Below are 67,500 nucleotides of genomic sequence, written 5' to 3'. Positions count from 1 at the left end.
ATTAAACATAAAATAAACACAATAAATTAAAATTGATAATAATATAAAAATAAACGCAATAAATCAAACATAAAACTAATAATAATATAAAAGATAAACACAATAAATTAAACTGTTGAGGATCGGATTGAGTTTAGAAGGTGGGTTGAATAAACTCAACGGCAAACTTAATCGATTTTTCAGAATGATGTGCTAGAATCCTGTTAGAAATACTAGCAGATTCTTGTTCAAATTTAAAGACCAGCAGATCACAAGATAATGTGCGGAAACGATCTGTTGGTTAGTGGGTGAAAAATAATGAAACAGAAAAGCAATAGATGGCACAAGGTTTGTTTCTGGAAGTTCGAAGATGAATCTTCTACGTCTCCCCTTCTTCTGTTTCCAGAAGATATCACTAAAAGACTTTAGTGAATACAGTACAACAATTGTACACACCCACTTCAACATGACTTACCCTTCGCCTACTGAAACTCTTAGTTTTACAACTCGACTACTTGAAAGATTTTAAGTTCTGGAAAGAACTCTTCTCCAGTTACAAATTCTTCTATTGATGAAGTGAATAGCTTAAGAAGAGATAAAGAAAATAGCTAGCACAAAATGATCTCAGATGATCAAGTGTATGCAATGAAGCGTATGCTGCTTTTTCAGTGTTGAGCTTTTGAGATAACTGAGAGTTCTAGCGATGATCGAATGATATTTTTTGATTGAGGTTCGTTCAAATGCTTGTTTCTTGAAAAGTGCTCCGTCTTCATATATAGGAGGCTTAAACCAACGTTAAAATCTGAACGGCTCTTTTTGACTTTTCAGTGATTCAGCTTTATTGCTGAAAATGGACCCTGCAGAATACATTAATGCAATCAGTCTTAGTTCATACCAAAAATGGTAAGCCGTCTTAAATGTTCCCGTACAACATTTAATGGCATTAAATGAAGCAATAAATGCTAGTATCACGTTAATAGATTAACGGTAATATTTAAAGACTTGAGATACGCAACAATCTGCTAGTGTCTATTTCGGGTTTGTATTTCTTCTAGTTCTGGTTTTAGCTAAGAAGTCATTTGTTCATTAGATTAAGCAGTACTTGATAAGTGCTGCTACAGGTTTTAGCGCGGTACAAGTGCTTCTGGTTTTCTGCTTATTTACATCTACTAGTTTTGTAATAGCATCTCCACAACAAAATTAAGTATAACAATTTCTCCCTTTGTGGTGATGCCAAAACCTAGATGTCCCTTAGAACGTTAGTAGAATTGAGAAAACAGATTACGAAGCAATTAGTATCCAGAAAATCAAGACCAAACAATAAAGTTAGTTTGTTCCAATATCTCTAAAAATAGCTTCATCTGGATTTTGAGCCCTTCCAGAAGAATGAGGTCTGCTGCTACTCGCTCCAGTTCTATCTTCAGCAGTTCTATCTTCTTCCTCCTTTTTGGCATCATCGGCAATGACCCTGGCAATTAAGTCATCCATTCTCCCAGATAAGTTTTGGATGCCATTAGTCAACATCTCCAGATATGGAGCCTGATTAGAAACTCGATCATTAAGAATGGTGAGAGATTGAGATTGAGAATCAATCTTGGCATCCATTAAGTCCATGGTGGTGGAGATTGAGCGAAAAAGGCCATCATGCTCGGTGAGTCGGGTAAGTATGTCAGATTGAGCAATCGTGAGCTGACTGGAACTTCTGGATATAGCTTGTCGAAAAACAATGGTTTCAGCATACATTTTATGCATAGATTCCGCCGTTTTCTGTATTTCCTTGGACATACGGTCTCGGAAGAACTGAGCACCACTGATTTCTACGGCATTTTCACGAGATAACCGCTTGACTATATCAGAAAGATTCTGTAGCTCCTTTTGTAGAGCATCAATCTGAAATTCTAAATCAAATGGTTCCGATACTGGTGAAGCAGTTCGTGCAAGCAAGCGTTGTTTAATATCTTCCATTCTGGCGATGCGCTCAGGAGAAAGCTGAGAAGGGATAGTAAGAGCAGTAGAAGGTGCAGCTTCTGCTTGAGTGATAAAAGCTGGTTCTGGTTCAGCAAAAGGACCTTTTGAAACAGTAGATTGATCTGTTGGCCTAGCTTCTGGTTGTTGCAAAGCAGCAGCAGGTTCAGTGGTAGCTTGCGGCTCAACAGCAGAAGGTGAAGTAGGCAACAGATTTGCCATTTCAGCTTGATGAGCTTCTGAGAAATGCCCAAGCTCTGGAAGAGATGAAGAAGCAGTAACAACAGCAGTAGCAGTAGCTTCTGGAATGGATTGGACTGGGGGAGGATCAGCAGAAGTAGTAATAACTGGCAGTGTGTCATCCTGTGCTGCTTGAGTTTGCACAATTGATTCAATCACTTCATCAACCGATGCCAGATCATGAACAGAGATAAGTGATGAAGATTGGGTAGGAGCTTCTTCGAGTGCAGGAGTACTAGAGACCTTGACTGAAGAAGAAGCTTTGGCCGGTTCCTCAACTGACTGCGTCTTCAATATGGCGGGGACAGTGTTGACACAAAATTTTGGAGGCTGAGAAAAAGTTTTCTCCTTGGTGACAATTTGCTCAGACAGAATTGTCAGCTGCTCCGACAACATTTGAATGACATTCTGATCAAAAAAAGCAGTAGGACCAGTAGAGTCAAAATTTGACTTCAACGTTTTCAGAATAGTGTCCATCTTCTGCTGTTTGAATTTTTCCAAAATGTAGTTTCGGCGATTGATGGCTTCTATCACATTTTATGTCTTGGCAGCAGCAAAAACCTTTTTCTCATTTTTTACAGTTTGAGCAAAAGCACTGGGAGTCCTCAAAAAAGTGATTGGATGGTAGACTCTTACCTTCAGCCAATCATCAAAGAATTTCATGTCTTCTCTGGTTTAATTATTTATTTCTTCCAGATGAAGATCGATTGCTGTTTGAATGGTTGATTTGGCTACCGGTGACTGAGACAACTCGGTAATCTTTTCTTTCCCTTTTTCAGAAGTAGCAGGGACTACTAGTTTAAAAGCAGAAGAACCAGTAACAGATTCTCTAATGACCACTCCAGAAGTTGGTCTGAAAGACTGAGCAGATGAAGGTGCTGATTCAATGGCTTTAGCTTTGGTGGATGGAACAACTAGTGGAAAAACCTGTCGAAGAGAAACATCCTCTAATTCAGCAAGAGCTGTTGTTTTCTTGATACGGATGGTGGTGCGAGACCTCTTCTTGGATGGGGTGGGAGGCAGTGAAGCTTGTTGAGTGGGTGCTGTTGATTCTTCAGATTCCGTTTGTCAGAATCAGACAAAACTACACCTCTTTTTCTTTTGATTTTCTTCTGCCCCTGATCCTGAGATTCCCCAATCTCCTTCTTTGTAGCCACAAACTCACCAACTGTTGGCTTTGGCCCTAAGGCAAGCACATTATCAGCATCAGTCATGGTGACTGAAGAGCCATCCTCGTCTGTCGTTCTGGAAAAACCAGTATCTTGCAACATTTTACTGATTTGCACAACAAATCCAGTACCTTTCCTTACAACCATTTCTTTCATAATTCGAAACAGAAAACGACCCCAATACACTTTCTTTTCTGAAGTGATGGCCACCATCACTTGAACCTTCTCTTAGGTCAGTTTGTCGAATGTTCCAGCCTTGACCAACAAGGCTTTTGCCACGATATCAGCGAGTACCTGGTACTCGATCTTCAATAGCTTCTTGAAGCAGGAAGGTGAAAGTTCTTCTCCAGTGGCAGAAAAGTTTGTCAAAGCAATAGACATATCTTCCTATGTGATATCCGAAAGCTCGGAAAGTCCAGAAAAAGGTAGAAAGAAAGTTGAGCCGAGAAGTGCAGCATCAATGGAGATTGATGCATCTCCCTGTGTATAGTTAATCTTTCCTTCGATAACTTCTTCTTTGGCATAGAAATCTAGAAGATCAGACTTGTAGATAATAGCAGGCGATTCCAAGAATTTGCGAAGTCCAGATTTTTCCAAAGATTTGAGCATCTTAACGAGATTCTCATCCTTAATGGTGATAACAGATGCGAAGTTCACCTGATAAGCATTCAAAGTATAAGCTGCGGCCATTTCTGAGTTGAAAGAAATTAGAGATAGATTAGCAGTAGATGCGAGAAAGCAGTAGATGCAAAATAATGATCTGAATTTGTAAAGTGCAATAAAAAAATGAACGGTTAAATGAAATGTACAGCCGTCAGTAAACATAGGTACACGTGTCGATATGTTTATGGATGGTAGAGAGAGAAAACAGGAGTGTCAGTTACTCTACTCATTTCAAAATTTTTAAAAAAAATGGCGGGATGTCCGAGTCGGTTGCTAAAAGATCAGAAGCTGATTTGTCGTTTTATGATAATATCTACTGGAAGAAGGTAAAGTGCTGAAACAAATGCAGCACTTCGACAACTTCTGGTAGATACACTGTTTTATCGAAAAAGACAAATCAGTTTCTAATATAAATGTCATAAAAAAATGTTCCCCATCAATTAATGCAGTAATTAAACACCAAACGACTCTTGGCAAACTTTCAATTTGAATCGTTGAAAATGAACAGTCGCAAGGATCTTTATTTCCTTTGAATACCACTATAAATACCTGCACAAGTTAAACAAGGTTAAGCGTACATAAGATCAAATGAAAACTAATGTGAATGAAGAAGCAGAATTTGATCCAGAATTTGAAGCAAGAATGTTCAGAAGACAACTTGCTGCGTTTTCTAAGAAGACGTATGAAGATATCGTTCGTTATATAATGATCCTTGGATCAAACTCCTGGAGTTGTAATGTGAACAATCAAAGAGATTGTTTTCTCTTATTAGAATTGGGATGCAGCATCATTTCTTTCCATAAGCATTCTAATGCAATAAGAGAGTGCTGGTGGATCGATGATACTGAAAAGCTTAGTAGGATAATCTATGTAATCATTCTGCTGATATCTTCAATTGTACCCCTGTAATGTAATGCATCTGATTATATGAATAAAAGATTTTGTTTTTCCATACCTCTTGTGCTGTTCTCATTTCTGAATATTTCTACTGGATTAGAATAAAAAAAATAAGACACGTGAAAACAGAAGATAATAAACAGTAGTTATGATAAATCAATTAATCCAAGAACATTACGAAAATATGAAAATTTATTCTCAGGAAGTGGTTTGGTAAAAATGTCTGCGGCTTGCTGATCAGTAGGAATGTATTCCAGACGAATATTCTTCTTTTGCACATGATCTCTAATGAAATGATGCCTGATATCAATGTGCTTCGTTCTGGAATGGAGTATTGGATTATGCGATATAGCAATTGCACTGGTATTGTCACAAAATATGGGTGATTCAGAAGCTTGAACTCCATAGTCTTTAAGTTGTTGTTGTATCCAAAGCATTTGAGAACAACAGCTTCCAGCAGCAAGATACTCTGCTTCTGCAGTAGACGTGGCTATGGAAGTCTGCTTTTTGCTAAACCAGAGATCAACCTATCACCAAGAAATTGACAAAACCCACTTGCGCTTTTCCTATCCAGTTTACATCCTGCATAATCAGCATCTGAGTATCTAATAAGATTAAACGATGAGTCCTTGGGATACCAGAGGCCTACATTTTGAGTACCCTTCAAATATTTTAAAATTCTTTTACCAGCAATGAAATGTGATTGTTTAGGATTTGATTGAAATCTAGCACATATGCAAACAACAAACATAATATCGGGTCTACTGGCAGTAAGATATAACAATGAGCCAATAATACCACGATACTGAGTTACATCTACTGGAGTTCCCCCTTCATCTTTATCAAGTTTGGTAGACGAGCTCATAGGAATGGAAGCAGCAGAGCATGCTTCAATCCCAAACTTTTTCAGTAGTTCCTTTGCATACTTAGCTTGATTGATGAAGATTCTAGTATCAAGTTGCTTGATTTGAAGTCCTAGGAAAAATGTTAATTCTCCCATCATGCTCATCTCGAACTGTTCCTGCATTAACTTGGCAAACTTTGCACATAATTTGGGGTTAGTTGACCCAAATATAATATCATCAACATAAATTTGAACTAATAATATGTGCTTGTTTTTTACTAGGGTAAACAAAGTCTAATCCACGGCACCGACGGTGAAATCATGATCAATAAGAAATTGTGAAAGTGTGTCGTACCAAGCCCTAGGTGATTGTTTCAGACCATACAATGCTTTATGTAATTTAAAAACATGATGTGGTAATAGATGATCAGAAAAATCTGGAGGCTGTTCAACATAGAATTCCTCTTGTAGTAGACCATTGAGGAACGCACTATTCATATCCATCTGATACACTTTGAAATTTATAAAAGCAGCAAAGGCTAAAAATATTCTGATAGCTTCGAGCCTAGCTACTGGTGCAAAGATTTCATCATAGTCTATTCCTTCTTCTTGTCTGAATCCTTGTGCAACCAGTCTTGCTTTGTTTCTGACAACTGTTCCTTCTTCATTTAGTTTGTTTCTAAATACCCACCGGGTTCCAATGACAGCTTGGTGAGATGGTCTAGGTACTAGAAACCAAACTTTATTCTTCTCAAATTGATTAAGCTCTTCTTGCATAGCTTCTATCCAGTTGGGATCCAGAAGAGCTTCTTCAATCTTCTTTGGTTCATCTTGAGAAATAAAAGCAGCATGCATGTATTCATTCATCATCTGTCTTCTGGTCCTTAGCGGAGCTGTTGGATTTCCAATCACCAAAGATGGAGGATGAGATTTTCTCCAAATAAAAGGATTTAGATTACTTTATGTAAAGCAATAGATTGTTCTGGAATATCAGCTGCTGATTCTGGAATGCCAGCTGCTGGTTCTGCCATATGAATGTCTGGTTCTGGATGTTGAATGTCCTTGACACTTGCTTCTGCATCATCTTCACTTTCTAGTTCCAGATGAACCCTGTCTAACCTGTTACTTAGATTAGATATGTTAGTAATGTCGGGAGCACTGCTGTCTTCATCAAAGACAACATGAATAGATTCTTCAACATTGAGTGTTTTATTATTGAAAATTCTAAATGCCTTACTAACTGCTGAATATCCAAGAAATAATCCTGCGTCAGATTTTGAATCGAATGCAGCTAAATGATTTTTACCATTATTATGCACAAAGCATCTACAACAAAAAACATGAAAGTAAGATACATTCGGTTTACTCCCTTTCCAGATTTCGTAAGGAGTCTGATTATTCCTCTTATTGATCATTGTTCTGTTTTGTGTGTAGGAAGCAGTATTAATAGCTTCTGCCCAGAAGCGCTGAGAGATGTCTGCATCTGCTAGCATTGTTCTAGCAGTTTCTTTAAGTGTTCTGTTTCTCCTCTCAGCTACTCCATTTTGTTGAGGCGTCCTGGCAGCTGAATATTCATGATGAATGCCCTGTTCATCTAGATAGACCTCAAGAGTCTTGTTAGTAAATTCAGTACCTCGATCACTTCTGATTCTAATGACAGAAACTGATTTTTCATTTTGAATCTTTTTCAGAAGTTTGATCAGGAGGCTACTTGTTTGATCTTTTCCAGCAAGAAAGATTACCCAAGTAAATCTTGAAAAATCATCAACAACAACAAGGGTGTACCTCATTCCCCCTAAGCTCATGATAGGGATTGAACAAAATAAGTCCATATGCAATAATTCTATACTCCTTGAGGATGATTTGCTGCCTTTATTTTTGAAACTAGATCTTACTTGCTTAACAAGTTGACATGCAGAACATACATGATTCTTAACAAAATTTATGTTTTGCAATCCATCGACTAAGTTCTGCTTTTTGAGATTGTTGATAGACTTGAAATTTAGATGGTTCAATCTCTTGTGCCACAGCCAGTGTTTATCACTTAGAGCTGCAACTAAACATGTAGGAGCAGTGATATGATCTATGTTCCATGAAATTTTGTAGGTGTTGCCTTTTGTAACTCCGATTAAAACAGTAGAGTCACTAGCATTTTTAACTGTGCAAGTGTGCTTCTGGAATGCTACTGAAAATCCATTATCACATAATTGACTAATACTGATCAAGTTATAATAAAGATTTTCAACTAAGAGCACATCCTTAATAGTGATGTTACCATGGATCCTCTTACCCTTACCCACGGTTTTACCTTTTGAGTTGTCCCCAAAGGTTTTCTCTGGTCCAGCACAACTCACTATTTCTGATAGTAGACTCTTCTGTCCAGTCATATGTCTGGAACATCCACTGTCCAAATACCATGTTGAGTTACTGATCTTGGTTTTCTTCACTTGTACCTGCAAACACAAATTTTAGTATCTGGTACCCAATCTATTTGGGTCCAAGCCTTATTAGTCCTTTTGGAACCCACATTTGTACAATTTTTGTACTTCTGGTATCCATGGAGGTGTGTGCAACATAGAGTCTGTTATTTCTAACATTATTCATCTTAGCATGTTGTTCTTCCCTTCTGTTTCTGTTGTCTGGCCTGTATCTCTTCTGAACAGGTCTAGAATTGTAGTACTGGTAGTTTTTAATCTTCATAGGAGATTGTCTTCCTGAGTTGAATCCTCTACTGGATCCAGAACTCTGGTCAACTCTTTCCTTAGGTTTAACATAACCCAGACCATAATGCATCCTTCTGCTCATCTGATTTACATTCCTTTCAATTGAAGCAGTAGGTACTTCTGGTTTCTGTAACACACTGGATTTCACAAAACGAATGTACTTTCCTTTGCACATATCCAGTTTTGGCTTAGTATTCGTTTCAGAAGTGCATTCATCATTACAAAATCCGAGACCAATTCTGTCTCCAGATTGTTTTTGTAACTCTTGCATCTTTTCGAGTGAAATAGAGGACTTATTCCAAGCATTCACCAGTAGCGATAACTTCTGGTTTTCAGAAAGTATCGTCTGGTAATCTGCTTTTACTCTTTCATTCTCAGTTTTTAATTTACTCATCTCAACTTGTAAATCATTACAGCTGTCTACTTGCAAGCAACTTAACTTACTGTTCTGATTTCTTAAGTTATAATTTTCAATCTTAACTTCCACGAATGATTGAGAAAGTCTCGAATACTCTTCTACCATGTCGTGTAATGCTTTGACTAAATCAGTGCGTGTAAATTCATCAGAGTCAAAGTCAAATACCTCTCCGGATGTCGAGGTTGATTCCGTATTTTCCATCAGACTTTTGATCACATCTTCATCACTGTCACTTGAATGGCTTTCAGAACCAGAAGATTCAGCACTTGAGTATGCCCATTTGGACTTACTTTCTTCTGCAATCATTGCCTTTCTGTCTCTTCTGGTCTTTTTATCATTGCGTTTGACACCCTTCTTCTTCTGGTCATCCTTCTTTGGTTTTGGACAATCAGCAATGAAGTGTCCAATTTTTCCGCAGTTAAAGCATGCCATATCACCAGAAGGTGATTCCTTTTTGAAATTGCGGTTGGGACTTTGAAATGTTCTGTGATTCTTTCTCATGAATCTGGAAAACTTCTTAACAAATAATGACATTGCGTCATTGCTTATCTGTTCAGCGCTTCTCTCAGAATTATTCTCTATAGCAGTAGCAGAAGATGAACTTGGGGCAACTATAGCAGTAGAGTTAACAGTAGCTGCGAGAGCTTTGGTTGGTGGGATTGCTAAGGGCTCTTCTCCACTTCGAACTTCAAGTTCAAACTCATATGCCTTCAGATCTGAGAACAAGTCATGCAGTTCTAACTTGTTTAGATCCTTGGAAGCTCTCATTGCCATCGTTTTGACGTCCCATTCTCTAGGTAGGGCTCTCATTACCTTTAATGCAACTTCCCTGTTGCCAAAATCTTTTCCAAGAGCTGAGAGTTCATTTACAAGGCTGCTGAAGCGTTCATCAAACTCATTCATTGTTTCTCCAGCCTTCATCTTCATATTCTCAAACTTCTGCATGGCTACGGAAAGTTTGTTTTCCTTAGTTTCTTCGTTTCCTTCACAAATCTGAATCAATTTTTCCCAGATTTCCTTGGTAGTAGGACACATCTTGATTTTGCTGAAGGTATTTTTGTCGAGTGTCTTGTACAAAATGTCCTTTGCAACGTTGTCAAGATTGGCTTTCTTCTTGTCCTCACTTGTCCATTCATATCTTGGTTTTTCCAGCATCCTTCAGTAATAGCAACAGCTGGATTTGACTTTAAGATCTTTAATGGACCATCTGTGATGACATACCACATGTCATCATCTTGAGCTGCAAGATGGGCTTGCATTCTGATTTTTCAGTCGTCAAAGTCTTCTTTTGAGAACATTGGAACTTTGCTGAAGTGAGCCATGTCTGTTAAATATTTTTCAGAACAAGAATAACTAGCTCTGATACCACTTGTTGAGGATCGGATTGAGTTTAGAAGGGGGGTTGAATAAACTCAATGGCAAACTTAATCGATTTTTCAGAATGATGTGCTAGAGTCCTGTTAGAGATACTAGTAGATTCTTGTTCAAGTTTAAAGACCAGCAGATCACAAGATAATGTGCGGAAACGATCTCTTGGTTAGTGGGTGAAAAAGAGTGAAACAGAAAAGCAGTAGATGACACAAGGTTTGTTTATGGAAGTTCGAAGATGAATCTTCTACGTCTCCCCTTCTTCTGTTTCCAGAATGTATCACTAAAAGACTTTGGTGAATACAGTACAACAATTGTACACACCCACTTTAACAGGACTTACCCTTCGCCTACTGAAACTCTTAGTTTTACAACTCGACTACTTGAAAGATTTTAAGTTCTCGAAAGAACTCTTTTCCAGTTACAAATTCTTCTATTGATGAAGTAAATAGCTTAAGAAGAGATAAAGAAAATAGCTAGCACAAAATGATCTCAGATGATCAAGTGTATGCAATGAAGCGTGTGCTGCTTTTTCAGTGTTGAGCTTTTGAGATAACTGAGAGTTCTAGCGATGCTCGAATGATATTTTTTGATTGAGGTTCGTTCAAATGCTTGTTTCTTGAAAAGTGCTCCGTCTTCATATATAGGCTTAAACCAACGTTAAAATCTGAACGGCTCTTTTGACTTTTCAGTGATTCAGCTTTATTGCTGAAAATGGACCCTGCAGAATACATTAAAGCAATCAGTCTCAGTTTATATCAAAAATGGTAAGCCATCTTAAATATTCCCGTACAACATTTAATGGCATTAAATGAAGCAATAAATGCTAGNGCAAGAATAACTAGCTCTGATACCACTTGTTGAGGATCGGATTGAGTTTAGAAGGGGGGTTGAATAAACTCACTGGCAAACTTAATCGATTTTTCAGAATGATGTGCTAGAGTCCTGTTAGAGATACTAGTAGATTCTTGTTCAAGTTTAAAGACCAGCAGATCACAAGATAATGTGCGGAAACGATCTCTTGGTTAGTGGGTGAAAAAGAGTGAAACAGAAAAGCAGTAGATGACACAAGGTTTGTTTATGGAAGTTCGAAGATGAATCTTCTACGTCTCCCCTTCTTCTGTTTCCAGAATGTATCACTAAAAGACTTTGGTGAATACAGTACAACAATTGTACACACCCACTTTAACAGGACTTACCCTTCGCCTACTGAAACTCTTAGTTTTACAACTCGACTACTTGAAAGATTTTAAGTTCTCGAAAGAACTCTTTTCCAGTTACAAATTCTTCTATTGATGAAGTAAATAGCTTAAGAAGAGATAAAGAAAATAGCTAGCACAAAATGATCTCAGATGATCAAGTGTATGCAATGAAGCGTGTGCTGCTTTTTCAGTGTTGAGCTTTTGAGATAACTGAGAGTTCTAGCGATGCTCGAATGATATTTTTTGATTGAGGTTCGTTCAAATGCTTGTTTCTTGAAAAGTGCTCCGTCTTCATATATAGGCTTAAACCAACGTTAAAATCTGAACGGCTCTTTTGACTTTTCAGTGATTCAGCTTTATTGCTGAAAATGGACCCTGCAGAATACATTAAAGCAATCAGTCTCAGTTTATATCAAAAATGGTAAGCCATCTTAAATATTCCCGTACAACATTTAATGGCATTAAATGAAGCAATAAATGCTAGTATCACGTTAATAGATTAACGGTAATATTTAAAGACTTGATATACGCAACAATCTGCTAGTGTCTATTTCGGGTTTGTATTTCTTCTAGTTCTGGTTTTAGCTAAGAAGTCATTTGTTCATTAGATTAAGCAGTACTTGATAAGTGCTGCTACAGGTTTTAGCGCGGTACAAGTGCTTCTGGTTTTCTGCTTATTTACATCTACTGGTTTTGTACTAGCATCTCCACAACAAAATTAAGTCTAACATAAACACTTAAACAAAAATTAAACACCAATTTAAGATAATAAATTAAACACCAGGACAATTTGAACAATACACAATTTAACTGATACAATATTATATTATAAGAGTATTGCTCTCATGCATAATCTAAGTGTTCCAATTCATTTGGTTTCATCAGGTTCACTTAGTATACAATCTCAAATATATTGGGACCATTGGATCGAACATAAAGGCAACGTTGAAATTTTCCGTAGTTTGCTAGATAACACACACAGATCTCACATGTTTTATACAAAAATATTGCAACACCATACGACGGGCTCGTTGTTTGAGTATTTTTTCTCGCACTCAAGTCGCAGCGAGAGTTATAAAATTTTGTTTAGACATTCGAAATGCTCCTTTGGCGTCGTATGAATTTAAATATCTATAGGATGTTTAGAATTGTTATCTTTGCGTACACTGAGTCGAAACTTAAGCGAAAATAGTCCTTCTTGTATATATCTTCGGACAGATCTCCCTCTTTTGATCTTCAAATTAAGTCAACGATCGAAAACTTTGTTCCTTGTTTGGATCGCACAAGAGATCTTAAACAATTTTTACCTTGAGACTAGGACACCTGAATTTCAGAAATCCGGAGTTGGTACGGTGGCGACGGGATGACAGTGACGGGGCGGCGGCGGGAAGTGCTCTGTCGAAATTTTTTTCCCAAAAATTATGTTGGCCGAAAACTTTGAGGGATGATAGGAGAGTTTTTGTGTTATGTGTGTGTCGTTATTTATATTTAATAACATATTTATTAAAATACACAAGTCTTATGTTACTAGGATTCTTAATCACAGGTCATCGGAACTCTTAATTTTCATTAATTAAATTCTCATGTAATTATATCATGTATTAATCAACTTTTGATAATGCATGATATATTTATATACATATCTTTGTATCTCCACACACACACACACACACACACACACACACACACATATATATATACACACATGTGCATATACTTCATGCATAGACATATTATTTAAATTTAAATAAACATTATGTAATTTCCTTGATTAACTTATTAGTTAATTAATTCTAGAGTCCTCTAGCATACACTTTCAATAATTAAATCTACTCATAAAATCCTTCATAAGAAATCTGTTTCGATCTTCATCAAACTACAATCGTTAAATTTAACTACTTGAATTTGACTACCTCAATGGAAACACAGAATCTAATACTTGTGTGACCATCAATGATTCGAAGATATAACTAATCATGGGTTCACAAAATCATGTGATTCAGAATAACATTTGTTCTTATTCAGGTTTATGCTATTTAGCCTCTTTCTTTTCATCAACCTCTTGATCAAGAATGTCAGAACTCAAGTCTGATTGCATCCATCGGATCATGGTAAGAGCCTCTAGTAGCATAGCTCCATAATACCCTAGGTATCACTGATAGTTCTTGCAAGAACCAGTAAGTTATGGTTAGCATACAATACAGTCCCTTATACTAATATATCCTAATCGAATCTGTAACCATTAGTATATCGAGAGTTGCAGATGAATTCGATAACGATGTGATGTATCTTTGAGTAATAATAATGATATGGTTTGTGCAACTGAGAAAAAACCTTACCAAAATACACATGTCTTACTCTAGTTAGAGATTCGTTGCACCATATATTAACTCATCATATCACGTATGATATATTCTCCCACACGTATGATATCTTTACCCTTGGAAAACGTTGAATCCAAGACTACAATATGTTTGCTCCTACGTATTTCGAAACTACACCCAACCTCGCTATCTGATGACCCTCAAATGGAGTCGATAAACAGATCAAAATGCATGCTAGTACGTAGAGCTTCTACGTTATTCTGGGTCAAAGGACTAATGATGTACAACCATAACAGTGGACTATTCCACTCGATAAATGATAACTATTTGGTCAGTTCAAGTGAGGGTTGTTCAGTGAATCATCAAATGATCACTCATCTGTATGAATGAACATCTATATACCCTTACCAATGAAACATGTCGTTTATATCACAGATGTTAGTCTCAAGCTCAAGTGACCTTTATCCTTATTTTAGGCGTCTGATTCAACTAATAACCTGTTTAGAACATATGGTACACTTTCTAATGAGTTTCACAATCTTACATTGAGAGGCAGACCTCATGGTACTTATTATATATTCAAGGACTTTATCTATGCAGCTTGCATGAGTATACAAATAAAGTAAATACCATAATTAGATAAAACCATAAAATATTATTAAAATAACGATTTTTTTTACATTACAATCAATAAAACTCAAACCACAAGTTAACTCGCTGAGTATCTACTCTAACACTCGTGGCGTGTTCATATCTAGTTCGTGGCAATTCCTACCTGGTACACAAAGATGCCTTGCTATATATATGCACGAACCCATGTGCTATCTAACGTGCATACACAGTTAATCTTACACCAACACGAACCCGTGGCTAGTTTGTGCTACTGAACTTAACGTGGCATGAGATCCCCTCACTTTGTACACACTCACAACCGCGGGACGTCGCACGGACATGGCACAAAAACTATAATGTTAATTTAGATATATGCGAACTTGTACTGTTAATTTAGATATATGTGAAGTTATGATATTCTAGAAAAAATATATGAATAAAACTTTATTGTGCCACAACTCAAAAGTAAGTGGCTCTCTTTCCAGTTTGCATCTCCAATAATTTAGGGGGCCACAACCCAATTGCGAGATGTCGTAGTTACTCGAGGAACTGATCCCATTACAATGGTTGTTGTCGGCCGAACAGAAGTGCTTGGCAAACTTCTTTGAATTGGCCCTTTCAGATGCCCAAATTATTTAATAAATCTTGTTTGGTGAGGGCCAATCAATATTCTTCTTGCCCTCCAACATCAACCATTATATATTATTATATATGTTGTCAAATGAAATAATATGGAAGAAACACAAAAATGAATTAATTTGGAAGAAACACAAACTCTATCTTCTAATTTTGCTTGTTTTCTTTCGATATATTCATGAGCTTCAGTTGATCCGGCTTTAGATGACTGAATAGAAGAACATATAAAATTTATCATCTTTCGAATAAAAAATTAATGTTAGTTAATATAGGTCCCATGCCTATGATTTATCATTGTACGGATTCGGTATTGAAAAATGGGCATACCATGACGTCATAATTAACTACTCCGAAACCCTTGTATATTAGAGTAAGTCTATTGTGAGACGGTCTCATAAATTTTTATCTGTGAAACGGGTCAATCCTACCGATATTCACAATAAAAAGTAATACTCTTAGCATAAAAAGTAATAGTTTTTTCATGGATGACTCAAATAAGAGATTCGACCCACGAAATTGATCCGTGAGACCGTCTCACAAGAATTTTTGTACATATATTATTATTCCTTGCTAAAAAAACGTATATATTTCAATAGACTCAAGAAAATACAAGACATAAAAGAGAGTCTTCAAAATTTTAAATTCATGTTAATTATAAATACATATACTGTCACGCTCGCGTTTCCACCGTGCTCATCTTTGCGTGCATTTTAGAATAATTTGATGTCAACTTCCTGTTATGATAAAAACCCTATCCTCTGGAACAAGGTGGTATAGTCAGTGGTCCTCTAATATTCTTATTCTCAATCCATTCCTAATATGAATTTTTCATCTCTTTGCTTCTTTTCTCCCTATTTCTTCAGTTCACAAAGTGTTGGCCTAAAAAGCCGAGCTCAAGTTTGCAGTATCATCCATTATCTTATTATGAGAATGTAACCTTGTCCCAACTCTTTTCTTCTTCAATTTATCCATTCACTTGAGTTTTTTTTTTCTTTTCCAATCAATCATCGCCCATTATGTTACCACAATGAAAAAGAGTTCGCACTGAATTAAGTGTGGACTCAAAAATTAGACAATTGTAGTTAGCTTCTTGGAGGCTAGCTAGTCTGTATATCTTTGCTTTATTATTATTTTATATTATAATAGCTCGATCAACACTCTAGAATAACCACAAGGGATCATTGTATAATTTTGGACTTGTTCAAAATACTATTTAGTGCAATGTATTTGGTTTATTAAATAAATGAACACTTATTTCTTATTAATGAAATTAATATTTTGATTATGTAAAGTCAAACAATTTGTGGCAGAAATATAATGTTTTGTTATCTTTGTTCTTTAATATTAAACATTTTTATATCGAAATGCTTTAAAATTCTAAAAATGTTACGTTCGTGTCATGCATAATATTCGTGTATTATGATACACAAACGCGCGTGTCTCAGCAACTAGTTTGAACAATGACTAGAGAAATTGTACGGTTTTCGATAGAGGAAAATTAATGATCGAAACCAAAAAAGAAACAAAAACTGAGAATCGTTATTTAATATTATCTTTAAGATAATTGAGCATATAACCTATTTGAAAACAACTATAAAAATACAGATATTTAGTATTATCTTCGATACTGAAATATCTTATAAGACCAATAAGTTGAATCGAGATCTCACTATTAACATCTTGGCCTCAAATTTATTAAACATGTACGCAGAGGACTATAATATCGGACTTCTCTTTTATTTTAGTACCTTCTATTCGGGACAACCCCGATCGTCCTTTATCAAACAAAAATGTATATTCAATGAAAAAATGAAGTAAAATTATTTTCGGGCATTTCTTCATTTGTGTGATTTTCATTACAATTTTACTAACTAATAAAGAATCAAGCTTGCTTATTCCACTTAGATAGATGAAATACAGGATCGATTAAAAATTAATATTTTTTTAAATTATTCCTTATTTGTTATTCCATTTCTACTTTTTGTATCTATGTAGATTAGGTAATTAGGTATGTAGCGCCAATCCAAGACAATAGATTGAGAGCTTATAAAATCTGATAAAGTATTTTGTAACGAACATATGTCAAAATAAAGTGTTTAAAAAAAAATGGATCATCCTAACTTATTTTTAAGATTTTATTTTAATATCTAAACAATCAAAATATGTTCACGAATCTTATTATATTCCAAATATATTCTCAAAATATAAAACATATCCTCAAATATATCCAAAAGTGTATTGTTAATTACATTATAAACATATCTCCTATGAGATGACATCATAGATTTATATCAGCAAGACAGGTCGATCCAATCCATATTTACCATGAGAAATAATATTTTTTAATGATTTGGATCGGGTCAGAAATTCTTTTCACAAAATTGATCAGTAAAACAATCTCACAAATTCTTTTGTGTTACATTATTTTGATATATATTATAATGTCCTAATGTTATAATTATTATAATAAAAAGATATTATGAAATCGAACATATAGACATCTATCTATAAGCTCCAATATCTTATTTTATTTAAACATTTTAAAAGTCTATTTTAATATGACCCTACCACAAATAAGTTTCTAAAACAATTTATAGGATATACAAGAGATTAATAAGTTATTTAAAGTACCTTTAGTCAAACACTCTTTGTGTGTGTGTGTGTGTCTATATATNCACTACTATGTTAGCTCAAGGAAAACAGTGAAGAAAAGTTACCTTAGATTCTCATATCAGATCAAGAATAACAGTGGAAATTTATCCAAAAACATTGACCGAAAGTTGTGCTAAAAGTAGATGGTTGATGATAAACTTTAAGAAGACAGAAATCGTGGCGGGCAATGAAAACATACCACGAGACCTTGATTCGAACGCGAATGGAATCGTCGTTGGATTGTCAACCTTTGTTTACCTTTAACTGCTCCAATGAAAACCAATTAAAGTTGATGTGGTCTCAACTGATAAGGAGAAATATGGTGAGTGGGGAATCACAAGCTTGAAAGAGGCAAATATGGAAAGATTACGTAATCATTCTCCTTTGGGAAACCCAAGCATCACTGGGTGGGGACGGTGAACAAAGACACATGATAGATATATGATGTCTTATATCATACTGCTTCATTTGTCTGGCTCAATTTATTCCACCCCTCTATATAGCATTGTTTGATGAGTCAAGATAAGGATTCAAAAGAGTACCTTCACCCAGAGAACCAAGAATAAAAAAGAGCAGACTATCTTCTGCACAGAAAATTGGCAGCTCGAACAAAGAGATGCATAGTCAAGAAAGTGATGATCAAGAAATGTCAATGCAAAATCCCGGAGAGTGGTTGAATTTGAGCCTCGGACGAAATCCATCTGAAGCCAAAGAGCCCGAGTCCCAATCAAGACCTGTCTCAACCAAGGTCTTCTCATGCAACTTCTGCATGAGGAAATTTTACAGCTCACAAGCACTGGGCGGTCATCAAAATGCTCACAAAAGGGAAAGAGGTGCAGCAAGGCATTACCAATCACAGAAGATGATGTCATTGATGGCTCTGCCTATCCATACTTCAATGTTCAGATCACTTGGTGTCCAACCCCACTCACTAGTCCACAAACCAGGCCGAGATGCAACTTCATTTCTGGCAAGATCTAATGAGTCTAATGTAAGATTTGGGACAGGGTGGCAACCTGGCGCAGTGGAGGAAGCAGCAGATTTGATGTGGCCCGGAAGTTTCCGGTTGGATCCTCAGAAACCCGAGCAGCAATCATCAAATCTAAATATGCTTGACCTGAGTCTCAAACTGTAATCAGTTTATTAAAGTAGTTACCTTTTTCATTGTAACATACTGTTGTGCCTTCTTGTGATTTGCCTATCAGTTAAAATCCATTTAAAAGGCTTATTTGAATTCCAATAGAATAGGATTTGCAATCTTATTAATTAGGAACAGGTTCATGAAGATTTAGTTTTCAGCTTATGATAACTTCCAGCTTCTTGAATTACCTAAAAGCTGAATTGTTCTGATTCTGAAGCACTCGAATGACTATACTAAAGGCATATCTGATGAATTTAGGCATCTTATACTCAAAAAAGAAAACAGTAAAGTAAAAATCAATTAATTCCACTGGTCTTCCACTTCAGTTATTTTCTGCAATCAGTTTCGACATCGCTGTTTTGGTGAAGCATGAAATAACTATATCAACCAATGACAGAAAATCATACACTTTTAGTTTTTACGAGCCATAACGCCTATTTTGGAATCATCAGCTTAACAGAATCTCCACCACAATTTTCCTCTAGATTTATTTTACGGATCTTCTTAGAAGAATGAGTAGTTTCAGACAGCTATACTATGGATTAACTCATTGCAGGATCACCAAGACCACGAAAATTGTAAAAAATGAAATCTTTGTTAATCATTTCGACTTTTTACTGTGGAAGAATAGGTTAATGATGCAAATGGTTTAAATGCAAAAAGTAAATGAATGCTATACAAACACAAAAATTGCTTTATCCATATTTGACAATAGCATGTTTATGTCTCCTCTTCTCGGTAATAATTTCCTTGGCGGAGGGATTCAGTAAACACTTACTGCCACCAAGCAAGTCACACACACTCCTAAAGATAGTCACTTTCAACTGCACCAACTTCACTAGCCAATGACTTACACAAGTTTCTAACTTGTTTTGGTGCTGAAATACCTTACAATGATTTACGCTTTTGAGAGTCACAAATAATTGCCCTTTTATTATTTCTTCAATACATAAAAGCTCTATTTCAATTAGGTCTCATAAAATTTTCTCAAAAACTTGCCTAAGCGACCAAAGTAAACCAAACCGAATCACACAGTTATATATAATTTTTTAAAATAAACTACGATTTCAAAAAATTTCTCAAACCTCACTACATGCAATATGTGGTGACAGTTTGAAGGAAAAAATTGTACCGATTACAATGCATAATTTAATAAATTTATTTTATTGTTAATTAAAATAACGATATACAAGCCATGATTGCTCAATGTACATAGTGTACGCTAGGTACACATATCCATACATAAATGCAAATTTTTTTTTATCATAAAATGGATATACAAATTCGGACATTAAACTTATGTTTTAAATGCATGAATCTCCACTTTAATTAAGTTTAAGAGTTATATGCATTTAAGATGCAACTTGGAAAACATCATTTAATGTACCAGTACATGAAAAAAAATATAGCATACAGCTTACAGATGAAAAGGCAGGAAAAATAGCTTCACTCCGGCAAATTTTTCCAAGAATAACCGGGCTGTGCTGAAAGAAGAAATTAGCAATGAATAAATAGTGAAAGTGTGACGTACCGTACTTTTTCTACTTAAAATTTACGGAAGAATTAAAAATTTTCTTAAATATAAACATCCATACGGTCGTCAACTCATCGTTCATAAAAATATCTTTGGAATCATCCATCACCAATAAAAATTTTGTTAAAAGAAAAGCTTGTTCAAAACATCTCGCATCAAAACATAAAATAAGAGTAAATTTAAACTTGCATAAAAATATCTTAAAATAACGTGGGCGGTCCTCGGGTCTAGCCTTCCGCTCAGTCCAAGCATGCTCCTTGGTCCCCACCTCCTGTCTCCTCATGAACATCCTCACCTGCATCGATCAAGTCTAGTGAGTCTAAAGACTCAACACGTATAAACTGGAAGTAGCGAATAATACGTAATAAAACCACACGCAACTTCAAAATAGAACATACATACTGAAAACTTGAACGTGCGTATTAAAACTTGAACATACGTACATACATACTTAGACGTGCCATAACTTAAACTTTGCATAAACATGCTGCATACTTGAACATACTTGAACATACATAGCTTCATCATTTTGCGTAGAATGTTTCAAAGCAAGTGACCCATAACATAATTCGCCTGATCAGACTAAACCACAGTACTGGGCTGACAGAGACGTATCCACTGCCACATACATGAGATCCCCGTTCATAATTTAACGGGCTGATTGGTCCCCGTTCATAATTTAACGCTTTCCAATCACGATCTAAACCCGTTCATAATTTAACGGGCGGATTGCTCCCCGTTCATAATTTAACGCTTTCCAATCCTAAACATAATTTGGTCACAAGACATTTAGCATACCTCAAAAACTTAAAATATTTTCTTGCACGTCATACATACTTACTTGGCGTTGAGGGATTCGTTGGACTTCGATCGGGGCCGTCGCTGCTGCACGTACTAACACGAAACTGCATACTTAACTTGCATAGCTTAGACGTACTTATCATGGTTACTCTCAAGCTCAATCATTTCTTAGGACATTCTAAAATTTCCTCTGACTCGACCTTGATAATCCTTGCACTAAACCATGACATCAAACCCCAAAGCAAACATTAAACTTTTCCCAAAAACGTGAGTACACGGACCCCGTTACCGGGTCCGTCTAAGTGCATTGGAAAGAATACTCGGAAAGAAGAAGGGGCACGGACCCCGTGCTAGGGTCCGTGTAGGGGTCCGGGTGGCTTCGCGAATTTTGACACCGAAAAGAAACAAAGGCACGGACCCTGTGCCCTGGTCAGTGTAGGGGTCCGTGTAGCTACTGTGAACGCGTACCTACGAGAATTCATGTGCTTGTGGCTTCCTCTTCCTATTTCGATCACCCAACCGTGACTCGACACCTCGAGACCCGTCCTAGGACGTCACGACATTGTACCAAACCCAAGTAAGCCATTATAATTGTTCCCAAGTGTGACAATCAACAACTAACGACACAACTCGAAGTCCGACACCATTTTCTTCCTCGACTCTTGATTCAACTTGGTGCCTAACGACACGAAAAGAGACACCAAAAATCATCCCAACCTCGAACTAAACATACCTAGACGCAGCAACGATCACCCGTCGATTCCCAACGAAGCCTGCAACAAATAAACTTCAAGAACGCATCAACATCGTAATTTACTGAAAAACGCAGTTTGAGCAGTCCCACGAAAAATGCCATAACTCACTCAATATTTGTCCAAAATACTCGAATTTTAAATCAAATCGAAGGTATCAAAAAGTTCTACATTTTTTGTATTGAAAGTTTTCTCAAAATCTCGACCGAAAATTCGCAGTTTTAAGAAGAACAGTAAAAACGTGATTTAGATCTAAAAATTTTCTTTCAAAATCGATCCAATCAATTATCCACTCAAACTATGAACATCATATATGAATTTTACGCATAAAATAATGCAACGCATAATATGACATGATCGACGCAGCAAAAGAGAGATTATACGTGCCTTTTGATATTTAAAAATACCGATACGACGATACCGAAGCGGAGACGGTGCGAGGCTCGATCCGGGACGATTGTGGTGCTAAAATTTTGCAATAAAACCGACGAGAACTTGCTGGAAAATCGAATGGAAGGGGCGGCTGCTTTTCTTGCCAAGAACCCTAGTTTTCTTTCAATTAAAATCTGAGAATGAGTTGTGTAGTGTGTGTTGTGTGTGTTTCACGCTTTCTAGTGTGTAGAATGTGTGTGTGTGCGTGTGTTAGTAATTAATTTAGGGGAAATTATTGTTTAATTCAATAATTAACAAGCTAATTTAAAATGCTAATTCTCCCCTAATTAATAAAATCCCTCAATTTAAAATAACTTGCACAAGTGATAATTTCTTAAAAGTTTTAAACTCATAAATTTACTAAATAAATAATTTAGGCTTTCAAAATGCTAAAACTACATAAAACATTTAACTCTGCCCCAATCCTAACTTAAAATAAAATACCACATTTTAAATTACCAAAATCGTCACCGGTCTTTTCCTCAATCCCGCTTCGAATGATCGCCTGAAACATGAAACTCGAAAGATATTTTAACGTGCATCACAATAAACATGAATAATTTAAAATAATGCATTTAAATAAATCATGCATGGCTAAAACTCATTAAAATAAATGCATTAACAATTTAAACAAGTGCATTAACAATTTAAATAAATGCATGGGTTATACGTGTACAAAATTTGGGCACTACACAAAGAAATAGCTGTAACATGAGTGATGATAAACAATACATACAGAATGGCATAAGAACATCTATAAACCACCATGCGTTGCAGAGAATGTATAAGAACAATATAAATGTAAAATCTGGAAAACTCTTTGACATGAAAAAAGGGTTCACAAAATAGGAAAAAAACAGTGAAAAGATTAAAATTACCAATATAACTAACTGTAAAGACAGACAACGTTATCAACCAATTCATCATCATATAATATTACCTGTTGTAACATGACGGAGTCATTGCATAAAAACGCAAACCAAGGGAAAAAATCTAATGCTAAGGATCTGTCTAAATGCATGAGAAATAACGAATCAGTCATTAACAAACCCCATCACAGAAAATAATAGGCTCTTTAGATGCCAGTGCAACTGAATCGGTTTGCTCCTGGAGATCTTCCCTATGAAGATCACATTTACATCCTCTCTGGGTTACTTCCCAAACTGGAAAAAATAAAGATAAACAAGATGTATATTATCTTCAACGTATTTGGAAGAAACGAGACTTCACTTTATAGAGGGTAGGTAAAAATCTGCATATAAAATTCTTCATTGTAAGGCTCAGAGGTGGCAGAACAAGGAATGAGGAAGATATACAAACTTTACTAAATATCCTTTATGTCTCAAATCTATGGCAATGCTAACTGAAACTCTAAAATTTGAGAAAATTCAAGCTCAGAAGCATTGGAGAAAAAAGGAAACACTAAGGACTTTTCTCAACAGAAGCCCTTCCTTAGTATGTGTTGTGAAGGTATAATCATAGTCCAGTGTCATCCAATAGGCTTCTGCAGGATTTACGAAAATCAGAGACAATTGAAGAGAGAGAGAAGAGTAAGAATGATTATAATGGATACTGTATGAATCCTTTCCCACAAATACATTGAGAAAGTAAGAATTTGTCAAATTTTAAATGCCACGGCCAGCTTCACTATCCATAGGTAATTGAAATATTCAGGCATAGAGACTGATTTATTAGGACGGCAACTGCCAGTTCTCCAGTGAACGATTAATAAACTCATGATCCCAAATATCTACTTTTCCTTTGCTATCAATGTTAGAGATTTTCTCAAAACCAACACAATCATGTTTCTAAAAATATATATAAACCAATCAACATTCTACAAATTACTTTATTCCTTCTCCCAACTTTCTGTTACAGTTATACATAAATTGGCTCAAGTGCTCGTGCATTTTTCTCTGAATTTAGAGCACATTTTGTTCAATTGAATCTTTGTGTGCTTGTTTCAGAGTAAAAATTCTGGTTTGAAGGAAACCTTTATGTGAAAACCCAAATATTCTTGGAGATGTAATTATTAATTGACCACATACATGTATAGTATATTATTTTTCGAATTCTTCCTATTATGTTAAATAATAAGAAATTAGGAAATATTAAATAATACATTGCATTCAAAAATTTTCCAAGCCAATAAATACATGAAATTCAAAATCCAGTGCAAGATATATAGCAATTTCGAAAATTTAGGCTAGATATCAATCTAATTGGAAAGAAATATTGCATAAAAGACATTTTTTCTCAACAAGGAAGATAACAAATTTCAGTGCAGTCCAGATACATTATGAATCTGTACAAGAAATAAGGAAGATAACAAATTTTAGTGCAGTCCAGATACATTATGAATCTGTACAAGAAATCAGTCTACATTCAATCATCTAGTCCAAGGTTAAATTTTGAAATTTATAATAATTGGTGGACACGTTTTTCAATTATGGCATGATATTATCTATGGAAGAAGCATCTCGAATTATGGAATAATTATCTCGAAGTTATGGAAGGAGCATCTCGAAATCTTGGAAGGAATATCAATGAATTTTGGCAAGATTTTCACCCCACCTCTATAAATACCACACCTAGGTAATTCGAAATTACACCATTCAAACACTCCATATTTTCGAAAAGTTGCTCTCTAAGTGCTGCTGAATTTTCGAACTTTTGCAGTCTAAGTTCTGAGTAAAGAAGCTCTGCTGCAGTCTAGGTCCAGGCAGGATTCGAAAATCCTAGTCAGGATGCAGTGCCCTTCACGTTTTTTTTGCATCCAGATCTGAGATAAATTGGCTTGTTTTCAAATATGATATGTATAAATTATTTCGTTTTTTGAAAGTTTCAGTCGAGCACCGTTATTCTGTTTTTACCTCTTCTTGATACGATTATCATACGTTATGTGTTTTGTCACTCTGAGTATTCAACTGGATATGAGTGGAACTCCCAAAATATGATAAGTAAGACTCTTACACGGTGAGATTATAACGGTTATATGATTTCGTTCCCTTAGAAGAGTAAAAATTAGGGAATGATATCAGTAAATCATGGAAAGTAGAAGAATCTCAGTACCTAGCTCAAAAATATGCTTATGATATGAATTGTGCATGGTATGTTTTTATTCGAAATTCATGTATATTGTTATGTATGTGCTCGAACGGCCCCCGCTTACTGGGTGACGACTGTATCACTCACCTCTTATTCCACCCTCCGAGATAAGTCTGAAGAACATATCGAGGAAGAAGAGTCAGACCAGTTTTGGGACTAGTGATGGACGCACAAAAGCGTTTACTTTAAATTTACGTTTAATTAAGTTGTAAAACCCTTGATTCCGTTGTAAAGACAATGTTATTTCTATAAAAATTATGATATAAACTGGTTTTGGTTTATACTTTACTACGAGACTTGTTTTTTGGCGATTATGTGATTGTTGAACAACACCCGTGTCGATTAACTTCGATCTCGGGACGTGACACTTTCAACATGCATGAGCATTCCCGGAATAACAGAACATTTTCAACATGTCTCACAAGTTTGCCCCTCTACTGACCACATCGACTGCATTATCTTTTCAAAAGTTAACGATCTCCAAATCTTTGAACTGAAGATTAAGCCCAAAGAAAAAAAAAAGTAAAAATTAAAATCCCGAGAATTAACGGCTCCTACATAAGAAAAGAAAGCTATTCATAAAATAGAAGAATTCTGTTTCAGTTTCTCATCACAAACCATTGGACGCATTACTCAAATAAAATTTTTAGAGATTTGATAGATAATAACCACGAAATTTCCATTTAACAGCTGCTGAAACTTCACCTCACCGCTGAAATATAGAAGCTTACGGTCGAGCCAACGAAAAAGCAATAACTCAGACAGGCAGATAAAAGTCATAGGATGATTTTCATCACAAACATCCTTGATTACGTGAATCACCTGTTTTCAAGACATGTAATAGCACTTCCACATTCTCAGTATCCAACACAAACACGAACAGAGGTAGGAGGAAGTGGATGAACTAAACAATTACTGTTTGCGAGACTCCATTCCCACCATCCGCGCAGTCATATACCGACGGACATCAGATCATCAAGTTAACTCTGCCATTGCTTTCTTTGCTCTGCTTGATCCTTTGTTGGACTCTTGATTTTAATATCCGTTGAATTGAGGTTCCACCTAAAATCGTTGTATCGACTTAAATTGTGAAGGTGGTGAAACGCTTATAATCGTAAAGCGCGTGGACCGTTCATGGACTCTATTAGGGAAGGCAATTTTCCCCGTGGGGAAAACCCGAAACGGGGCGGTTTTAGGGGAGAACTATCGGTTTCGGTTTTGGGGATTTTTAAAACTCGTAATGATTCGGGGGCGGGTATGGGGATGATATCCCCATCCTCGAACACGCCCCGATGATAATAATAATAATAATAATAATGATAATGATAATAATAATAATAATAATAATAATAATAATAATAATAATAATAATAATAATAATATTTTGAGAATATTGAACTATGGATTATTAGTGTTATATAAGTTTTATGTATGTCGTTGAATTTTTGTATCAATACTTTTTAAGTCAAATTAAAAAGTTTTTGTGTCAATTCAATAAATACTTAGAGTTTCATAAAAAAAAAAAAATTCAAGCGGGGATGGGGATGGGGCAGGGATCCCCATCCCCGCGGGGCCGGGGATGGGGGCTGGGATATAAATCGAGGGCGGGGATGGGGATGGCAAACCGGCCCCGGCCCCGACCCCGGCCCATTGTCATCCCTAAACTCTATCGTGCACAGCAAATACAAGGATGCAAGTCCTATACGGGATTACTTTACAATCCTTTTGTAAGAAGTATTACTTATCTTTCGGTAATAGTTTTAATCATTGTATCAATTAATCATATAAACAAATTGTTAAATTTATAATTATTGAAATCTAAAAATGTGATTCATCTTTCATTCATAATCTAATCACAATCTTATTGTGTCCAACCGAATATATTACTGCTTATAATAATGATGAAAGGGTAAAAATAGGATAATACTCATTTTCGTCCTTATTGTTTAACGCTTTTCTCATTTCAGTCCCTCTTCATTTTTGACTGCTCAAGTAATCCTTCATGTTTTCAAAATCGTCCCGAATTGGTCCCTGTCGTTATGTTGACGTTAAGATTAACGTTGACCCACATCATATGCCTCTCACATGCTCTTTTCTTTTTGACATCCAAAATAATTAGATATTTTGTAAATAAAATATTTTTAATTTAATTATTAATTTTTTCAGTGAAAGAAAAGTTTTGAACTTATTAAGTAATAATTTTCCTTCCAAAACCTCCCCATTTCATTTCATTCTCTTGAAGTTTCTGATGTCCAGTGTTGGACGTGGCAACAACTGCGACGGAGCCATCTCCGACGCACCCAAGAAGAGGCAGCGCGTCGATGCCAACCCCTGCTTCTCCTTCACCATCGAATCGTCTCCCCATTCTCTCCTCCCCGTCGCTTCCGCCTGCGGTGGCAGATTCAACGACGCAGAAACCGCTGACGTCATCCTCCGCCTTCACCGATCACGGCGACGACTCGTCCGACACCGAGCACGGCGCCTCCGGGACCGTCGTTCGAGCCGAGATTTTGGTACACTTTCATTCGCTCGTTCTTCGCCGCTCGAAGTATTTCGCTGCGTTCCTGTCGGAACGGTGGCAGCACGATGATGATTTTTGTTCCGATAATTTAGAAAATTTGCGAAAGCATTATCGATTTAGTCTCTCCGTTCCGAAAACCGCTGATTCCATCGATAATTACCTGAAAGTTCTCCAGCTGCTTTACTCCGATGATTTGTTGTCCTCTATTGGTAGAGTATCCACAGTGCTTAGTATACTTCCGATTGCACTTGAATTACTATTCGAGGATTGCATTAAGGCATGTGTTAAATTCCTGGAGGCAGTCCCGTGGAATGAAGACGAGGAAGAAAAAATATTGGATTTGATTCCTTTACTGAGTATTCAAGAATCCAAAGAGCTTCTTGCCAGGGTTTCTCCGGCGAAGAGTGATTCATAAGAGGAAATGCTTCACGGATTAGTACGTACTGCAATCTACAATAGCCCTAGCATGGCATCCGGCAAGGAAAATTTAGAAAAATAGACTCCATCAAAAAGTCATTTAAGAAAATAGTCCTCTCACTACAAATGCCATTCTTGTCTCTCTTTAAATTATTATTTTAAATAATAAAAAACCTAATATATCACTTAATCTATCACTTAATCACTAATATCCTCCCCAGCCCCTATTCTCCTTCCATTCGTTCTCGACCATTTCATTCCATTTTCTTCTTCAACTCGGTCTGCTTCCTTCTTCCCTCATACCCACGGGAAAATCAAAAACTGCATTCTTTTTCTTTGCACTATAATATCTTTTCTGAGTTTTGCCTTTTCTGCATTCATGTATATGTGCGTGTAATTTAGGGTTCTTAGTATCAATGTTTTGTTAAACTAGATGCAGGATGAAGGCTTTTTCTATTGCTCAAGCACTCAAAGCAAAAGAAGATGTGGGGGTTACATCATAACAACTTCATACTCGAATGGGGCTAGGTTATTCTCTTTCTTTATCTTATTACATAAGATTTGTTTACTTCATATTCCATTCTATTTTAACAAGAATGTATGTGAATAAACCTTGCCAGAAAATGTATTGGATTGATTAGCTTGTGTCATCTATCATAGAAATTCTTAAGATTATTGTGGGGCTACAAGGGAGAATGTCACGGGCCATTTGCAAATAATAGTCTCCAAATAAAAAAAAATTAAAGTCAATGATGGTACGTTCCCTCCTCTATATTTGCAAAAAAATTGCTCAGGAGGTTTACCCGGTGTACACTGAAAAATAGCTGTTGCAGCTTACTATGACAATAGCATTTTCCGATTAATTACTTGACACTTTTCACTTGGGCTATTTTATCAACTAATTCACTATAACAGTATTCTGGCAAGAATACCTTATTTTTTTTCCCAGAACTACTATTCTCAAGTCTCAATCAATTTTATTTATGATTGGTTTGATTTATCTACACAGGCTGTTAGATGTTGCTTGAACAATAAAGCTGGATATTTTGCCTCAATCTGTGATCTCACATTGGATTTTCCTATATTCCACTGTATCCACTTGAAATCCCTATCAGTTTTTGGATGGATTAAGTATACTATCCATGTCTATATCCAACTAAAGGCATCAACCAATTGAAATTCCTGAAGGAGAAAAAAATCGGAGATGGTTGCACACAAGATTTAGGTATGTTCATTATTGCTTTAGAAATTTCATGAATTTTAACATATTCAGTTTGTTAATGAATTAACCAATAAGCATGTCTGTAGATTGAAATGATTGAGTTGTTGATATTATTGATTGACTTTGTCTCAATCTTTTAATATCAAAGATTTCATGTAATCTATGAATTTTGAAGTTGATTATTTTTTTTCGATCAAGATCTCTTCTCTTTGAAACTTCTTGTTGGTAGAACGAAGAATGTCGGAGATGGTTGCACAAAAGATTTGGGTATGTTCATTTTTGTTTTGAAAAATATTTATTTTTTGTATTGCTCTTTAAATTTCATATAAATTTCATGAATTTCACATAATTGAGTATTTAATTTATTGATACTACTAGTTGACTTGATTAATTTTTTTTTTCAGGTTAATCTTCAATCTCAAATATCAGAGGAGAAGTATTTTAGTTGCAAGTTAAGTGTACATTCCAAATATCAAAAAGTTAGTGAATTTATATTAGATTGCTTGAATGAGCAGGACATGGACTTCATGGTTGAAAACACACAATTTGGCAATCTAATTAAGTATGCTGCGGATTATAATTTATCTAGTCAGATTTTATGGTTTATGGTGATGAGACAAGTGTATGCAACAGACGATGATGAAATGTGGTTTGTTCTAAATGATAGACCAGTCAGGTTTTCTAGAATGGAGTATGCATTGATAACAGAGTTGGATTGTTCTGATAATTTTCCTGATGAAGTAGTAGAAGTTTCAGACTTTTGTGATAGATATTTTCTAGGTAGTGATAAAGTATCTGTGAAGGAAGTTGAAATGAAGTTGAAGGATTTGAAAAGTGTGGATGAGTTGTCGAGTATAGAGAGAGTGAAGATGGCTTGTTTGTACTTTGTCTGTGGTGTACTATGGCCTATAGCTCCAGTTAAGAATCCTCAAGTTTATAAAGAGATTTTTAGCCTGATTGATGATTTCGATGTTTTTAATAAGTACCCTTGGGGTACAATAGCTTTCAAAGGAGCTGTTTGTGATTTGAAGAAAAAAAAAGTTGTGTTGAGCAAAAAAACAGAAAACGGTAAGTCTTCGAACAGTGGAACCCATGATATGGTTGGATTCATCAATCCACTACATGTAATTAAATTTTTTTTGCATTTTTCCATATGATTCGAATATGGTTGATTATATGTGTTTTTATAATTTTTGAATTTAGATTCTTGCATACGAATGCGTTCGTGGTATTGGGGAGCGGGAGCGTTTTCGAAACAAAGAGAAGGAGACAATACATCTCTTCCACGCATGTGCCAATGGATTTCCAACAACTGGTCAAAAAAAGGATCTCCAAGATATATTGACATTTTAGATGCATCAAAGAGTGGTAAAAAGGTTAGTGTATTTAGCATATAATTTAGTTTTATTAATATATTTTCTATTTGTGTATTACTAATTTAAAATATGTTAAATTTACAGATTGTTAGGAGTATTTTGTCACCTACAGATCGAGAATCTATTGCTCCTTCTATTAGAAATATTTTCATTGAAGATTCTTGCACAGATTCCCATTTGTCCTATATTAATTCATTGTTGTTGGAGGGAAAATCTGTGTACTGCACTAAGAATCCCACTCTTTGTGAATATAAAGACACCATTCAATCCAAAGAAGAAGTCCATGAAAGGAAACTTTGTCCCAAAAATTAGTCAAAGAGGTCTTCTAAACTTTGTCCAGCCAAGAAAGCACTAGAAAAACAATCCCATCAAGTCGAACGAGATGATGTCCTCGGCAAATCAGATACTAGTGGACAAGTTAAATCTTTACAAGAGCACGTAAACAGAAACTTTGTGGAGTTGAAAGATATGATTTCAAATTTGGATAGCAAAACTTGAACGTATAATGGAAGTTTTGAACATTTCAAGTTCATCCAAAAGACGTTTGGATGAACCAATCACTGTCTTTGCACAATCTAAGATAAAGAAGACCCATGAAAAATGTAAGCTCTGTGAGTTTTAAAATGTTAGAGATAATTATTTATCTGATTATAATAATATGTTTTTTTTAATTGTTGGTGAGCCAGGGACAACTGTTTCCAATCAAGGAGTGAATCTTGGGCAAGAGGAGATTGTTGAACCATTCATATCTCCTCTTACACATCTTGGTATATTTTCTTTTAAATCTAAATTGTAGTATGCTTTTTTATTTCACTAATGATATTTAATTTGTTAAATCATAGATAACCGGGTCAAAGAGATAACTTCTGTCAATCGAGACTTGAATGAAGGAATGAGCCGAGAGGAAGAAGTGTTTGATCCACTTAACAACGCCACCCATCATCGTACGCTTGATTTTCAAATTTTAATTTAAACTTTACATTATTTTATTTAACTTGATTTATTTGTTGAATCGTAGATGAGCCACCTTCCACCAAACGACAACGATTTGGAGAACGGATTATTTTCTACGCACGGTCTAAGAAAAAGAATAGTAATATGTGTTAAGTGTTTGTAAATTATATATTTGAAATAATCATTTATTTTATTATGATACAATACTTTATTTTAATTGTAGGTGAGCCACAAAAGACCTCTATCGTTGAATGTGGTGATAAAGAAGCTGCACACGCTAGCCTAGTTGGTGCTGGTGATGTAGCAACTATGTTTGTTAACTATAAGCCATTACCACAGGAAATCACACCATCTCTCGTAGTTCACAAGGGTATGTGTTGTACTTTATTCTTATTTTTTTGGAATTATGATTTGACGATATGTACTAGTACCTAAAACACATGCATTACATATGTAGATGCTCGGAAGAATACGAAATCTCAATTTTGTCGCTCTCCATATGTACAGCTACCCGAGACACCTGCTTTGGCAGCACTTGGTTATACCGGTCCTTACAATGGTTCATTTGAACCGGTGCAATGTGTCTCCATTAAGAAAGTATTGCCAACTGTTACTAAAGAAATAAATAGATTGAATGATCTATTTAAAGCATGTGTGTTTGGATCATATTACAAGTCGTGGTTTGCGGACCTTCTCAATCCGAGGCACTGGCACGATCAAAGCGTGAGTAAGATTTTGTGTTCTATTTATGTTCTAATCATAATATTATATATATAACATGCTTCCAACACGTGCAGCACATACAAGAGAGCATGTACGGTCTATCTGTGTTGCAGAAGACATACCCACATTTAGTAAAACAGGATGTTGCCATAATGTATCCATATTTTTCTCAAGATATAGTCTTCGCATATCGTAATGCTCCTGATATGTTGATGGAAATTGTCGTCGTTGGAGTTCAGTACGATGGGCACATGCATCTTTCATATTGATTCCATTAAATTTGCCTATACATTGGGTAGCAGTTGTAGTGAACGTGAAAGATGGAATCATTACTATCTATGATTGCAATCATAGTTGCTACACAGATGCTGATATGAATGTTTATATTGAGCCGGTAGAAGATGTAGTTCAACATCTTCTACATTATTGCAAGGTCAAGATTCCTGACATTTGGACAGTAGAACGGTCCAAAGATTTTCCGCAAAATGCCAGCAGGTATGTTTATGAATTTTTGGATTTTTTTAAAAAATAATACACGATCTACTATATAATTTGATCTCGATATATTTTTTTGAGTTTAAAATAATTTATTTTACAGTTCTTATTGCGGTGCATGGATGATCAAGACATTTGAGGTGGAGTTGTCTCAGCAGTCTCCATATTCATTGAATGATCAGATTGTGAATTCATATAGAAAATATTTAGCAACATTTGTATGGTATGGTGAATGGATTTTATAAAGTTGCAATGATTTTGTATGATGTGAGTCTCTCGGATTTATGTTGATGTGATGGTCTCTCAAATGTAATAGATTTGAAATGGGTTTGTCGAAGTGATGTATGGTTGAATGATGTTTTTTATGAATGATTTTGTGGGTGTGTTGGACTGAGTGAAATTCATGTTGCACCAACTGAAATAATTTATTAACCGACGAAATATATTCATTAACCGACTGATAAAACCCATTGAACCAACTGAAATATTTTATTAATCGACTGAAACATATGAATTAGCCGACTGATAAAACCCATTGAACCAACTGAAATATTTTATTAATCGACTGAAGCATATGATTTAACCGACTGATAAAACCCACGGAACCAACTGAAATATTTTATTAATAGACTTAAACATATGAATTAACTGACTGATTAAACGATGAGAATGTCATTTCAACTTTATAAATCATCTGACTCTCTGATAGACCATTAGAGTTATCTGATATTTAATAACTATACTCTATATGTTATTGATTTAGTAACTATACTCGATCGTACAACTTTGATGGTGATTGAAGAGGGAGTATTAAGTATGTTCAAGCGATTAGATGAGTTCAAGAATCCAAATGTCCAAATATATTTTTTAACTGACTAAAATATATTCATTAACTGACTGATTAAACACATTGAATCAACTGAAATCTTTTAATAACCGACTGAAACATATGCTTTGACCGACTGATTAAACAAACTAAACCAACTAAAGTTTCATTAACCGACTAAAATATGACATTTATTAACTATACTCTCTATATGATTGATTTGTAATGATCAATCGATGAGAATGTCATTTCAACCTTATAAATCATCTGACTCTCTGATAGACCATTAGAGTTATCTGATATTTAATAACTATACTCTATATGTGATTGATTTAGTAGCTATACTCGATCGTACAGCTTTGTTGGTGATTGAAGACGGAGTATTAAGTATGTTCAAGCGATTAGATGAGTTCAAGAATCCAAATGTCCAAATATATTTTTTAACCGACTAAATATATTCATTAACTGACTGATTAAACACATTGAGCCAACTGAAATCTTTTAATAACCGACTGAAACATATGCTTTGACCGACTGATTAAACACACTAAACCAACTAAAGTTTCATTAACCGACTAAAATATGACATTTAGTAACTATAATCTCTATATGATTGATTTCTAATGAGCGATTATCTGATAGAGCATTAGAGTTATATGACATTTAGTAACTATACGCTATATGTGATTGATTTGTTATACCCAATTAGGGTTGTATGGCATTTAGTAATTATACTCTATATATAACATACAATTTCAGTCGATTATACTGACTATCAGATAGACTATTAGAGTTATATGACATTTAGTGATTATACCGATTGATTTAGTAACTATATTCATTAGCCGATTGATATTCTTGCATTAACCGACCGATATATTTTCATTAGCCGACTGATTTTACATTTGACCAACTGATATATTTACATTAACCAAATGATTAAACACGCAGATGTGACTGAAATACATGGTATAATCGACCGCAATGTATGGTATAACCGACCGAAATAAAGAGTGTATCCCACTGAAACGCTATACGTTAATTGAAATGTATGCTTTTAAACCAACTGATTTTAAACACATTGAACCGACTGATATATTTGCATTAACTGAATGATTGAACACATTGAACTGACTAAAATATATGCATTAATTGAATGATTAAACACTGAAATATATTTGCATTGAACCAACTGAAATATATTCAGCAACAGACTGATTAAAAACATTGAATCAACAGATATATATACGTTTAACCGACTAATTAAACACATTGAACAGACCGAATATATATGCATTAAACCACTAAATGACAATTCAAATTATATCTGCATGCACAACATGTTCATACAACAAACTTGACAAAAATTAATCAACATGCAAATACAACATCGTAAACAAAAAAATGAACAACTCATCTACACATCAGTCTGTCTCTTAGGGCATTTTTTTCCGCAATGGCCAGATTCATGACATACACCACATTTTTTAGTTCTCTTGCGACCAAACTCCCCAATAGAAGGAATTCTTTCCTTTTGTGCTGTACCACGTTTCCTCTTGACATCCGGGAGAAGTACATTGTATTTAATATGATCTGGAATGTTCCATTCATTTGCAATGGGTACCGGATATATGGTATCAGCATAAGCGAGGGTCCACATTTGTGATGAGTAGTAGGGCGAGCAAAAGTCATACAAATCTAATTTTTCCCCATAAATTGCTGCAATTGCATGAGCGCATGGAATTTTATCAATTTGAAACACTCGACAACTACAAGATCTATCAGTTAAATTAACAACTTCATCCTTCCCATCACCGTATACTTGATACTCAAATGCATTGAGTTGAGATGCTTTTAACCGTTGTGACAATGTAAAATTAGCTCTCAAGATAGCCTCTGTCGATGGAGTAAGTGTCGTCGTAGCTGAACCTGCTGCATTTCGATGCTTGTTGAACCACTTTGAAGTTAATTTATGAATTGCATCCAACAATGCTACAATAGGCATCTCTCTTTCAGTATTAAGTTTTGCATTTATTGACTCTACCCCATTTGTCATCATTATATTGTATCTAGCACCAGGGGAATAAGCTCTAGACCATTTGTCAGGAGATGAATGCATTTCAAGATACGATGCAATGTTGGGATACCTCTCTTTCAAACATCCGTACAACTCATCAAATTCAGACACTTAGTATGCATATGTTGTTTTCATAAACAAATCAATCCCACCTTTTCCGCCAGACACTCTTTTAAGGTTCTGTGAAAGATGCCACGAGCAATGTACATGTGATGCATGCTCATATACAGTACGAACAGCATTAATAATAGAAATATATCTGTCAGAAATGATTACCAAGTTAGGATCATCATTAATAAACTCCTTCAACTTCTGCAAAAACCAAGTCCATGAATCATCATTCTCAGAGTCAACAATGGCCCATGCTATAGGAAATTGATGAGAGTCACCATCTTGGGCTGTAGTAACAAGTAAACAACCTCTATATTTGCATTTTAAAAATGTTCCATCGACAGATATAACTTTTCTCATTCTACGAAATCAATCAATGCATGCCCCGTATGCTAGAAACATATATTTAAATCTACCTGTTGAATCTGTCACCAAATCAGTTTTCGAGCCTCTGTTCACTTGTTCAATCATGTACAAATATGAAGGCATAATTCGATAACTCTCTTCAAGACTGCCAAGTAACTTATCCAAAGCAAGTTGTCTTCCCTTCCATGCTTTGAAGTAACTAATTTCAACACCTTTATTTTGCATCATTGTAATTATGGTTTTTGGTTCAGGCAAACTGAGTTGTCCTTTAAAATTTTCAACCAAAATCTTTGCTACAAAGTCTGATGATGCTTGTCTATGCATTTTCCTCCGATACGAAAGGTCACAAATATGTGTGTTATGATAAACACGTACAGAGAATCGTGATGAATTCTCTATTTGTGATGCACGTATTTTCCAACTGCAACTCGGTGTAACACGTCTAACGTCATAAATTTTTTTATTGGATTTTCGAACATCTATTTCAAAGGACGCATTTAAACAAATCTTAAACAATTCTGTTTGAAATTCATCTTTACTCTCAAACTCTTGACCGACAAAAAAATTAGACAAATCATTAAAAGAATAAGTCACATTCCCTTCAGCATCTCCTACTGTGGCTAATAATGTAGAATCTTGCACATCTTGTTCAGGATAAGAAAATTCTACTTGTGTATTATGTGATGTACACAATGTAAGATCTTCAACGTGATTCTCTTCATTCACAAAAAATTCATTCTCAACGATTTCAATACTTGTTATTTCATCCACCCCATTCTCATGCTCATTCATTTCATTGTCTAAATCATTCTCAAAAAATACTCCATCAAAATATTCATCATATGTTCTCAAATTACCACCATATACTTCAGTTTCACAATTGTCAACCATCTCATCATTATGATCTCTACAAACTTCAAGATCTTTAGCATTGACAGTTTTTTCGTAACTTGTTTCAAAGCCACTTGTTTTGATAATTTCAACATGAAGCAAAGGTCTAACATTTGAAACGCCAAAAGACAGGTATGTTGTCAATGCTCTTGAGCTTTTTATATATATTGGCCTTGGATTACATGCCTCAAATTTCGGCAAGTAACTTTGCTTCAATACCATATCATGTCTATCCAAATGAAGTGTCTCAAAAATTGCATCTTCAACATATTCAATACTTACATTACTATCATCAATAGATATAGCATGCCATCCCGAATTACTTCCATCACACACATGAATATTTATGATCACCGTCAACCTTCCATTCACCATCAAAATTAATTAAGATTTGAATCATATCGCTGTCCACACAATCTGAAAAAAAAAGTATAAATAATGGATGTAAGGGTGTTGGAAATATATAACTATAACCGACTGATTGAATGATATTGACCGACTGCAATGCATAACTTAACCTACGGAAATAAATGTTTCAACCTACTGAATATGAACCGACTGACTGAATGATATTAAGCGACTGTGATATATGATTTAACCGACCGACTGACTGTAATATATGATTTAACCGACCGACTGAATGCTATTGACCGACTGAAATATATAATTTAACCGACTGAAATAAATGTTTTAACAAACTGAATGAGAAATCAAATTACTTAAGTAGCTGATAATCCACACACATGAAAACATAAATGGCCAAATAAAATACCTTATACTGATATTCCAATGATCCTATGAAAACATGTATTGCATGAGAATGAAAATGTCATTAATCTTTGATTCTAATTTATATTTTTTTGGAGAAGAGAAAATGAAGAGGTTAAAAAAGTTAGAAATGAAATGAAGATGGAGAATGATAAAAATGGGAGAAAAAAGGGCAAGATGCGATGGAAGGAAGAAATGAAGATAAGAGAGGAAGAGAGAGATGTGAACTTTACGTTTGATTTGGGTGGTGTTTCTCAATTGGCCCACAAACCCTATTAATTAGTATTTAGATTAACTATTAATTAATATTTTGACTAACTTTTAATTAAAGGAAGGCCTATTGACCAAAAAAAACTATATGAGGCCTTTGACCTTAAAATTTTGTTGTGGGAAGGCCATATTTGCAATTGCCCCCGTCGGGCAAAGCGTTTGTTGGTAAATTGAATATACATGTATTTACTGTATCTCAACATTTTGGAGCATAAATTTCGAAGGTTTTTTATCAATATTTTTGTAATTTGTTAGGCACATCTGGGTAGCATAACTATAATGCTTGGATTTATTTTATTTGGTGTAGTTTAATGCTTAGGGTTGTAAATTTGGGGATTAGGGTTGTTGTGGAGGTGGGTAGTAAAATGAGAATGATAAATCGACTGCCTTCAAAAAGAAAAGAGCATGTGAGAGGCACATGATGTGTGGGTCAACGTTAATCTTAACGTCAACATAACGACAGGGACCAATTCGGGAAGATTTTGATAACAGGAAGGATTACTTAAGCAGTCAAAAATGAAGAGGGACTAAAATGAGAAAAACGTTAAACAATAAGGACGAAAATGGGTATTATCCCGGGTAAAAATATATTCATATTTTAGAAAATCACTCCTACTTCAGGTTGCCAGGCGCTGGGACAATGAAATGATGGTTGATCTCTATGTCAAAACAATTTGTTAATCTTGATTTTGATTTCGAGAATCGGAGTTTGTAGACTTAGTTCGAATTCGGTGGTTCAACTAACACATGTTATTTATTGTCTTTTAATATGTTTTAGATCATATTTGTGATGTTAAGTATTTACTAGTAATAAAGCCTATGATTATCAATTCGATTTTTGATTCTTCTTGATGGATTCCGATTTGTGTGTTTCATAACAATGACAAGATATCATTTGAAAGAAGAGACGAGAAATGATTCGCTGCAACAATACATCGAAAAGAGTAAACTATATGGGTAATAAAATTACAAATCAGGACATAAATCCCATCAAGAAGACTCGGTGATCCGTGTGTTATCCACCTCCAGATTTAACCCTGAAGAAGAAAGTTGAAAAAAGTACTGCTAGCAACCCCAAATGTCAAATCCCTTTGGCCACCTAGCTGAGAAGACGGTTCATGTAGCACGAACAAATCTTTAATGCAAGGTGACATGTTTAAAATGAATCTCAAACGATTTACCAGGAATCAAGTAACAAATATTTGCTGTTTCTTATCTGTCTTCTACTAGTGTGAAGTTGTGGAGACGGTGCATAAACTTGAGCGTTCCGCTCAATAGTACAAGTGCGGGCTGTTGCCAGATGTTTCTCAAATTTCCCCTTTCTGGATTTCCCAATTCCAGACTTCTCTCCATTTGTGTTGGTTACCAGAAATTCCACACCCGCTCCAGGATTAACCTGATTGGATGGCGTACTTTCTGTTATAATAGGAGATTGAGACTCAGTGTGGCTTCTCAGGTGTATTTGATTCCATCTGTGGTCGATGGTTATGGCTCCATCAGGCATTCTCAAACCATTTACTAACCTGCATAACAAATGTTCGTACAATGTGACAAGATATAATCCTTGCAAAATGTCCACATTGAACTGTGGATCGGAAATAAATGAAATGTAGAAAGGGATACTCACGGAAAATTTCGGGTCCGATCCCAACGAGCTTCACTAGTTCAGACGTGGGCTTTAAGATTACCCTGAGCCTGGGCTGCTCATGGGCCCTTCACCTGTGGGCACTAGAGATGGGCCGAGAGTTTGGGCCTGATCTTGATGGGCTCATCCATGGGGTATCACCAAGTGATACTCACGGGAAATTTCGGGTCCGATCCCAACGAGCGTCACTAGTTCAGACGTGGGCTTTAAGATTACCCTGAGCCTGAAATCAAGAATAAGACCGTTAGAAGGGGGCCAAGAGGGTGTCCTGGCGTAGCCCCTCCGACGCTCAAGTCAGAGACTGAGGATATATGGGGGGGAGCAGCTAAGGGTGCTGCTGAAAACAATATAGTGAATGAAAAATAATACGCTCAAACCTTGTATTTATAGGAGAATACCTGGGCTGCTAATGGGTCCTTCACCTGTGGGCACTAGAGATGGGCCGGGAGTTTGGGCCTGATCTTTATGGGCTCATCCATGGGGTATCACCAGTCTCCCCCTCCCTAGTCGAACTGAATCGTAGGTTCAAAGTTCGATTAATTGTGTTGTCCTCGGTTTATCGGCGATGAGGACGTACCATGCCAGAAAAATTAATTTCGTTTGTCGTTAACGAACGATGTTACCACTGCGAAAATTACGGGGATCGACCTGTCGTTCGGGTGAGGCCGTGCATTTTTCATGCCGTTCGTCAGACTCCAAAGATTTGGAAACAAATCAAATCGCAATCTTACTCCATAGGGATAGATATCAAATCAAATCGCAATATCCTCCTGAATGGTAAGATTTGGTCTGAGCTCCCCTATAAATAGAGGTCCTCCCCTACTTCAATTTCACTTCTCCCCAACATAATTTCATCTGCACTTCACATACGCTCCACCTGCGCGTTAACTCTAACACAACTTCATCATCACCTCACCGTCACCGTCGTATGCACCCTAGCCATCGCCTCGCTCGAGCCGCCGCCCGAGCCTCACCCAGCCAGCACCCCGCGCCGCCCCCTCTCGCCCGAGCCCACACCCAGCCATCACCTCGCGTCGCCCCACCTAGCCTTACGCTCTCCTGAGCGCCCCACCTCACGCTCGCCCGAGCGCCGCTCGCCCCAGCACCCCGCCTCACACTCGCCTGAGCGCATCGTCCCACGCTCGCCCTCGCCCAGACAACCCTAGCCTCGCCCTCACGCAGACAGCCCTAGCCTCGCCCAGCCGTCCGCCTGCTCGCCAAGCGTCCCTGCAGCAAGCTCGACCTTGCTGCGCGCATACGCCTCGCCCTGCCAAGATCTCGCCCGACGTTCCTGCCACGCTCGCCCGGCCACTCGCTTAGCGCTCGCCCAGCGCCTCCGCCAGGCTCGTCCCTGCCGCACGCACACAAGCGCCCAGAGCCCGAGTGTTCCGCTCGCCCAGCCTTGTGCCACGCTCGCCCAAGCGCCCGAGCACCCCAGTCGCCACGCTCGCCCCCGCCAAGCTCGCCTTCTGCCACGAGATCGCCCAGCCGCGCGCACACACCAGCTCTCCAGCTCACCGCAGCGCGCCTGCTCGCCCCTGCCGAGTGCCCTGTCGAGCGCGCCTGCTCGCCCCTGCCGAGCTCGCCCCGCACCAGCCCGCCAGCTCGCCGCACACCCCTCGCCGAGCTCGCCCCTACTCGTTATTGCGGTCCTATCTTTTGAGATTTTTTCCCACGTCTTACCCGGGTCAGTTCTCTCCTTTACCTGCTTAATTATCCTTAATACTTATGTCTTCTTCGGATTCCAAGTCTAGTTCCTCAAGTGATTCTGAGAGGTTTAGCGGGTCTAGCGAGTCTAGCGAATCAAGTGAGTCTAGCCAGAGTAGGACTTCCCTAGCTGATCCTGAATTTACTCTCGATTCCCATGAGGAGGAAGTCACCACCCATAATCGTCCTGGTAAGGAAGTCCGTCACGTGAACCAACAAATGAACATATCTGAAGCAGATAACTTATGGTACGGTCACTTGTCATCCCACATCCCTCCTGGTAGTGAGTCAAAACTTAGGAATTTGTGGCATATTCCCTCTTCTCAACAGATTATCATTCCTAGTCCAGAGGACCGACCTTATTTAGCCCCCAAGGGCTATTACACCTTCTTTCAGCATCATTTTGATGCCGGTCATCGTTTCACCCTGTGCGATTTTTTCCAAGAATTGAGCAAGCACTACCAGGTGCATTTAGGTTTACTCACGCCCAATGCTTTCCGTTTAATAAGTTGTTTCGTTGTGTTACTCAGGGCCTTAGATCTCCCTTTGAGCTGCACCACTTTTTCCTACTTTTTAGTTCTGTCCAGATCAAAAGAGGGACCTTTCTATGTGACCTCCCGGTCCAGCCACAAAATTTTCGACGGGGCCCCCAGTCATGTGAAGGACTGGAAAAAATATTACTTCTTTATCCAGCCTCCTAAAGAATTAACTTGCTTTACGGATTGGTACCCTACTTTCACTAAGCCCGACCTTTCCAAGGATTATAAGAAAGATAAGGAGTATCTGCAGATAATGAGTGTGTTAGGAGATCGATGTTTTAGTATTCCCCAACTCCTGTCTGAAGATCTTCTGTGCCACGCCGGGTTAAGTCCCGTGAAAATTAAGCTGAAGGAGAATGCTGGTAGATACTCTCACTTTTTATGTTTCTCGTTTTTCTTTTTACTTATTACGTTACTTGATAACACTCTCATCTGGTTTATTGTATTTGCTTGCAGGTACTAGAGTTATGAATGCTCTATTTTTCCGCGAAATTGCAAAGAAAAAGACTGAGGGTTCATCATCAGTACCTCAGAAGTCAGTTGCCTCAGTACTCAAGACGGGGATGAAGGGAACATGCTCTACCACCGCGACAAAACCTGCTGGCCTGCCCACCCCGGCAAAGAAGAAGAGGGCAGGCTCCTCCTCTTCCACTCAGGAGCGAGCCTCCTCCCCACCTCCTCAGGCTGAATCACATCCTCCATCTGGCAAAGAAAAGACATCCGCCGACCCTGGCCCGTCCATTCCACAGAAGAGCAAGCGCAAGATTTCTGAGATCTCAGTCACAACGGTCTCCTCTCCGGAAGCACCCGAGTCGGATGATAGGCCTATCACCGGGCCGAGTATACACCCCTTATACACGCCGAAGTCGGTCATCGTTGGTCGAAGTCCTTCTCATTTAGCTCAGAAGATATTGTATCAGCTTCCTTCCCACGCAGATGCGACGTTCATGAGTTCACTTGGATGGTCTGATCTTACCCGCCGGACATGCAGTAGTATCGCTGAGGTATACTTCTCATTCCAGATTCTAGGCTGATATTCAATATATGCTTGCTTTTCTTGTCGTTTTTTCACTCTTATCTATCTTACTCAGGGCATGATGTACTTAGGGGAGTTGGTGGAGCGTGCCAATGCTACCCGGTCCAGTGCTTGCCATGACTTACGCGAAAGTAAGGCTCTTTGTGACCAACTCCAGGCGACCCTAGATGAAGCGAAAGCGACACACGTTAAGGAGCTTTCGGAGTCTCAAGCTCAATGTGGCGAGCTCTTGAAGGAGAAACAGGAGTTTCAGCGACTGATAGAAGACCACGCCAAAGAGAACCAGAAGCTGAAGGAGGAGTTAAAGAATTCGCGAGCTGAACTTAAAGACGCCAAGGCGCGACATGCTGCAGAAGCCTCCTCCTTCAAAGAGGAATTTCTCAAATCCGAAGAATTTGTCGAGATCTGTGGTCCGAAAGCTTTTCACTACCTGGGGGTGGGTTTCGAGGGTGCAGTCAGCCTCTTCAAGGCTAAGGGCTATCCCCCGCCAGGGGCCCCTACTGACTTCATCGACCTTGAGGGCTTCATATCGAGTCTCCCCCCCGATTCTTAGACCGAGCTCCTTTATTTATGTTATTTTTTGCACTGCTTTACTTTCCGTAGGATTATGCGACTTTTGCGATGTTTACACTTGGTTATTTCCTTTCGCGCACTTTTGGCATGTTTGAAACTCGTTTTATGCAACCTTGAGTATTTTGCATTTGAATTTACTGCTTCTCACGAATTTATTTTTGATGTTATTAAACCACAAGGACTAATAAAATATCCAACTCTCCTTCTCTTCTAGTAGGCTACCTTAAGCAAGCAAGTAAAAATTCGACGCCCTTACCCTCTAGCTCCTCGGCTAGGCGATGTTCTAACAGGAAAATAAAAATTCAACACCTTCACCTTCTAACTCCTCTGCTAGGTGACACCTTAGCAGGAAAGTAAAAATTCCACACCCCATCCTCTAACTCCTCTGCTAGGCGATGCCTCAGCAGGAAAATAAAAATTTTTCTCCTGCACTATGCTCCTCTACTAGGCGATGTCTTAGTAGGAAAATTAAATGTTTCTCCTGCACTCTGCTCATCTACTAGGCGATGCCTTAGTAAGAAACTTAAATTTATCTACTGCACTCTGCTCCTCTACTCGGCGATGCCTTAGTAGGAAATTTAAGTTTTTATCCTCCACGCTGCTCCTCTACTCGGCGATGCCTTAGTAGGAAAACTATCGCCTAGTAGGAAAATTAAAATTTTCTCCTGCCCTCTGCTTCTCTACTAGGCGATGCCTTACTAGGAAAATTTAATTTTTCTCATGTCCTCTGCTCCTCTACTATGCGATGCCTTAGTAGGAAAACTATCGCCTAGTAGGAAAATTAAAATTTTCTCCTGCACGCTGCTACTCTACTAGGCGATGCCTTAGTAGGAAAATTAAATTTTTCTCCTGCACGCTGCTACTCTACTAGGCGATGCCTTAGTAGGAAAATTAAATTTTTCTCCTGCACGATGCTCCTCTACTAGGCAATACCTTAGTAGGAAAATTAAATTTTTATCACCTTCACAATACAACAACATTCATGAACTAAAAAAAAGGAACTTGATTTGATTGAATTCCAACGGATTACATAAGGAAATTCAGAAAATAAAATACATCAATGATGGAATCAAGAATAATATTTCCTAAGGTGATAAGCGTTCCAAGGCCTCTTCAAAGCCTTGCCTTGCACATCCTCCAAGTAATAGGCTCCAGAGCTCAGCCTCTCGATCACTTTGAAGGGGCCCTCCCATTTTGGGTCCAACTTTCCTCTCTGCTCCTCTTGTACCTTCCTCAGAACCAAGTCACCTACCTAAAAGTTTCTTTGAATGACTCTTCGATTATAAGACTGTGCAATGCGGTTCTTATAAGCTTCCATGTGAATGCTGGCAGCCTCTCTCTTTTCTTCCAAAAGATCAAGGTCAGTAGCGCGTCTCGCATCATTGTCCTCGTCATAAAACACTACTCTTGCCGCTTCCAACCCAATCTCAGCCGGGAGCACTGCCTCATTACCGTAGACCAAACTGAAAGGAGTTTCTTTGGTTCCTTCTCTCGGAGTGGTTCGGTATGCCTATAGGACACTTGGTAGCTCATCCACCCAATTACCCTTAGCTCTGCCAAGTCGAACCTTTAGACCCTGCACCAGCGTCCGATTAATCACCTCCACCTGACCATTACTCTGCGGGTAAGCTATAGAGGTAAAGACTTGTTGGATCTTCATCTATTTACACCAAGCTTGGATCTTGGCCCCTTGGAACTGTCTCCCATTATCGGATATCAGTCTCCTAGGTACCCCGTATCTGCATACTATACTCTTCCACAGGAACTTCATGACGTCATTCTCAGTGATTCTGGCCAGAGGCTCTGCTTCCACCCATTTTGAGGAATAGTCAACTGCTACCAAAAGGAATTTCTTCTGAGTAGGAGCTATAGGAAAAGGTCCCACAATATCCATTCCCCATTGGTCAAAAGGACAAGCGGCCGTGACAGCCTTCATCATCGCGGCCGGTCGGTGCTGCAACCGGGCATGACGTTGACAACTATCACAAGACATCACTAACTCTTGAGCATCATGCAGCACTGAGGGCCAAGAATAACCGGCGAGCAGCACTTTCCTCGCCAATGCATAAGCCCCTAGATGATTTCCACAACATCCCTCGTGAACTTCTCGTAGCACATAATCAGCCTCTTGATAACTCAAACACCTAAGAAGCGGCCCTGCAAAAGACGTCCTAAACAACACTTCTCCGACTATCACATAACGTGAACATTTCGTCTTCAACTTACGAGCCTCGCGAGGGTAATCAGCAAGCTTTCCCTCCTTCAAGTAATCAGTTATAGCGGTTCTCCAATCCTCTTCCTCTTGCGCAACTGCAGGTGAACTCATGTGAGGTGTGAGTTCGACCTGAAAGACCACATCTCTATTCTTCCAACTTCCCATTGTCCCAGCCATTTTGCCCAGAGTGTCTGCCTTTTCATTCTCTTTCCGGGGAATCTGTACAAATGTAATCTCTGTGAACTTTTCTCTGACCCTGTCCACTTCTCGAGCATACTCAATAAGTTTCTCATCTTTCACATCATACACTCCCTTCATCTGTTGTGCCACCAGCTGAGAGTCAGAAAAAATAAGTACCCGGGTAGCTCCCACATTCATGGCTGCTCGAAGTCCTGTCAACACAGCCTCATATTCTGCCTCATTGTTGGATGCTCGAAAGTCCAACCTTACCGCTAACTTCACCTCCTCCCCAGCCGGTGAAATCAGTACCACTCCCACCCCACTTCCCTCCTTCGAAGATGAACCATCCACGTATACTTTTCAAGGGTCCTCATTTTCTTGATGCACGGTCTCAGCCAGAAAATCGGCTAAGGCTTGGGCTTTAATAGCTGTTCTCGGCTCATACTGGATGTCATACTCTCCCAATTCAGTAGTCCACTTGACCAAACGACCAGACATATCTGAATGAGTTAAGATCTTCCCCAATGGACTATTGGTGAGTACCACAATTGGATGAGATAAGAAATATGGCCTCAAACGTCTTGCTGTCATCACCAAAGCCAAAGCCAATTTTTCCAACCCTGAGTATCTGATCTCTGCCCCTTTGAGTGCATGCGAAACATAGTAAACCGGCTGTTGAACGGATCCATCTAGCTTGACAAGGACCGAACTCACAGCTCCTTCAGTGGCAGATAAATATACCCACAAAGGCTCACCAGCTGCCGGCTTGGCCAGGACAGGAAGCTCGGCAAGATATTCCTTCAATTCTGTGAAAGCCTTCTCACAATCCGGACCCCATTCAAATTTTTTCGCCTTCCGCAAAGTCCGGAAGAACGGTAACCTTCTGTGAGCAGACCTCGAGATAAACCTCGCCAACGCTGCGATCCNCCCCCCTTTCTGTCACCATATAACCCAGGAACTTCCCACTCCTCACCCCAAAAATACACTTCTGAGGATTCAACTTCAGCCTATAGGACCTGAGGGTGTAAAAGGTCTCCACTAAGTCAGGTATGAGCTGGGTTGAATCCTTAGACTTTACCATGATGTCGTCCACATACACTTCGACATTCCTTCCCACCTGCTCAGAAAAGACTCTATCCATCAATCGCTGATACGTGGCTCCGGCATTTTTGAGTCCAAAGGGCATGACCACGTAACAGAAAGTTCCTTCAGAGGTGACGAAACTCACTTTATCCTGATCCTCCACAGCCAAAGGGATTTGATGGTACCCTTGATAAGCGTCCAGCATGCACAAATACTGATGTCCAGCTGTGGAGTCCACCAACTGATCTATCCGAGGCAAAGGATAACAATCTTTAGGACATGCCTTGTTGAGATCTATGAAGTCCACACACATCCTCCACTTCCCTGAACTCTTCTGGACTAGGACAACATTCGATAGCCAAGTAGGGAATTGCACTTCTCGAATGTGCCCAGCCTCAAGCAATTCACCAACCTCTTTCTGTATAACTTTATCTTTCTTAGGCCCGAAATGTCTTTTCTTCTGTTTTACTGGGCGAGCATTCGGCAAGATGTTCAACCGATGCTCCGCCACATCCGGGGCCGTCCCAGTGAGCTCTTGAGCTGACGAAGCGAACACGCTGAGATCCTCTAAGAAAGCAATGAGTTCCTCCCTAACCCTTAGGTCAAGGTCACGGGCTATTCTGAGCATTTTCTTTTCGGGTCCCAGAACTATGACCTCCGGTTCTTCCTCCATAACCTCCCAAACCTCCTTCCTCGCTACGGGAAACCCACTCCTCCCCCTTGTAATCATATTAACTTCCACCCGCGCCCTCTTCCCCTCCTCTTTTACCGTCCCTTCATAACACCGACGAGCAACCTTCTGGTCCCCGCACAAAACTCCCACTTCCTTCCCCACAGGAAACTTCAACTTCTGATGATACGTGGAGGCTACGGCTATGAAATCCTTTAAGGCTGACCGCCCCAGGATTCCATTATATGATGAGGGGGTATCCACCACTGTAAATGTTATCATCTTTGTTACCCGCCGACGGTCGCGCCCCAAAGATAGGGGAAAAGTAATTTGACCCAACGGCGGAATGGCATGTCCCGCGAACCCATACAGAGGAGTGGAGACCGGATCAAACTCGAACCCTTCCACCTTCATCTGATCCAACGTGCTTTTGAACAATATATTTACAGAGCTCCCATTATCAATGGAGATCCTTGCCACATCGTAGTTGGCAATAGTGGCTGTCACCACCAAGGCATCGTTATGAGGAGCCACGATACCTCGAAGGTCTTCCGGCCCGAAGCTGATGACAGGATCTTGGGGTAAGTCTGCACCCCTGGATATCTCAAAATTCTCCAACCTCCTCCCGTGTGCTTTCCGAGCTCGCCCAGAGTCTCCATCAGTAGCACCCCCCGAGATCATGTGAATCATTCCTCTCGTGGGGTGGTTATCTTCATCTGCTCTCCTCCTTGGCTCGACAGATTCCCGAGGAACATCCTGACCCTGCCCTTCTCTTCTCGGCTCTCCGACCCTCTGGTTGATCCAAGGAGGACCTCGACCTCGCCTAGGAGATGGGCGAGGTTTCGATCGGTCTCCGGATGAGGATGCCTCTCGTTTGTCCACCGGAGGCATCCTAACACCGCCCTCCGCTCTCTACGACTTCTCCCACCTTCCCTCTGGCTCTCTCACCTCCATTGCCTTATCGCGATTCCTGTTTAGAGGAACATGTGATGAGAATTGTCCTCTACTTCTATTTTTGTCCTCCTCCTTCTCCCCTGAACCTCTCTTCCTACCTCCTCTCTCTCCCCCTTCCATCCTACTTCCCCCGGGCCGCTGCTCCATCCTTCTATACCGTTGGGCATCCTCTAGATTTACATACTTCTCCGCCCGAGCCAGCAAGTCATCATAGGTCGACGGAGGTTTCTTGACCAGTGATTTAAAAAACTCCCCTCCTCTCAAGCCTTGGGTGAAGGCACTTATCATGATTTCCGGGGTAGCCGATGGTATCTCCAGCGCTGCATTGTTAAAACGCTGGACAAATTCTCGCAAAGTCTCAGACTCCTGTTGTTTCATCACAAACAGGCTCAAATAATTTTTCTAGTGCCTCTTTCTACTAGCGAATCGGTGCAAGAAGGCAGCTGAAAAGTCCTCAAAAGAACATATGGAGTTGGGCTGCAGGGTGTTAAACCACTGTTGGGCTGACCTCACCAACGTGCCCAGAAACACCCTGCACCTGACTCCATCTGAATATTGGTGCAACAAAGCCGCATTTTCAAATCTCCCCAAGTGTTCCTCGGGGTCAGTATGTCCGTCATACTCACCAATGTTAGATTGTCGAAAATTCGGAGGAAGCCCTTCCTCCAAGATGGCTAGTGAAAAAGGGCTTCCTCTCTTGGGTATCGGCGCTCTGCTTCCTACCTTCTCCCTCAACCTCCGTATCTCCTTCCACATCTCCCCCATCTCACTAATCTCCCCAGTTGGGAGGGGTTGCGTCTCCTTCACCCTGCTCTGGTGGACTTCAACATTTTTCTCACGTTCCTGACTGGCGGCCTGTTCCTCTACAAACACAGACTCTTGATTCCTTTTCATGGCCTCATCCACTGTCCGGGTGATAAATTGGCCCAACTGCTCCAGGATCAAGCTCCCCACGTTCTCATTGGGACGGGTTTGCTCGACCCTTGTCTCGTGAAGGGGCTGCTCGGTTCTTGTCTCTTGACGAGGTTGTTCCTGTCTCGTCTCAAGACGCGGTTGTTCATGTCTTGTCTCAACATGAGACTGTTCGGGTCCCCTCTGAGGACGCGATGATGCTGAGGTAGCCCTTTTACTTCCTTTCCTGCCTACCATCTCTACGTCTCAACTCAAGTTTTCATACAGACGGCGCCAAGTGATACTCACGGGAAATTTCGGGTCCGATCCCAACGAACGTCACTAGTTCAGACGTGGGCTTTAAGATTACCCTGAGCCTGGGCTGCTCATGGGCCCTTCACCTATGGGCACTAGAGATGGGCCGGGAGTTTGGGCCTGATCTTGATGGGCTCATCCATGGGGTATCACCAAGTGACACTCACGGGAAATTTCGGGTCCGATCCCAACGAGCGTCACTAGTTCAGACGTGGGCTTTAAGATTACCCTGAGCCTGAAATCAAGAATAAGACCGTTAGAAGGGGGCCAGGAGGGTGTCCTGGCGTAGCCCCTCCGACGCTCAAGTCAGAGACTGAGGATATATGGGGGGAGCAGCTAAGGGTGCTGCTGAAAACAATATAGTGAATGAAAAATCATACGCTCAAACCTGGTATTTATAGGAGAATACCTGGGCTGCTCATGGGCCCTTCACCTGTGGGCACTAGAGATGGGCCGGGAGTTTGGGCCTGATCTTGATGGGCTCATCCATGGGGTATCATAGGACATAAATCCCATCAAGAAGACTCGGTGATCCGTGTGTTATCCACCTCCAGATTTAACCCTGAAGAAGAAAGTTGAAAAAAGTACTGCTAGCAACCCCAAATGTCAAATCCCTTTGGCCACCTAGCTGAGAAGACGGTTCATGTAGCACGAACAAATCTTTAATGCAAGGTGACATGTTTAAAATGAATCTCAAACGATTTACCAGGAATCAAGTAACAAATATTTGTTGTTTCTTGTCTGTCTTCTACTAGTGTGAAGTTGTGGAGACGGTGCATAAACTTGAGCGTTCCGCTCAATAGTACAAGTGCGGGCTGTTGCCAGATGTTTCTCAAATTTCCCCTTTCTGGATTTCCCAATTCAAGACTTCTCTCCATTTGTGTTGGTTACCAGAAATTCCACACCCGCTCCAGGATTAACCTGATTGGATGGCGTACTTTCTGTTATAATAGGAGATTGAGACTCAGTGTGGCTTCTCAGGTGTATTTGATTCCATCTGTGGTCGATGGTTATGGCTCCATCAGGCATTCTCAAACCATTTACTAACCTGCATAACAAATGTTCGTACAATGTGACAAGATATAATCCTTGCAAAATGTCCACATTGAACTGTGGATCGGAAATAAATGAAATGTAGAAAGGGATACATGTGCAGACCTGCTGAAGTGTGAGGCCTAGTTCTTTAGCCAAGTTTTCTTTTGCATCTCTTTTGGGGTATTGATTTTGATAAAGTCTCAGCATGACACAACATCAATTTAATAAATCAACAGCCAAATCACCAAAACTGAGATAATATCATTCTGGTAGAAAAGCAAACAACAGAAGAATAACTGAGAGTAGCTACTTTCTGGGCAATGTAATACGTAAACAAATTATTGATATGAATACTTCTATGCGGGTAAAGCAAGCATTCTAACATTATGCCTCACCTATATAATAAATTTTTTTAAACAATTTCACAACAATTGAATTTTTTTGTTCATTAGATCAAAAGGGGAAAGCCTGCCAGTTGAGCGGAAGGACCTGTATTACAGCTTCTCCAAGCCGCTTATGAGCTGATCTCTTAGTACCAGTACCAGAAGAAACATTTTCAGCTGACGACTTATTTGTGCCACTATCAACAAGGTTTTCACGAGTTCTTTTTGGCAAACGATAAAGTTCTTTTTGGTTTTCATCCTTGGTGTCTACCGTGCTCTTTGTAATTGGAATTTTATTAAGGATACAAAACCATGGTTTTGTCACAAGTAATCCTCCTCCACTAAATCTTCATCACTTGAATCAGAAGAACTTGCACCAAATTCCTCATCTCTTGAATCAGAAGAAGAGTTTCCATATGTTTCCTTCAGCACATACACGATCATTACACCAATAGTCAACACAAATACAAAGAATGGACACAAGTCAAGAAACAAAATCCTTTATTCTAGCAGTCTATTCTCGTGAATGATAGCATAAAGATAATCAAATAACAATGCAAATTTTTGCATCAACAAAAATATGATTGAACAAACTGTACGGTACATAAGGTAACTTCTTATGCTCTAGTCAAATATTTATTTTCTGCAATTCAAATAACAAAAAACAGTAAACTACATGGGATCATTGGCATAGAAACTCAAAACCCATGATAATAGAAATATTACCATAAATTAAACAAAGCTTAAATTCATCTTTGGAAAACATGAGAATATTTATGAATGACTCCATTTATATAGATAGGTACAAAGGATGAGAAAATCCACATGGTACTTTAATTAGAAACAGAGTACCATCCAATGTTTTAAGTGTCGTCTAAAACATTCAGCTCAAGAAATAAGGTCTTTCTGATGAAATGAAAAAATTCTGTAAACAAACTTTTCCCAGCTTTATCAAGGTACACAGGCTCATAGCAGCTCGAATACAAAATAATTGAAATCTAAGTCAAATTCTAATGTTCAATCCAAAATAGCAGAAGTTGCTGGACAGTTCTCTAGAAATTAACAGAATATGTTGCTTGGGAAAAACTTATTCAGCAACCAAAAATGGAGTAAAAGATTGCCATAAAAGGAGTAACACATGGACCATGCCATAAACCTCAACTATGCAACTAACACAACACTATTTCAAAGATTTGCAAATTGAAAATTGAGAGTGCATGTATGAATGTTGTGTTGTTGTATCTACACATCCTACAAGAGTGCACACAGAGAAAATCACTTCAAGCAAATTTTTTGTAGTCTAACCGTTCTACATGTCTTTTGTCAGACATAGACTGGTCACTAGTGTGCAGAAGGTAATCGAGCTCGGGTTTTAATCCCTTCGTTTTACCCACTGCAGCATTTTCTTCTTCAGCGGCTTCGGAGGGCAATTTTCAGTCAGATGTAGGCGAAATGTGTTTTGGATCTTTATCAGTCATGGTGGCATCATCAAGTAGAGCACCAAGATCCTCTGAGTCGGAGGTAAAATCAGTTCTTGAACTACTCTGCTTCACCTGCTTATCTTGATCTAGAGTGGTGGCATCATCAAGTAGAGCACCAAGATCCTCTGAGTCTGAGGTAAAATCAGAACCTGGATTACTCTGATTGACCTGTTCATTTTTATCTGGAGCATTGTTATTTGGGACGCAAGGCGCACTAAAACGCTAAGGTTTCTTTGGGCCTGAAGCATAGTTGTCAATCGCGCGTAGCGCCCTGTAGCGCAGAGGTTGCCCGTGGCTATAACGCATAGCGAAGCGTGTAGCGAGGGCTATTTGAAAGTAAAGCTCCACAAGCATATAAATATATAATATATAACATATACTAACATCAATTCAATCTTTCATTGTTAAATAACAAATATATAAGTTCAAAGCATATAAAACCTCAATTCTAAAACTAGAAAAACATATTTTAAAATTCATCTTCATCTTCTTCATCAAGATCGAGACCATCTTCTTCATTTGAAATTGCATAACGTTCGGCGTCATTCTCTTCTTCACTTTCTTCATCAAAGTCAAATTCATCATCATATATAAAATTAAGTGTGGAAGATGTTTCTATTGGCCTTTTCCCTCTAGACTTAGATGTGGCCGCTTTCGAGCTTCCTGTAGATGTAGGGGTCGCCTTCGAGGCCCTTTTGGATTTCGTCAATGTATAAGGAGCTTCATCTACTCCAACAACATCTGCAACATCTTGTCAAGTCAAATCATCACCATCATGAACAAAGTCAGCTCTTCATCCTACAGTCTCCCTGGCAGCCATTCATTGCCATCATCCACTTCAGTCAATATGATAGGATCGATGGTATCACGACTATCGTATCTACGCCTCAAAGCTCTGTTGTATTTGATCAACACCAAATCATTCAGGCGTTTTTGCTCCAATCTATTCCTTTTCTTGGAATGAAGCTGCATTTATTTATATATATTTATCAAGGCACGTGGCACGAGAACAAATTCTTAAAACTTCACAGTAATAGAAATAAAAATTGTAATATTATAAAAACTTACATGTTCAAACACACTCCAATTGCGCTCGCAACCAGAAGAGCTACAAGTGAGACTGAGTATCTTTTGGGCAAGTTTTTACAACTTTGGTGTCGAAGCTCCATATGAGTTCCACCATGCCGCTAGTTAATAACAATAGTTATATTAATATTTCTCATTGAATTTATTTCAAAAAAATAAGGAAAAACTTGATTTTCATACCTGGTGATACAACCTTTCTCATTTCGATTGCAACTTCCTTCCCAAAAAGACCTTCGGCCTCCGTCTCAGCATCAAAAGTCAACCTACTGATTGCATTGTACAACCCCGTAACTACTTCCTCATCTTGTTCTATATCAGAATTTGAGTAAAAGAACTGAGGGTTCAAGAAATAACCCGCTGCATGCAAATCTTGATGGAGTTGCAACTGCCACCTATTGTCGATTATCTCAAAAACCTCTTTGTACCTATCTTCGTTATTACCAAAGGCTTTTGCCGTTTTCTCCTTAGACCTATCCATTGCCTCGTATATATAACCCATGGCAGGCTTCTTCTCCCCATCCACCAACCGAAGTACCTCCAATTATTTTCTCCCCATCATATAAACTCTGAAATTAAGAAAAAAAATTGATTATACATTGAGGAAATCCAATAAGCAAATGGCAGTATGCTAGTAGCTAATATTCCAGAAATAAAATCATTCTGTTATAGAGATCATACATTGAGGAAAGCCAATATTCCAATAAGCAAATGGCATTAACTAATATTTCTGAAATAGAATCAATATGTTATATTCCAAAAATTGATTTCCTAAGCAAATGACAGTAAGTACAAAGGCAGTAACTAATATTCAAATAATCAAATTGTAGCACCCCATAACTTAAATGGTATTTGCATATATTATATTTTATTACTAAAATTTATTAATTATTATGTTTTAAATATATATATATATATATATATATATATANCTGTCCGGGAAGGGAATAGTGCCGGAAAACTCGTTTTTCAGGTACTGTTTTCACTCCCATTTTTCGTACTTTTCTTGATCGTATTATACCTTAGTCCAAGCATGAAAGTTATTCATTGTGTGTCAGTTCTCACCCATGTCAGTAGTTTCCCGGAATCGGCACCTTGAATAGTGTTTTCCGATGGTCAAAGTAGGAGTATAAGCTACTGTTTCTTTTATGTTTCGGCTAGAATTTAGAGAAAATTTATAACATAAAAGTTGTAGGAAATAATTTTTTACATCTACTGGAGAAATATGGGCCGTGTGTGGTGGCCAGACGCTGTCACGCGCCGCCGTCGTTAACGCGTGTGGTGCACGCGCCGGTGAAAATCGAAAATTTCAGTTTCCGAACGTTTCTTTGTATGATTCCAGGCTACTGAACAAGTTTCGTAATTTTGGATGAGTATTGCATTTACTGCGAATTTTTAAAGGGAAATACTATGATTTTCGGATATGATATATTATATTCTTTAACGATATTCACACTACGGATGATTGATTTCTTACGCCTTTGCATAAATTTTGTATCTTTGAATCGCGTTGATGCATATGAAATATGCCTCATCCTGAATGTCTTTTTCTATCCTACTGACTCCTTATTCATGCCGGTACTACCTTTCCGAAATGATTGAATGCTTCAATGTAACATTTTCATTGTAATATCATCATACTAGATGTGATTCTTATCAAGCTTCCACTGAATGAAGTTTTGGTTAATCATCGAATAAATGAATGAATGGCTGAATGATAAGGTGATTGACTAAAACAGAGCCCTGGACAACGGACTTTGGTCTGGAGATTGAGTCCATTGAACAACGTAACTTTGGTCCGGGTATATTAGTTCACTTGGCTCATTATTCTTTACTAACCATTATTTTTGTATACTCATATAACCGGATGTTGATCTTTTTGTCTATTGTATCATTCTTTCGAATTTGAGTATCATATTTACCTTTATTTAATTCTCACTAAGTCCTTAAAGACTTAACCTCTCTATTTTTTCTTTATCTATTGTAATTTTTAGAGCCAGGTAAACAGGATTTGGATAAAGAAATAAATTTCGTTGTATGATCCGCCAGTTGTTGTCTGGAATAAATTGCTGGAAGGCATAATAAGTCATTTATTCAATGAGTCAGTTTGTCTGAAATGTTTACGTCATTGTTACTCTTACCGTCTATGTTAGTTTGGACATGTAAAACTTTATCGTAATTTACTAGTACTTGTATGTTTCGCTTCCGCTGATAAAGTTATTTAATAGTTCTTATTACTGTCTGTGATACTTCTAAAGAGACATATCCATGAAAGCAGCTGGCGCATTTGTCAATCCGAACGGCATCACTACAAATTCGTAGTGGCCATACCGAGTCTTAAAACCGGTCTTGGGTATATCTTCTTCTCGGATTCGCAGCTGGTAGTATCATTGCCTTAGATCCATCTTCGAATAAACTTTGGATCCTTGGAGTGCATCGAACAATTCGTCAATTCGCGGCAGTGGATACTTGTTTTTTTTATAGTCACATTATTTAGATCTCGATAGTCGATGCATAGCCTTAGCGTACCATCTTTTTTCTTTACGAATAACACCGGGGCTCCCCATGGTGATGAGCTGGGTCGTATGTATTTTCTTTCAATAAGCTATTGTAATTAGATCTATAATTCTTTTAATTCTGCAGGTGCCATTCGGTACGGGGTCTTGGACTTGGGCATTGCTTCGGGTGTTAGCTCTATAGAGAACTCAATCTCTCTTTGTGGAGGCAAGGAATTGATTTCTTCTGGAAAGATTTCGGGAAAGTTTTGAACCACAAGGATTTCAGATACCTTGAGTTGATCGTGCGGCTTGTTGATCAAATATGCTAGAAATCCTTTCCCTCTTTTTTTAATTATAGTCTGGGCTTCTTTGGCATATATTGATGTTACGGGAAAAGACTCCTCCTTGTGGTTTCCAAATTTTCTGTTTCCCAAATTTGAGAGTTTTACCTTTTTGGAGTAACAATCTAATTGTGCCTGGTGTCTAAACAACCAATCCATCCCTAATATGACATCATAACATTGAATAGGGAGCTCAATTAAATCGGCCATATATGTTTCCCCATCAATTTCTAGAGGACAGTCTTTGTAGAGAACTTCGCTAAATAACTTATTTCCCATTGGTGAACTAACTTCCAGGATATATGGTAGCTTCACAGATGGTGTCTCTAGATGGTGAACAAAAGTGCTAGAAACAAAGGAGCGTGTCGCTCAAGGATCAAATAAAACTTTTCCAGTTTTTGAAAGCAGAAGAATTGTACCTTCAACTACAGCAATGGGATCGATATCGTCTTCATTTCCTTTGAGTGCAAAAACTCTGGCTGGAATATTCCGTTTTTGAGAAGTTGGAGCTGGTAAAGGCCGAGATTTTTGTGGACATTTTTGAATACGGTGTTGATCACTTCCACAAGCCAAGCATTTCCCATTCTTTCTCCAGCATTTGTCGTCATTGTGATTAGCTAACCCACAGTATCCGCATCTTTGCTTGTTAGTTCCTTCTCGAAAATTTTGTTTTGATGGTCCTTCTTTCTTGCCATGCTGAATCTCGTTTCCATATCTCCTCTTCTTTTGGTTATTTTCGGGGAAATTGGGGTTACAGAATCTTTTTTCTTCTTCTCTCTAAAGGAGTGTTTTGATTTCTGATTCCACTCGTAGAGCCTGGTTGACTGCGATATTATAATCGATTATTTCAGAGGATAGCGTTGACCAGCGGATCTCTAGTTTTAACCCTTCTACGAATTTTCTCGTCTTCCTTGGTTCGTCTTCCATGAATTGAGGGGCATAGTGGATTAAGCGGTGAAACTCATCCTCGTACTGAGCTACTGTCAAAGATCCTTGAACCAGGTCCATAAACTCCCTTTCTCGAGTGTTTCGCACAACTTGGGTGATATACTTTCCTTCGAATTCTCTTGTGAAGTTCTTCCATGTCCTGTGAGTATTATTTCGGTTCCACTGATGATCTGTGACTCTCCACCAATTGTATGCAGCATCCTCGAATTGGTAGGTAGATAGATTTATTTTTTGTTCATCAGAGAAGTTATGAACAGAAAATATCTTCTTGAACTTTGTCAGCCAAGACTCAGCATCCAGGTTTCTTTGTGGATTCTGGCAGTATTGAAAGAATTGTTGCATCATCTCGAGCATGTGGCGAGGATTAGGTTCTTCTTGTGGTATGTGTTCCTCTCTATGCTGATGATTTTGATATTCTTGGCTCCTCGCTTGGTTGCTTCCATTTGAAGATGCCATCGATTTGCTATAGTGGGAATTTTCTTTCATAAATAAAAATTTGTGCAATAACAGTTTAAGCTAATCAATAACACATACCATGATATAATTATCATACCACAAACGCAGTCATTATTTATAAAGAAAAATCGATAACTACTAGAGAATTTACCATCCAGTCAGAAAAGTTATCACATCAAATAATTTACTAGACCTACTAATACGAGATATCGTCAATTGATAAAAAACAAAAGTTGATGATTTTTTTTCCATGAAAAAAATACAACTAATAATCAAAGTCTAGAACAACTCCTCAGTGGTAACAGTCGACTCGGCGACGGATGCAACCTCATCATCTGATATCTCGATGATAACATCATTAGCAATATCTCCAAGCAAAGGTAAAGGGTCCTAGCTGCACTATCAATGGCGGCTCATCAGGAAACTCCTCCGAGTTAGACTCGTACTCGGGGTCCGTCAGCCACCCATCCTCCTCTAAAGCTGGTGGTAATGGGGGTAACTCGGGCTCCTGAAGTGGAAGAACTGGTGGATCAGAAAGAGGAACAACTGGTGGGTCAGCAAATGGAATGACTGGTGGATCAACTGGTGGGACGACTGGTGGATCAACAGCTAGGTGCTCGATAGGAATGTTGCTAGGTCCTACTCCATCTCGAAGGCTGGTAATACTTGCTAACACTGGCTCTAACCCATAAATAGCATAGTCGAACATAGTACGAACTTGGGTAAGAATATAATCAAAATGAATCTCAGAGTAATACTCTGCTCTCTGCAGAGCTCTCACCTCTCGATCAACAAAAACGTGTAACTCAGACAGACTCAAGATCATCCTATCTCTCTCATACACCGCTCGACCTATGTCACCCCTATAGGGTGGAATCTGTCTCATTAGTGCATCATCCAAGGGAGTGGGATAATACTCCGGAATCCCCATGGCATCAATGTGCCATCTATAAATAGCTAACTGGTTCCTCATGTCTTGATTCTCTCGAGTTAAACGATAAATCTCCTCTTCAAAAAGGACTCGATCAGTCGCCCTAGCGGCCCTCACTCTATCACGATCCTCAGCAGTCTGAAGAGTAACATGGTCGGGATAATACGATAAACCTCGATCTCCAGGGGTGAAAGTCCAGGTCGGGGAAACTGTACGGACATAAATAGTGTCCAAACTGCCTCCCTGGCTACTGGTAGAGGCGGACATCCTGTGATAAATTAATAAATTTATGAATACAATAATTAGTGATTAGCATATATTAAGAGAATTATAATTTTTTTTTTTAACATTTTTAGTTAACCTATCCTAGCCTGATGCGGCTCTGATACCACCTCTTTGACACCCTGTCTTGAAACTAGACCTCAGGGAATGCCACGTTCCCTAATAATACCTCATAAGAGCAGTCTGTCTCTTTAGAAGTATCACAGATAGTAATAAGAACTATTAAAGAACTTTATTAGCGAAAGCGAAATAAACAAGTACTAGTAAATTACGATAAAGTTTTACATGTCCAAACTAACATAGACGGTAAGAGTGAAAATGACGTAAACATTTCAGACAAACTGACTCATAGAATAAATGACTTATTATGCCTTCCAGCAATTTATTCCAGACAACAACTGGCGGATCATACATCGAAATTTCTTTCTTTATCCAAATCCTGGTTACCTGGCTCTGGAAATTACAATAGATAAAGAAAAAATAGAGAGGTTAAGTCTTTAAGGACTTAGTGAGAATTAAATAAAGGTAAATATGATACTCAAATTCGAAAGAATGATACAATAGACAAAAAGATCAACATCCGGTTATATGAGTATACAAAAATAATGGTTAGTAAAGAATAACGAGCCAAGTGAACTAATATACCCGGACCAAAGTCACGTTGTTCAATGGACTCAATCTCCAGACCAAAGTCCGTTGTCCAGGGCTCTGTTTTGGTCAATCACCTTATCATTCAGTCATTCATTCATTTATTCGATGATTAACCAAAACTTCATTCAGTGAAAACTTGATAAGAATCACATCTAGTATGATGATATTACAATGAGAATGTTACATTGAAGCATTCAATCATTTCGGAAAGGTAGTACCGGCATGAATAAGGAGTCACTAGGATAGAAAAGGACATTCAGGATGAGGCATATTTCATATGCATCAACGCGATTCAAAGATACAAAATTTATGCACAGGCGTAAGAAATCAATAATCCATAGTGAATATAGTTAAAGAATATAATATATTATATCATAATTTTCAGGCCAAATGCCAAAGGCTATATAGGAAGAATAATAAAAAATTTCCTCACCTTGAGACTTACTATAGATGAGAGTGAGAGTTCCAAGTTCAAGTCAATCCTATTGACCAATGTGATCATCATTAGTATTGTAAACACTTTTTGATATAGATTATCCCTAAATTTTTACCAAAATAAAGAATATAACTTTATAAACTTTATTTATTGACTAAAAGTTCATAAAAAATTATTTTATTTATTTATTTAATATTTCTTTGTCAGAATTATTTTCTAATAGTCAAAACTATCTTTAAAATTTACAATAATTAATATTTTACTACAAAAATTACAATATTTCCTATAACAACTCTTATTATAATATTAACTGAAAAAAATTCAAAATAGGTAATATTTGAAATTATTTTATCATTAATCGATATATATAACATTTAATTAATATATAACTCACAAAAATCATAATAAATAACTTATGAGTCGAAAAATTATAAAACTTCATAGCTACTTCCAATGATATATTTTTCAAGTATTGAAGGCTATGAACATTTATACAAAAGTTTATATGATCACATAGATAGTATATCATATCCGAAAATCATAGTATTTCCCTTTAAAATTCACAGTAAATGCAATACTCATCCAAAATTTACGAAACTTGTTCAGTAGCCTGGAATCATACCAAGAAACGTTCGGAAAATGAAATTTTTGTTTTTCACCGGCGCGTGCACGTCGTCGGCGCGTGACCGGCGTCTGTCCACCACACACGGCCCGTATTTCTCCAGTAGATGTAAAAACTTATTTCCTGCAACTTTTATGTTTTAACTTTTCTCTAAATCCTAGCCGAAACATGCCAGAAACGTAAAAGAAACAGTAGCTTATACTCCTACTTTGACCATTGGAAAACACTATTCTCGGTGCCGATTCCGGGAAACTACTGACATGGGTGAGAACTATGACACACAATGAACAACTTTCATGCTTGGACTAAGGTATAATACGATCAAGAAAAGTACGAAAAATGGGAGTGAAAACAGTACCTGAAAAACGAGTTTTCCGGCACTATTCTCTTCCCGGACAGTAGCGATTTCTGAATTTTAACGAAAAATCGGTTGATGATTTTTCGACATCTCCTTTTGTGGTATATTTCTGGGTAAGTTGAGAGTGTTATGGAATTTTTATAGAATATTTGGAAGGGTTTTGGGTATATAAAGATATTTTTTGCCCTTTTTCTCTACTTTTTGAGTTATTAACTCACCACTCCCCCCTATACTAGACCCACTCCTTAAACTCAAAAATTCAGGATGAGAACTCTTGAAATTCTTGAGGTGAAGGGTGCATTTTATAGGCAATGATCAAGCCTTATCTCCAATCTATGATGAACAAATCTCGATCACCGGTTGGGCAAGAAGAGAGGTGGTGTGTTGGTTAAGCAACTATGATGATGGTATGTAGGTATGTATGCATGTATGAATGTGTATATATAAATATAATATATTAGTGTGTGTATATATANTTTTTAAACAATAAAGAGGGACGGGATTTGTTATTTGGCTTTAAAATTTGATGGCTTGAATTATTTTATATTATATATGTATTATGTACGCCACAAGCACACAGGCGCGCACCTTTTAGAGCACCACGCCTGGGCAGAGGCGCGCCTGTTTAAAGTTAAGCCTGGGGTGCGTCTGGCTGCGTCTGTCGCCTAGGCTCAACTAGGTGCTCGCCTTTTATAACTATGATCTGGAGCGGTGGGATCAAAATCATTGTCAGCTGAATCATCAGAAGGAAGCTCCAGATAATTGTCCTTATCCGGAACAGCTGCCAAGCCATCTGATGCTGAAAAATAACTTGATTCATCAGAACTGGATTCATCCCCTTGAATCTCTACTCATCCTGAGAATCGACTCACCCATAACCGACATCCTGTTTCTTTCCAGCTGCAACAGCCTCAGGAAAGATCTTCTGCACAAAGAGAACATATTATAATTAGTGGCTAAGGTTAAGTTATAGAAAGAATAGTGCATAACAACGAATAGACAGACCTCCCAACCATCGTCAATGTCAAGATTCGCTCACTGAAAATCCTTCAGCATATCAATGCAATCAACTTTACAATCACATCCAGGGCAAAGCCAGCCTACATCATCCGGGGGAACTGCAAATAACACCATCAAACCGTGGATAAACTGTCAGATTATTAGATAATATGTGATTTGATTTAATCTTGTGACACGGTAGATAAATCCTGCAGATTATGTCAGTTGTATGTTGAATATTTTATCCTAGATTTGTAGGGATCTCATTACTAGATTCAGAGGATTATGTTCTTATTTATATGTAACATTGTAATCAATTGTTGAACATAAGAAATTTTATTTTTCCCACTCTTTGTTTTGGTATCCGAGCTCGGTTCATCCATGTCCAGCAAAATGTCCTATACTACTGTGACAAACCCTAAATCCGATGCTGCCGTTGTCGAACATATTGCGGCAACAAGGGAGTTACAAAATCTTCACTCTTGCTCAATAGATTGAATGGAAAAAATACTTGAAATGGTCCAAACTTGTCAAGACCTTTTTGAAAGGTCGAGGTCGACTAGATCATTTAGTGGGTACTATACCTACAGAGAAAGATCCCAATTTGCATCGTGGGATGAACAAGATTCCATGGTAATGTCATGGTTGTGGAATTCGATGCTGCCTGAGATTCGCGATACTTGCATGTTCCTTGGATCGGCCAAAGAAATTTGGGAGACCATGCAACAAGACTTATACCAAGGCCAATGACACAGCCCAGATTATGAGTTAAGTCAAAGATTGCATCAACAAAGCAAGGATATCAGACCACAACAGAGTACGCTAATCTCTTACAAGGACTATGGCAAGAGCTGGATCAATATCGGTGCATTAAGATGACTTGTGCACACGATGCTACAATCTTAAAGCAGTTTATTGAAAGGAACGAATCTATGAATTTTTGGTTGGCCTCAAAATGGAGTTCGATGCAGTCAGAGTACAAATTTTAGGAAAGGCGGATCTGCCTTCCTTAAATGAAACTATATCAATCATTCGGGCAGAAGGGTGATGCTCGAGAGTCGAGACCCGTGGAGAGAAAGGATCTGATGATAATTTTAACAGATAGAGATGTAATTATTTATCGCATAACGCAATTCGTCAAGTTCAATCCAAGGTTCACCTTGCCCTTTTTTCAGGTAGCTTTTGGTCATGGCCGAAATTCATCGAAGGGATAAAAAGACAGGGAAGAGCTTTCTATGCAATTATTTATCCACATAAAATCTTCCTCATTTAACTTGTCTTCATTCACCCACTGGCACACAAAAATTTAAGAGACATATTCACACCATATACAAGGGGCAATTTCTCATGGCAGTACTCAACCACGAATCTATCCCCCGATTAATACGAGTAAAACAACTTCCTATTATCTTAATTTAGATAAAATCAAAGTCAAATGTTAGAACAGAAGGGTAAATTATGAACCATATGTCCCATCCCATCACATAATATATTCGTAGGATTTCTGATACAAATATTCAATTCGTTCGGACTTATTTAGTATTGAAATGGTACCAATAAAAAATTTACAAAACAAAAATGGGATGATTTTATTTTTGAAATATACCTTTTGTTGAGATTATGTTTAATCTATATTGACCTCTTTCTTTTGTGTTGATTTTGTTCGTATAGCTATTGGTTGTGCTCGAAAGGCTAAGAAAAAGAGTGTAGCACCAGTAAATTCAAATAGCAAATCCACTTTAAATAGATATTATACTTTCCAGAGCACACAAACCTTTGTCTTTTCCAGCCTTCTGCAGAGTAAGCATCAATTAAGTTTTGCTCATGTTTTATCCAGCGCGATAAATATCTTAGATGGGTTTTTGTTCTTGAGAACTCATTGACAGAACATTTATTCATCTGCTTTTTTTCCCTTCCCCTCCTTTTCTTTTCTCCATCAACACTGCCTTCTTTCACAGTGAGTTCAGGCTCCGGCACCTTGAGTTTCTCTTGAGATTTTGAATGAAAAACCCAGGAAATAGTAATTACAGATCTTGATTTAGCTTTACCATTTCTCAGTTGTGCATCAATCCTAATATCTTCATTTTCCAGGTGACCAAGACCATTACTTATTGGAGCCAATTCTCCATGAGCAGGACTTACAGAAGCGAGGGCAGCTGGTATATCAAAACTCATTACGTTTGTTGGCCAATCATATGATGGCAATTCCATGTTTTCAGGAATTGACAAAATATTCACATTTTCCAACTGTGGTTCTCCTTTTTCTACACTACAATTTTGGAGAGTAACAACCGGACTTGATCTCATTTCTTTACCTATGGAGACTTCATCATTTGAAACTAAATTCGTTTCGGTTTTTTTTTTTCTCCAGTGAGCTTTATCTGATCCACAAGCTCAACAACTGCACTACAACCTTTGTCTGTTGACAGAGGTTCACAACTTGGATTCTGAGTCAGAATTTCAGAAGCTTTCGATTTTTCAATTTCGTTAGACTCAAGTTCTTGAGCTCCATTTTCCATTGAAACTTCCAGACTTTTGCCGCCTAATTCACTCTCAAAACACTACCCACAATCCAAATTTCCTGTTTTTGCTACAGCATATTGCTCGAGGCTTTAGAATCCCTTCAACACAGTAATTTAATGCTGCTCACATTAACATACAGTTACACAAAAACGGTGATTTTTTGATACTGTAGTTCAATTATAGCCAACGAATGACAATATTCAGTCCTCCGACTCCAAAAAGTTCTCAAGAAAACAACAGCAAACCCAAGAACTGATTTTCCAACACATCCAGAATAAACTAATGGCCTGCAACTTACACGCTAACAAAACATCACAATAAAAATTAAAACCAAAACCAAAAATAAAAACTAAAAACTAATCACATTTCCAATTTTCAATTTAGAAAACTTCAAGAACATCACCACATAGCCAAGCACGTGAAAAGATATATCTACGCACGCCTATATACGAACAAATCAAGCTGAAATTACATGTATATGCGGCGTCATGTCAGCAAAATAAGCGTGCACAAAGCTAGGGATTGGTTCCCCAAAGAAGAAATCAAAGTTAATACCCGAGGAGATTTGCTTCCCAGAAAATTCTTCTTCACACCGCAAATGAAACGCAAAACAGCCGCCAAATTTATTGTGTGAGTGTGAGTGTGTGTGTATGTGTATCATGCGACGAATGCGCAGATTCACGAAGGGAGGGACAGGAGGCGCTTTTGCATTGGGTGACTGCTATTGTGCGCTGTGGGTGCGCGGAAAAATCCGAGGGGACATGGAACCTTTTATGATTTATGAATTCGAGCGGCAATGATTTACGCTGCATGCCTCTTATGGGAATGGATCGTGGGCCGCTTATGTATTACATTTGGCCCATTTAAGTGACCAATAGGCCCATCTTGTATTTCGGGTATATTTCCTATAAACCGACTAAAAATAATATTTGAAAAATCATCGATTCAAGTGATTAATAACTACACTTATCATTTTTCAGGATTGTTATCACGTACACGTAAAATAATTTAGAGAAGGTGAATAAATCGACAAAATAGATTTAGTTGTCCGAGAAGTAGACCGAAAAATAATTTAGAAAATCTCGTCATAAATTGAGTAGTCTTCCGTGAATCGACTGTTTTGAATAAATATTATTGTTTGTAGATTTTTCATGAGCATTCCAACTCCTTGTTTTCTTCATTTGATAAATAAAAATAAGTCCTCTAGTAAATGATTTATATTTATCAACTAAATAATATTCTTCATGAGAATGGCTCAAACTCAAATCTAAATATCAAGACATATTATAACTTAACTTAATGCACTTAGAGGTCTCATTTCATTTAGCCAAATAAGTGACGACTTGAGATATATCATTATTTCTCAATTAAAAACGTAACTTCAACAAGTCAGTATCTTATAACTAATCTAATATTAATATCTCAAGTTCGAAACGATAACATCCAATTGTGACAAATATTTGCCCAAGCTAAATTTTTTTAAAATAATAAAATAAATTTCATCAAACTAGACTTTACTGTAAAGGCCCACAACTGATAAAATCTTGCAATTATTGGATCGGATCAATTTGTAATAATGGGCCGATGTGTAATGAAGACAACTTGTGTTCTTAAAGCAACATATTTTGTTTAAGACTGCTAACTCAATATTGAATCAATTCGATTTATATATACGTAAAAGATTATTGCTATTTTTTAGTTACAATTTTTGTTATAAATTATTCATATTTTGTTTCTACAAACTCATTTCTAATAAATGCGGAGTAAAATAAAATTAATGATAAATTATATTGTTTATTATATTTATTTGGATTTTTTTTTCCTCCGTAATTATAATAGATAAAGATAATTTCCGTGTAATATTTTTGGATATATCTATTTTCTGTAAAAAAAAAAAAATTTAATTAATTAAATTAATGGTGCATATCATATGTTCAGATACAATAATTGTCTGTATTTATTAAAATAATAAAATGTGACGATTAAACTGATATACAATTTAAAATATTTAAATTATTATATTAACATCGATTATATTTTTTAACAGAACGTCGTGTCTGTCATTATATAATAATAATATTTAATTTGCAATGGTCTCTTTTAATGACACATGGACACAAAGAACCACTAAAATATATCCAACCAGCCACGTTCAAAGAAGACATGGCTAGTGATGTCACGTTTTATA

General features: G+C 37.8%; 4 protein-coding genes and 2 long non-coding RNA genes across 10 annotated transcripts; 2 read left to right on the top strand and 4 right to left on the bottom strand.

Annotated features, from left to right (window-relative positions):
• The first annotated feature begins 17,722 nt into the window (after window positions 1-17,722).
• Window positions 17,723-19,435, top strand: LOC140973596 (zinc finger protein 4-like). Its single transcript, XM_073436525.1, has one exon. The coding sequence runs from the start codon at window positions 18,309-18,311 to the stop codon at window positions 18,825-18,827; it is 519 nt and encodes a 172-aa protein (XP_073292626.1). The 5' UTR covers window positions 17,723-18,308; the 3' UTR covers window positions 18,828-19,435.
• Window positions 19,436-20,201: 766 nt separating this feature from the next.
• LOC140973595 (uncharacterized) lies at window positions 20,202-26,591 on the bottom strand. Of its 2 annotated transcripts, none has more exons than XR_012174658.1 (3): window positions 26,283-26,591; window positions 23,403-23,515; window positions 20,202-20,317 (listed from the first exon to the last, which is right to left on the bottom strand). It is a non-coding gene; the product is annotated as an uncharacterized lncRNA (long non-coding RNA). The 2 variants fall into 2 exon arrangements; XR_012174659.1 differs by lacking the exon at window positions 20,202-20,317 and adding an exon at window positions 23,232-23,292.
• A 1,876-nt stretch (window positions 26,592-28,467) lies between these two features.
• LOC140973594 (uncharacterized) lies at window positions 28,468-31,963 on the top strand. The gene is made up of 5 exons (XM_073436524.1): window positions 28,468-28,926; window positions 29,408-29,623; window positions 29,819-29,887; window positions 30,025-30,744; window positions 30,824-31,963. The coding sequence occupies exons 3-5, from the start codon at window positions 29,858-29,860 to the stop codon at window positions 30,971-30,973; spliced, it is 900 nt and encodes a 299-aa protein (XP_073292625.1). The 5' UTR covers window positions 28,468-28,926; window positions 29,408-29,623; window positions 29,819-29,857; the 3' UTR covers window positions 30,974-31,963.
• Window positions 31,964-35,411: 3,448 nt separating this feature from the next.
• Window positions 35,412-37,439, bottom strand: LOC140972534 (uncharacterized). Its single transcript, XM_073434949.1, has 3 exons — window positions 36,599-37,439; window positions 36,224-36,469; window positions 35,412-36,145 (listed from the first exon to the last, which is right to left on the bottom strand). Exons 1-3 carry the CDS (start codon window positions 37,437-37,439, stop codon window positions 35,412-35,414), a joined length of 1,821 nt encoding a protein of 606 aa, XP_073291050.1.
• A 14,613-nt stretch (window positions 37,440-52,052) lies between these two features.
• Window positions 52,053-66,074, bottom strand: LOC140973591 (pathogenesis-related homeodomain protein-like). 3 transcript variants are annotated; one of them, XM_073436521.1, is made up of 3 exons: window positions 64,564-66,074; window positions 52,983-53,352; window positions 52,053-52,126 (listed from the first exon to the last, which is right to left on the bottom strand). In XM_073436521.1, the coding sequence occupies exons 1-2, from the start codon at window positions 65,094-65,096 to the stop codon at window positions 53,271-53,273; spliced, it is 615 nt and encodes a 204-aa protein (XP_073292622.1). In that variant the 5' UTR covers window positions 65,097-66,074; the 3' UTR covers window positions 52,053-52,126; window positions 52,983-53,270. The 3 variants fall into 3 exon arrangements, with proteins under 3 accessions (XP_073292622.1, XP_073292621.1, XP_073292623.1); XM_073436520.1 differs by lacking the exon at window positions 52,053-52,126 and having other exon boundaries at window positions 53,233-53,352; window positions 64,564-65,431; window positions 65,868-66,074; XM_073436522.1 differs by lacking the exons at window positions 52,053-52,126; window positions 52,983-53,352 and adding exons at window positions 62,273-62,715; window positions 62,796-62,908.
• Window positions 53,565-54,809, bottom strand: LOC140973593 (uncharacterized). Of its 2 annotated transcripts, XR_012174657.1 has the most exons (3): window positions 54,451-54,809; window positions 54,253-54,371; window positions 53,565-54,150 (listed from the first exon to the last, which is right to left on the bottom strand). It is a non-coding gene; the product is annotated as an uncharacterized lncRNA (long non-coding RNA). The 2 variants fall into 2 exon arrangements; XR_012174656.1 differs by having other exon boundaries at window positions 54,253-54,809.
• Window positions 66,075-67,500: the final 1,426 nt, after the last annotated feature.

This window comes from Primulina huaijiensis, chromosome 3 (assembly GCF_012295235.1).
Source record: "Primulina huaijiensis isolate GDHJ02 chromosome 3, ASM1229523v2, whole genome shotgun sequence".
Lineage (NCBI taxonomy): Eukaryota > Viridiplantae > Streptophyta > Magnoliopsida > Lamiales > Gesneriaceae > Primulina > Primulina huaijiensis.
This window is presented reverse-complemented; position numbering and strand designations above follow the sequence as displayed.

Excerpts from the sequence above, each read along its gene's own strand:
- LOC140973596 (XM_073436525.1), top strand. The coding sequence starts at position 18,309 with ATGCATAGTCAAGAAAGTGATGATCAAGAAATGTCAATGCAAAATCCC.
- LOC140973594 (XM_073436524.1), top strand. The coding sequence starts at position 29,858 with ATGTCGGAGATGGTTGCACAAAAGATTTGG. Across the intron at positions 29,888-30,024 it reads TGGTTGCACAAAAGATTTGG|GTTAATCTTCAATCTCAAAT; the intron begins GTATGTTCATTT and ends TTTTTTTTTCAG. Across the intron at positions 30,745-30,823 it reads GATTCATCAATCCACTACAT|ATTCTTGCATACGAATGCGT; the intron begins GTAATTAAATTT and ends TTTTGAATTTAG.
- LOC140972534 (XM_073434949.1), bottom strand. The coding sequence starts at position 37,439 with ATGGTTGACAATTGTGAAACTGAAGTATATGGTGGTAATTTGAGAACA. Across the intron at positions 36,470-36,598 it reads TTTGGTGACAGATTCAACAG|CCCAAGATGGTGACTCTCAT; the intron begins GTAGATTTAAAT and ends TTGTTACTACAG. Across the intron at positions 36,146-36,223 it reads AAGAGTGTCTGGCGGAAAAG|AGAGGTATCCCAACATTGCA; the intron begins GTGGGATTGATT and ends GATGTTTGAAAG.
- LOC140973591 (XM_073436521.1), bottom strand. The coding sequence starts at position 65,096 with ATGAGATCAAGTCCGGTTGTTACTCTCCAAAATTGTAGTGTAGAAAAA. Across the intron at positions 53,353-64,563 it reads GAAGGCTGGAAAAGACAAAG|GTCAATCAGAGTAATCCAGG; the intron begins GTTTGTGTGCTC and ends AAAAATGAACAG.